Genomic DNA, 72089 nt, shown 5'->3' on the forward strand with positions numbered 1-72089 from the left:
GATCTATCATGGAATGGGAAGCTCCTAGGAATGTTGATGATGTAAAATCATTCATGGGGTTAGCGGGTTACTACAAGAGGTTCATCGGGAACTTCTCGTGGATTTCCTATCATATTGCATCATTACAGAGGAAAGGAAATAAATTTGAATGGATAGAGGAATGTGTAGCTAGTTTTGAATAGTTGAAGCAATTGCTTACAAATGTTCTAGTTCTAAAGATTGCAAATCCACATAAAGAGTTTGTGGTATGTAAAAATGTTTGCAAGAAAGGACTTGGTGGAATCGTGATGCAAGAGGGACATCTGGTATGCTACAAATCAAGGAAACTGAATGAGCACATACATAATTATGTGACTTATGATCTTCAGTTGGCAGCGATCATTCATGCATTGAATACGTGGAGGAACTATCTTCTTAGAAGTAGGTTTGTGTTAATGAGTGATCAAAGTGGGCTAACATACTTATTTGACCAACCTAATCTGAATTCCAGGCAAGCTATATGGTTGGCCACACTCAGTGAGTTTGACTTCGAGATCAGGTACATCGAGGGAAAGGAGAACAAGGTTGCAGATGCTCTTAGCAGAAGAGTGCAGGTAAATCACATTGAAACTATGAGTTCATATGGGATAGATTTATAGGATCAGATCTTACAGGTAGTGAAAAAGGGTGACAAGTATAGGGAGCGTAAGCACAAGTTGCAGTAGCAGGTCACAGGTGATAAGGATATGGATTATCATCTCACAACAAATGGTTTGGTGGGATTTAAGGACTTGATCTATGTGTTGGACAACCTAACAAATCACAATAATATATATTAAAATACATTTTATAGCATAATAACAAAATATCACTGATTTTATAGCACAAGGACAAAATATCACTTTGTAGTATTAAAAAAAATAAAAAAGATTAAGATGTATAAGATTTTTACAATAAATTACAATTAGTGTGATAATAAATTTTAATATATAAACACAAAATATTTATTTAAACGTTTAGAAAAAAAATTAACATATTGAAAAATAAATAAATAAATTATAATATTTTAATATTTCAATTATATACACACAAAATATTTCTTTAAACATTTACAAAAATAAATAAACATATTGAAAAATAAATAAATAAACTATAATATTTTAATATTTCAAATCTTAAAAAACATATTAAATTTCATATTGCATTAATTATAAAAAACAATCAACACTGAAATAATTTAATATAACTGATGTATAAGATATTTCATGAAGAAGAAATGTGACCGAATTCCCATTCAATTCCGGTATGCACTTACCTTTGCCTCCCGCCAAAAACCCTAAAAATAAATAAGTTGAATATTGCTTTCCCCACTAGTTCACCCGCCGGAAAACATTGTAACAGAAGTACGTGTGATGTTTGACCTTGTGATCTTCTTATATTTCCCCTTTTATTATTTTGACCTATTGATTATATTTTAGATAATCAATGGTGTGATTAAATTGAATGGATATTTATGTATTTTTTCTTCATTAGTTAGATACATCTTGATTGAAAATTTATAAGGGATTTAAATATAAAAATATTAGATAATAACAACAAAACTCAAATTTCTTAAATGGCAAGGTAGTATAACATATGACCAATTAATAAGTATTTCATTGAAATTTCAAAAAAGAGATTGCTTCAATCTATCTTAGGAATAAAATGTATGTTTGGAACAATTTGATTGCATGAGATCTCTCTTTCTAGGTATTGGTGATTATCGTTTGGCTATAGGAGTTCTTTTTTATAGTCTATCATATGTATAAGACAATTGGTACATTTAGAGGAGCTCATGTCAGTCATTTTTATTTTTTTGGGTCAAACTATAGTATTAAAATTTTAACATTATTGTATCATTATTTTTGTATTTGATGATAAATTACACAATTATATTAGTAAATATGGTTGATATGCCCTATAAACATATATAAAACACATAAATAATATATTGTAAAACTTATATTATATGATAAAACTAAATATAATATTATTAAAACTAAGCCTAATATTATTAAAGTTAAAATAATGGATGAAAAAGGAACTAAGAAGGGATGAAAAATGGTAAAATTGTGGGAAAAAGGTATTGGGCGGGTGTTGAAAATATGTCAATTTAGGCACCCGTCACATAGTCAACATGGGAAAACAAATGATGACACAGTTGCACCAAAACACTGATGTTGTAATGTGTTGATAATGTCACAAACAATCAATGACATCACAATGTGATGAACAAAAAATGATTTCATAATGTCAAAAATAATAAATGGCATCACAATGTGATGACCAACAAACAACATCTCAATGTGACAATGAACAGATATCATTGCAATGTCACAAACAACAAATAATGTCACAAAGTGATGAGCAACAAATGTCATCACCATGTGACAAACAATAAATCATATAATAATGTGATGATCTACAAATTATATCACAATTGAACATTGTAATGCAACAAACAAAACCATTATCAACAATGTTTAACTAAGTTAACCATGATTGACCCTTGCTTCACCATGGTCAAACACATTCAACCATGGTCATCCATGGTATAGCATATTCAACCATAGAAAACATAGGTAACCATGCTCAACTAAGTTCAAACATGGTCAAACCATGTCCAATAATGCTCTTTGTGGTCAAAATGGTTAACCATGGCCAACATGGTTGAGCATGGTTAACCAAACTCAACATGGAGACCATGGTCAGTTATGGTTGAACATAATCATCCATAGATAAACACAAAAAAACTTGAACAACCATGTTCACTCATAGTCAACAACATGTTAACCAAAGTCAACTCTGTTCAACCAAGCTCAACCATGGTCAAACATTGCCAACATGGTTAAACATTGTCAACATTGTTAAACATTGCTAATCATTGTTAGCCATGGTTCAACATTAACAACCATGTTTGGCTAAGATCAAACATGGTCAAACAAACTCAACCATTGTAAAATATTGTCAAACATTATTATCCATGTTCAACCATAGTCAACCTCAATTTTCCATAGTCAACTATGGTTAACCATAGTCAACCTTGGTCTATCATGATCAACTATGGTCATCTATGGTCAATCATAGTCAACCTTGGACAATTGCTGTTGGAGTAGTCTAACAAGATGGAGGAATTATCCGGTTTCTGGTGCCACCCAGAAAAACCTCCGGCTCCGGCCGCCGAAAATTCCTCCGCCCTCTGCCACCCCACGCGAGCTCCGCCCAGCTCCGTCACCTTCCGCATTAACTACATCAGACAGGAGGCCCAACTTCCATCGTTGTCTTGCCACCGGGAGCTAATTCACCTTTCAATTCGAATTCAGCTTTTCCGTGGGCTGCTCCTGACCAATTCGACCCGACACTCTGCAACTCCCTCCCCTACAGTTCACCAGGTCACCAGAACAGGCAGAAAACTCACGGAACGGGCTCGACTCGCGCCTGCAGCTCACCAGAACAACAAAAAACTCACTCCAACACTCTACAGCTCACCACCTGCACCACCCAGGCGACAAACAGGCAGGTTCAACACGTCGAACCCACTCCCTGGTTATATGTATTAATAGATATATACAAAAATTCTCTGTGGTCCCAAATAATGTGTAGCCTGCAAACCCACTTGTCCTCGAGGTCAGAGGATGTCCAATTGTCTCATTTATGAAATGTGTGAGCTGTACCCACCAATAATCTACAAAGGATACCTAAATCAAGTAATTGTGTTTGCATCTGTGTTGAAATACTGCAAGGGAGGGAGCTACGGGGTTTACAAAAGTGCTCAAGACACCTGAACCTCATTTAAAAGAATTTACTATTAGGTGACCTTAATTGTTAGACACAATGTATCAACTCAGTTTCTACTTTAACATCTTTTGGAAAAGGAATACTCAAGTCTATGGTTGGAAAACCAGTGCCAAGTCTCATTTGAGCTTTGAAAATGCAATGCATAAAACTTCATCAATGAAACATCATTGAGAAATGTGATTAAAATGCAGTAGAAGAAAAACTAAACACAAGAATCATTTACTATTTACCCTGATTAAACAAATATCCTGTAAAAATTCAGTTCCTACATCGAATTTTGTAAGAGTTGAAGATATAAAGAAGCTCACGGATTACAAAGGGCCAGGTCTGCTATGGATTTGAAAACATGGCGAACTATACAATGCAAATCTTAACCATTTGATTTTCTCATCTTGGAGATGGGTTCATCAGACTCGCTTCTAATAAGTTGAATTTCTTCCTATAGTATTAATAAAATCATAATTCCATTATTTCTAGTGTGCATATACCTCCACCTTAAGAACCACTCCAACAAAATAACAATCCAAGATACAACAAATAAGAGCATGAAAAATGAACTATTTCTATTGACTTAGACTTCACAGGGAAATGTCATAGTAAATATGTTGTTCTCAGCATCTGAACAAGAGAGACTTTGGCATTACAGAAAATGAATTTGTAGGCCCAATGAATGGAAAGCTCTACACAAAAAAGATGGAGAGCTCTACACAAAAAAGATATCTGTGACAATTATAGCAAACATGATTTAATGGTGGGTCACTGGCTGTAACCATACAAGGTGGGAACATAAATATTTTTCACCTCCTGTTGCATGTATCAGAATTCTACACAAGAAACCATTGAGTACCATGTTCATTTTCTCTGGATTACAGAAATGAATTTGTAGGCCCAATAAGTGGGGAGGGTTGAACTTTTAAGATTCAAATAATGGAACTCAGATTCTCTTCCTGAGTGAGTTTTACCAGTGTCAAATTCTCTGATCCATGCCTGTACTTAGACCAAAGTTGGGCTTGAATAGCAATTTAGTTTTAGCCAATTTTCAGGCTTGTCTTAACAGTTTATAGCCCTACCAAACTGGTAAGGAAGGGAAGCCAATGGTTGCACTGCTAGAGCTAAGAGGCATCACTGATATAAGAGTAGGAAGGAAGCCACTAGTGTATGTAGGTTTTCACAGTTAAACATCATGTTAAATTTTAAATTAGCTTCACATATTTGGAAGCAAGGAAACCATATCACTAGAGCATAAGCATATTGTGATAAATTTGTATGGGAAATTGGGGATTATGAGAAGGAAATGGATTTTCTAGATCTTAAGATGAGTGGTCTCTTCTGAAAATCATATGATTCTGTAGGAAATGGATTCCTGGTATCAAATTAAATATTTTCTAGATCCATGATAATCTCTTCCGAAAGTCATATGGTTCTATACATAGGATGAGAGCAGGGATTGTTATGTTTGATTTGTAGAATTTGGAATAGTGTTTAAAATTTTGTGAACATCTGGTTAAGCTTTAATAAAAAGGAGAATGTAATGAAAAGTTATCATTATTATTATGTCTCTATTTAGGATTTAACTTGAATTAGATGAAGGCATTAGACAGAGTTATAACTATTTAGCTACTTAAGGGTATGTACCAAAATTTGAAATTTCCTCAACTCTTAAGGTTATGTACTAAAATTTGAAATATACTGAACTCTTAAGGGTGTGCACCAAAATTTGAAATCTCCTGAACTCTTAAGGGTATGTACCAAAATTTGAAATATTTGAAATCTACTGAACTTTCAAGGGTATGTACCAAAATTTGAAATCTCCTGAACTCTTAAGGGTATGTACCAAAATTTGAAATCTCCTAAACTCTTAAGGGTATGTACCAAAATTTGAAATCTCCTCAACTGTAACATCTAAAGCCTCTTTCGGGAGCTTTCAACCAACCACCAAAGCTTCGTGGAGCACACATCAGATATCATATTTAAATTATACATGGAGAATTTAAGTGATGCTTTTCAACCAATCACCAAAGCCTCCAACAACATATTACCAGACCATAAACTATATGGAAAAATTAAATCATACTTTTCAACCAACCATCAAAGCTTCCAACAGCATATACCAGACCATATGACCATATTTAAACTATATGGAGAATTTAAATTATGAATAAATAGATTAATAACTAGACTTACATTTAAATTATGCATAAACTGAGTCATAATTCATAACATGTATACATATGTTCCATTTCATCTTTATTAAGTTTATTAAGGGTTTTTTTGGATTTTTTTCATTGGAACTGATGAGGTGATTCTTTGGTTTTTTTGTGCATTTGAAGTAATTAGGAGATTTTGTGGGTTTTTTTTTTTAATGATTTTTTTTGGAACCTGGAAATATATGATGGTTGATTTTTTAATTTGAACTCCATATATGATGGTTGGTGAGATTTTGTCCAAAATATGTTCTAAAAAGTGAGATTTTTCTTGTGAGAATTTCTTGGTAATTCTCACTTTTCATATGTTCTAAAAATCAAAATATGTTATTGATTAGGCCCATAGTTGGTATAGTCCTCTTAAGAACATATCACGTGGATTGATTAAAAAGAACTAAGAACAAAACTGCCAACCTAAACATGAAAAAATAAGTCATTCTGGATTCTAAAGTTTTGTGACCGCCATTCTGGATTCTGAACTTTTGTGACTGCCCAAATTTTGAACTTTTGTGACTGCCCAGAAGATTAATGGACCAGTGACACACCACTGCAAAGCTTGAACTAAACTTTAACAAACCTACTTTCAACTATATGCTCCATAGTGTCTGTTCAACAATTTTAGTAAATGTTGTATTGTCTAAGCGTTTCCAAGTTTTTATACTTATAACACCTAGCCATGTTTTTTCACCTTTTTCAAGAGTAGCCATAATCACTATGGCTCGTCTTGACCATCCTTCTTTTCTATAAGCATGGTAGCCAAATCCACCCCCATAACATAGCCAAATTCCCTGATATTTCCCACAAAAATCATTAACATGGTCGTGACCTGTGAAGGCTTCCTTGATGTCCCCAATACTTACAAAAGTGCTCAAGACACCTAAGTTTATGGAAGCACAACCCACTCCTTCCTGCATTTCACTCACAATTTCTGAACCTCCAAGGTACCATTCCTCATACAGAGGAATACTGAAAAAGCCAAGAGCTGGAGCTAGATCACTGTGTGGAGCCCATCCACTTTTATATGTATCCTGCCAACATCAAAATAAAACAAAATATATGCCTACAGTGAATCTTTTTAACCCTCTCATGTCCAAAATATGTTCTAAAATCAACAAGCTTCCAGACAAGAATAATGCAACACTATATAGGTGGCATGTGCCTCTTCACGACAAAATTTTAGATTTGATAAATTGGGCTGGAGTGGCAAAAATATGTGTTCAAAAAGCATATAAAATACAGTATACCCTTTCAGAAAACCTAGCTGTAATAGTGTAGAAACATCTCGAAGCCAAGCCTGCTAGCTTTCTTTGATCCACCCATAGCCAGAAATTCCAGGAATAGTTGACTTATATTGGATTAATGATAACTACAAGAAACTAGCCACTGTCACCTTGTTTGATTCCTCTCACTTAGAAAGAAGTTAGTGCATGTTAACTTCAGCTGCTTATTCCTACATGATCTAAGGGGTCAATTACATTTAACTAATGTTTACTATTTAGTAGTAAAGCTGCTCTTCTGTGTAAAAATACGAGAGTAAATTGTGTGGGTTGCTAGCTTAAAAATGTTAAAAGTACAAAGAAAACAATTCAAAAAATACCAAGCTGGGCATGCAAACCAATGCAAAACTATGCTAAAAACTATTAATTGCCATGTAAAACAGAGTTGAACAACAAACTGTTCACTATGTTTATGTAGGAAATAACTAATTAAATGTTGATTTTGTATTTTAAATGTTTTCCTGTGCATGCAATTGAGAAAGAGGTACAAGTCTTTTTTCTTTCTGCAGTAAGTATGGAAAACTAGAAAGTTTTTTTTTTATAGGAAACTGAAGAAAATGAATGAAAATCAACTGATCTATTGATATATATACCTAAGAATGCACAAAAAATGAGTAAAATCGAATAAGTTTGTCTCTAATGGTTAAGGTAGCCAGGTAAATTGACCGATGCCTTATATCAAGTCTAATAAATTAATAATGAATGTAAAAAGGGCAAGCTTAAATAGCATTCACAAACCATTGATGCTAAATGATGGATTTAGTAGACAGTAGATTTATTTGTCTTTTTTAGTTTAGGATTTAGTTTCTAGAACTTAGGATTATTTTATCTTTATTATGGCTTATTCTGTAAACATAACATGACAGTTAATTTCTAAGTTTGAACATAGCTTTTGAACTATTGATTGCATTTTGCAACTCCTTGGTTGTGAATATGATGCTTTGTTTCATTTCGTGGATGATGTTATCGATTACAATTTGTTGATGGAAAATATTATCTGTTGAAACTTGAAGGTTGATGTTATGGTTGATCATTTGATGACAATGATATAACTGCTAGATGATTGATGCTATATGTGTATTGAATGGTTAATAGTTTAATGATGATCATTAATCCAATAAATGATTTTTTTTGGAACCTGGCAATATATGATGGTTGGTTTTTTAATTTGGACTCCATATATATGAATTCACTGTCCTCTTCAAATACACTTAAAAATGCCTATTATCTACCAAAACTAGTGATGTGGATGCATTAGAGTACATGCATCACTTCAAAGTAACAATTTAATCGAAGTCTACAGAAAAGAAGAAACAACATAATGAAATCATGTTTTGTATGATACTTTGTCAATTTTTCTCAATGCCTAAAGAAGCATAAGTAAATTCCCCCTCCTGGCATGCCTGAGAAGGAAGAGTAGGAAATTTTGAATTTATAAAGAAAATGCATGCTTCTTTAGATATTAAGATGGACAAGATTATGAGGATCCCCTATCCCCCAATTGTAATAGAAAAGTTGTTCCAAATGTTATTGATGAAGTTCAACCCTTAGCAAGTGTAGTGTGAAGGAACCGTTCATGTAGAGTGGCTGAATAAGTTTCTTGTGATGTTATATGACAAATGGCTTTTCTGTCACACATAAGGCATATACATGAATCATGATTTTCTTAGACAATGCTCTGTTAGTCTAGGGTTATGCGGTTTTTGGTGTATGGACAGTCGGTAAGGATAAATATTTTTAGAGTTTGCAAACAATTCCAATAAAGTGGTGATTGCTAGATGTATTTTCTGCAGAATAGTTGCCAGTATTGAAAGTGTTGTAGTGTAAATGAACACAAATTATCTGTTTTTTTGAATTATATATGATTGAAAAACATGTTGAGTATTAGGAAATAGATAATTGTCTACTTTTTTAACATGAATTTATTGTTACTTTATTTTTCAGGTTTTTGAAGTGTAAAAAATGGTGCAAAAGTGGCGTTTATGCATTGAAGTGTCTTGCTTTCCAAATCTAGGTCAAGCAGTTATTAAATTCATCCTTTACAATATGGCAACAAATCATTTATTTCATTTATTTCATGGAAAGAGAGAAGTGCCTGGAATGACAAGAAACAATGAGGCATATTACACTGCCATCGTTGAAGGGCTAAAAGAGGCAAAACAACATGATGTCAATGATATTGAAGTCTTCACCAACTCAGAGTTGATATGTAATCAGATGAAAGGCATCTATCGGGTTCGGAAGGACAATTTACAACCTCTTCATAAGGAAGCAATAAATTGGAGTTTTCAATTTCAACATTTTACCATCAATCGCTTTGCAGATATTGAAAATATGTCCACTGATATAATGTCCAGAGCATTTTTAAGCACATATGTAGATGTCAAATATGACATAGCATCACCATCCACTGCAACAGAAATCATTGATCACCATCAATATATATCCCCATTGTGTGAATGGGTTGTTGTTATCATTTCTCTGGGGTCTATCATAGCATGGTTCTTTCACTAGAGAAGAACCTGTTAATGTTTTATTTTTCCCCAACATGCAATGATTACGGTTTTTTGTATGGGAGACAAATTTATGGAAAAATGTTATATATTCCATGTACATGGACAAATGTATTTTGAGAAAAGTAATTGGTTCATGGTTTTGTGATTATCATTAATACATTATGGTGTTGTCTAATCCTTCCAAACACCTTCTCAGATCTTTAATTCTGGATAGATATTGATATGCTATGTGATTTGTTCGTTGGTTGTTTATCAGTGATGAAAGGTTTCTTTACTAAGTTTATAAGGAATTTATTGTTAATAACACTATTATTTCTCAATCACCCAGTCACTCTTCCCGTCTCCACCTTGGATTCCATCCCAATAGTTTTCCCAAATCACAACTTTATTTTGGCTTGACTTCTCTGTATTTCAAATCTTGTGCTTGTGGATTTATCATGATAGTCAGGACCTAGTCTTTTTAAATCAAAGGAAATCTTGCTCATGCTGAGTGTGTCATATGTAATAAAATATCAATATTTCTCCAAGAAATCACATCCATCATGATGGTCTACGATGCTAAATCTTCCATGTGACCATTCCACTTCCTCCAAATCTTGCACTAGTTTTTCCTCTACAAAGGGATTCTTAGATAAAAACTAGAAAATATGCAGTTGGTGTTCTAGTTGTTCTTGTAAGAGAGCTAAGAGGATTACTTGCAATTAGCGACAAGAAACAGTACAAGAAACAAACTTCTACATTTTTTGTTGAGAATAAAAATTCGTTTAGATCCTTTGCATTATTTTATAAAATGTGATAGGGTAGTTCTGGTGTTTTGACATTGCTATAAATTATGCCTAAGCTTAAAGAACTTAAATTTTCAAAATTTAAATAAGGATCTTAGAGGCATATTCATAAGCATCACTTTGTTTGTGTGATAAAATAAGCTCTCACATCACAAACACCAAAGAGTGCACGCGATTACATTCAATGATACAACTAGTCCTTTCTGAAAAATGTCCAAGCCATGTAGTTTGGAAGATCGTAAATGTTTAACCAAGATGGAAAAAAGTTTATTAAAGAACTTCAAAAATATAATTTTGACTTTGTTATTGTCAAATTAGATTTTCCATTCAAAATAAAAAATTCAGGTATTGTTGAAAGTAATCAAATCCTTTCTGTGATCTTTAGAAACCTGAAAATCAATTTGTCTAATGTCGTCCATATTGTTAACAATTTTGATATGATGATAGTTATCAAATCTTATGTTTTACAAGATACCAAAAGTTTCATGACAGGATTAAGAAAGTGCGTCATATATAGCTTCTATTTATATTTCGACCATTCTTCTCATAATAAGGAATGAAAACAATTAAGAGAGAGAAAAGCAAGAAGAATCAAGGGCAACACTAATTTTTTTGTAGATCTCCACAAAAATAGAGACAAAAATATTTGTAGCATATAACACTATATCCTGTTCTCTTTGATTATAATTTTCCCTGAAAGTACTTGTAGTCCCTCTTTGATGATGTGGCTACGGTCATATTTTGGTCTCTAAAGACATCAGTGTCAGTAACAGGCTGAAATGAATTTGCAACTTATTTTAAATGATCACCCAAAGTCCTAAAGAAATCTTGTGCAGCTGTCCTCTGCCATTCATCCAACTGATTAACAATCTAGAATCCCTAAACACCTGCAGCTAAGAAACATTGTTGTTCAGAGCACATTTGAGCAGAAACCTTAATGTCATGAATTCTTCATAGTTGTTCTAGCTCCCAATCCTGCAATCGTCTCAACAATTTGATTTCCAGACAAATGCAAATTACTCACAATAGTGCCTTTTTCTGAGGTTCCATCAAAGAACTCCTAAACTTGTATTTTATTGATTACCAAATAAATGATACTACGTGTTACAAAATGCCATGGATTTTAGACAACTGACAGGTTTGCTTAGTCGACTGTGAATTTAGGTCAGAAATATAAGCAAATTGAGTGCTTTCTATTATCTTTATTTTGTGTGTACATAGATAGACAATCAAGTCTAATGGGCTGAGTCAATCTGAATTGTTTGACTTGCAAGTCCAAGACATGGAGGCTCTGGCTCCACTCGATATCTTCAAAGCAACGTCAAATTCAAGAGTCCACTTGGACTTGGAAGTCGATGAGTCTTTTAATATCAAGACTCCATTTGTGACTTCCATGGGCATTGAAAAGATGCAATGAAATTGAACGTAAGATTTATGTTCTGTAGTTCAATGCATATGAGCGAGTATGCATTTGAATATAAACAATGTTTCTCTAATTGTTCTCTTCAGATGAAAGGCCCCAAACATAGAAATAACATTAAATTATACTGGGTTGCTCTTATGGACCTAATTTTATAATCTGAAATGTAACTGAAAAATATGGTATGAATTGGTTATCAATCGGGGCTCTATTGCCACTGTTATTAGCCAGCATGGAAACCTGAAAAGAGAACTAAAATCTGAAATATGGAAATAGTTCTGAGAATCTGGATACTAAGCAACCCTAAATTAGGAAATTCACAAGGCAACTAACTACAGCAAAATTCAACAGTTTTTAAGGGTACTAATAGCAAAGACATAAACAATAGTAACAGCAGGGAAATACCAGAGATTTCAATGAGAAATGAACACAGACTTTGAATAACAAAGTAAATGTTAGTGGGGAATAGTTTGTAGCTGAACATCATATAACCCAGGAAAAAAGTATGTCAAATGGGTGTCAACTCGGGCCAAATCCAACAGTAGCAGAATACCAGAGATTCAATTAGAACTGAACACAGACTTTGAATGATAGAAGTATATCTTAGCAGGAAATAGTTTATGGTTGAATATCATACTAACCTAGGAAAAGAATGTCTCAGGTCAAATCCAAGGCAGTATGGAGGCTGTTATTGGCCCAAATAATATCTTCCAAACCAGAGCACACTTCACAAAAAGACCTATCTTAATTCCCAAGAGCCATTTGTAGCTAGAGATCTCACATTTTTTTAGAGAGGTACAATCCTTGATGACTCACCTTATGAGTGGGATATACTAAACAGTGAATACAGGTGGAGTTGTAATGGATCTCATGAGTGAGAGGTACGGAACTGTGAGCACACATTAGTAGTTTTGTATGGTAAGAAAAGAAAATAAAATTGCTCCCAAGTATAATGATCATTGGAAGAGCATGTTGTTTCTAAATATCGCAATAGTTGCATGCTTTCAATTATAAATAGCATAGAATGGCAAGGCATTCTTAGCTCTTGCAAAATTCCTTTTATAGATGACTTTACATCAATAGATGAGCTATGATAAGGGAAATTTTGCAGGATAGATTTTTGTAGTTTGAAGTGTCTTTGATTGTTATAGCAGATATTTATGAGATGCTTCATTTTCAGTCTCCTAAGCATGGCACAAGTCTATCTATGACTGCTTCTGAAGCCTAGGAAAATTTCTATTTTAGCCAAATTTGACATGTGGGAGTATTATTCAGGATGTTGGGGTATGGCTGGATGAAATTGGTCTTGGCAATTACACGCAGATTTTCAAAGAGAATGGTGTTAATGGAGAATATTTGGATAGCTTATCAACATTTACCACTGAGCAGATTTTGCGGTTGATTAGGCGGTGTCACATGAAATGGGGGGATTTTATAACTTTGTGCAATGAACTTCGACATATTAAAGGTTAGTGCCATCTATTATTATTATTACATGTTAAAATTGCACACTCAGGACTGTTGGTCCTCCATTACTCATTATTTTCCTTTGTTATTATTGCCAACTACAAAGTGCATCTATGAATGTAAAGCTTTTTATATGTCCGTATTTTAAGTTTGGCTTGATTTTCTGATTCTGATTGACCTTTGTTTTGGGGCATGTGTTGCTTGTTTCACTCCAGTGGCATGCTTGAAAGGTGAGCAAGAAGTTCGTAGGCCTTGGTAGGCACCCTCCTGCCTCTCAGCAGTTTTTGTTAAGGTTACAAAGCATAATCGACAATCTCGAGTTGTGTCATTGAAAGTTGACCCTTGATACTGGCCAAGAAGATATGCTTGGGAAAATTGATTCACATGGAAAAGGTGTTAACGCATTCATTTATGTATTCTTTTCATCCTTGTTGCAACCTTCATTTTTCTTTCCAAGGAGGCAATTCTCTATTCATGAATCTCAGATGTGTATAGACTCTATACGGACTTCATGCATGTCATATGTCCCTGGATGTTGAGAACAACATATTTACTATGACATTTCCCAGTGAAGTCTAAGTCAATAGAAATAGCTCATTTTTCATGCTCTTATTTGTTGCATCTTGGATTGTTATTTTGTTGGAGTGGTTCTTAAGGTGCAGGTATATGCACACTAAAAATAATGGAGTTACGATTTTATTAATACTACAGGAAGAACTTCAACTTATTAGAAGCGATTCTGATGAACCCATCTTCAAGATGATAAAATCAAATGGTTAAACTTTGCATTGTATAGTTCGCCACGTTTTCAAATCCATAGCAGACCTGGCCCTTTGTAACCCATGGGCTTCTTTATATCTTCGACTCTTACAAAAGTCGATGTAGGAACTGAATTTTTACAAGATATCTATTTAATCAGGGTAAACAGTAAATGATTCTTATGTTTAGTTTTTCTTCTACTGCATTTTAATCACATTTCTCAATGGCTTTTCATTGCTGAAGTTTTATGCATTGCATTTTCAAAGCTCAAATGAGACCTGGCACTGGTTTGCCAGCCATAGGCTTGAGTATTCCTTTTCCAAAAGATGTTAAAGTAGAAACTGAGTTGATACATTGTGTCTAACAATTAAGGTCACCTAATAGTAAATGCTTCTAGACTCTAGTGCAACTGCACTTGAAGCATATTGATATTTCTTGATGGTGTCTCATTGTTGAGGTCAAACATTATTGAAGCTAACTTATTCTTGGTGTATGATACTAAGGAAATTGCACAAATTCATTTTCCTATTTTTCTCCATTAAATTTTCTCAACAATGAATCTTGTTAACTTTCGATAAACACATTATAGAACAATAAATCACAAATAAAACCTTGTACCACATCCATGAAGGAAACCTTTTGTGAAAAAACTATATGCAAATTACCTTTCAATTATTTGCAAGTTTTGTCATCACAGAGGTCAAGTCAAACTCAGTTGGCAGAACATCCAGTTCTGTAGCAATCCAAGTTATAAAATTATTATTTCAACATGGAGTTTTTAATACATAGGCTTCACTTTTTCTTCTCATGAATAAGGAGCAATTAATGTTAATTCTTAGTGCTATTTGAGATCCATCACTAAAAGATTACTAGGTCATACCATGTCCTCTCGTTTGATGTTGTTGCAAGTTGCGAACTAAAAGTTTTAGATCTAACAGAAAATGATTAGCTATTGTGACAGACTGTAAAGTATAGCTCCAAATATATGAGAGTTTGTGTTCATAACTTTATAGACAATGAAAGTCTCTTGTTCAGTGACTGTTCAATTAAATAGCATTCTTACTTTCTCCAGATTTTTACTCTTCTTGTGTTTTTCTGTTATTAGTTATTTGGCACTGGCATAGGTTACCGAAGTGCATAATTACTAAGTCATTCAGTGGCTCACGATATTTCTCACAATTTTAGAACATAGGTCTCTTGAAAGAGAAGACTTTTCTTGTCAAAATTTTATGTGAAATTCCAGTTTCTTTTCTAACTTCTCGAGTGAGGTGAATCTATTGAATATTCCCATCCAAAATGAATTAAATCTATTACCAACTAAACCTTGGTTCTTGCACTCTAGAGTATATAGTCAATAGTGTTCAAATCCGTTACTGAAGCCCCGCAAATTCAATTGAGGAAGGAGTGGCAGAATGAGCATAAGATGGGAGAAATATTGGTGAAGAATTTATTAGGTGGTTAGAAGCAGTGGATGCTAGATTGTAGCATGGTGATTTTAAAGACGGACAAGAGAACCATGGAGCTCAAGTCGGGGTAATTGGTGTTGAGAAATGTAGCTCAGACAAGAACTTCTTGCACAGGCTTTAGTATGAATGCGGAGTGAGTGGTTTTAGACATTATGAGGAATGATGCAGAGGACAAGATGACATAGTGAGACCTACAATAGACAGCAGCAGAATCTATAGAATCCCAATCCTGCAATCATCTCAACAATTTGATTTCCAGACATATACAAATTACTCAGAATAGTGCCTTTTTCTGAGGTTCCATCAAAGAACTCCTAAAATTGTATTTTATTGATTACCAAATGGATTGGAGCTAAAAATCGAAAGTTTATAAATATAACAGATTGCTAGCAAAAAATTCACTGTAATGGATTTCATTATATACAACTTATTACAAAATGCTAGAACTATTTCCTCAAGACCGTGGAAACTGCCACAGTATTGAATAATACTTCCCTTGTGCTTCCAAAGCATCATTTCATGTAATGATGCGTATACAAAAGGTAAATTAATCTATCATAGCTTTATCACTTGTTGTACAACTAGAAGTCGAAAAACCATGGACTACATAAAATACAAGCCTTCAACCATGACCATCACTTCCATGATGCGTTTTACAACAAAAAATATTTGTATAGATAAAAATTGTGTGCTCGGATGAGAATTGCATGCTTGGAAAAATACCACATTGTGTGCTTGGCTGAGAATTTATTTCTTCCACATTGAGGTTCAATGCATGGACAATCCTGGTTGGAAGCAGAACAACCTAAAAAAAAAGAGGATCCATGTTAAAATTTTGAAAATTAATCAACACCATCATTATCCTAGCAGACCATAAACTATATGTGACCAGGAACATCAACACGCATATATACACGAGCACTCAAGATCAAAATAAACACTTTCACTGAACACACAACTAAAATATAACAACCAACATTGATTTGGGCAATAGAACAGTTAACACTTTATCACAAGAATAAAAGGATAGAACATCGTTCAGTGAATATCAACAAATCATGAAGAGGGCATGTTCAAAATAACATAACAATATACTACGCTATCATATACTATTCCACGAAGGCAAAATCAGCTTGATGAAGTCATGAAAATCCAACGAGATCTCTCACTAGAGGCAAGGAATAAAAAATCCAACAACAAAAAATGCAATGATAAGGTTCAAACCTCATTGGCCTTTCACCATCTAATCATAAATTTATAAATATGTAAAATATAAATATCTATAAATCTAATAAACATAGAACCATGAACATAGGTATGAGAACATAGTAACTACATGTTTAAGTATAAAAATCAAACATGTTGCATGAACATAAATAAGTAAAGAGATTCTATTTGACAGCCAACATGATGGATAGGGAAAAAATAACAGCATGAGCATGAACAGATTATGAAAAAGGTATTTTCATAACAACATAACAATAGGAAAACATAAATATACTTATCATATGAAAAAGGGCCACCTGACGATGCCATGAAAACCTAGCTTATCTATTCTTTGTGCATACCTCATTGATTCCCACTAGAGTTGAAGTCCTTCCATAGATGATCAGTCATGGTAGAAGATGATGCTTCTCCACTTATTCTATAGTTACCTAGAAAAGTGTCAAACGTTATCACAAAGAAATTTTCTAGAGCATCAAGGTATATGTGCACACAAAATCAAAGAGTGTCAAATGTACCTAGCATGGCAGGTAAGGTTGGATGGTTTTGCATCTCCCTTTGGTCTTGGGTTATCGCCATGGTTGGGGATTGTTGCATTGCTGTAAAAATAAACATACCACATGTTAAATAATGGTGATGATTAAATACTTAAATCTAAAACGATGACTCTATTCAACACATGAAACTAACTTGGAACCATAAACACGACATTATTTGATCAATGACGTCCTCTCTTATTGAGGTATCGAAACTCAAATGGTTCATATTCTGATGGATCAACATTTAAATCAATTTCCAAACCATTGTTTTTCCTGATGCTTCTTCTTTTCTTTGTGGGGCTAAGGAAACTCTTTTTCCTCTTCAAAGATGGCTCAAGAGAACCCAATCCAGGTGTGAAGTCAAAATTAGTAACGTGTAAATTATTGGCTTCATCCAACATTTTTTTAAGCATACCAATCAACTGGATTGTCTTCGTCAAAGTAGTGGGAGGGTTATCTAAAATGAGACGTGTATAGCTAAACAACTCCTCCCTTGCCAAATGAAGTGCCTCGGCATCTGCATCAACAACAGTTGTGGCCATAAGAGTAGCATCGACATCTGCATAATGGTTTTGAGGTTCTATATTGATCTCAGGTGGGTCATTGCATATGCTATCCTCTACATGTTGATGAAGCAATGGATTTTAATTATCCGAGTGGAAATAAAACCAATTAACCTTTATGGCATGCTTGCAAATGTTTCCACGGATAGGCCATGGACATTCACACGTTATAAAATCCTTACGATACCAGGTGACAAGGTATTTTTTACCTCAATCTGTCTCACTTCTCACCCAATAAGCACGAGTTATGCTCTCATGAGGAAAACAATCAGTATGCATAATTTTTCTTACTCGTTCCATTAATGATTCTAGCTACTTTTCTCTCTTGTAGTTGTTTAGAAATCCTTCTTCTTTTAAGATTTCCTTGAACCGATAACAAGGTTCAACTGTTGTTAGTAGCATATGCAATAACCAATCCATCCTCCGAGCACATTTTTTCCTTCTATCAGATAGAAATGTTGTTTTTAGGTAACAATGGTATGACTCAACAGCATTATTGGTCTCCTGATTTGCATGAGGAAACTCTCGACAACCTTTCACCCACATACCTAATTGCAAATAGAACGATGTCAGTCTCACTATATCACCTTTATAAAAAAAAAATTCATATAATACGGAAAAAATGTTTACTTACGAATCTTATCTCCAGTGACCCAATTCTTGTTAAAATAGTCTAAGAACTTCTCTTCATCTACAAACTTGATAAAAAATTGATTGATTGCATCTTCCACTTCATAATTGAGAGTGTGTTTCATGATGAAACCTAACTCACTAAACATCTCCTTCGCTTTTATGGAACTAGTGGCCAACCAATTGACATTTTTCAACCAAGCCCTCTGTACATGCCAAACGCATAAGATCACATCACAACCTGTGATCCTCTTGTCATATTCAATGCATTTTAGTGTGGTATTTTTAGAAAAAATGCAAGTTTGCTTATATCATGACAATATTAAAGTTACCTCAAGGCATTGATTTCAGCCAGTGCATCATCAACCATGAAAGCATTGACTTTCCAATCAGAACGGGCTTGGAAACACTTGCGCATGAGCTACTCCAGCCATATTGCAATATCATCTGATGTGTTTTGTGATGCCACGACCCATGCAATAGGGACCCCGCTTTGTTGTTCATCAAATGCCACAAGTGTATACAACTAATACTGTCATTTTCAACATTACATAAATTCAAATACAAGTTATTAATTATTCTGAATGTATACAACTTAAATAAATATATTCAATAAATCAATGGCATCTTACTTACCCCATATTTATTTCTGTTAAATGTTGAATCCATGGCTATTAAGCTATTGTGCAATAACTTAACCATTGTCTCCAACATCCACTTTGTTTGAATCCCTATTATAAAAGGGACCTCCACACCATTGGGCTTTTGGTAAAAGAAAAAAATATTCTCGATGCTTTTGATACCAAAGGTTTACACTCATTTCATCCTTTTTGTGAAGTTGATAGTTTCCCTTCGCCAACTTATTATAGATGTTTACAATATCTTTCCTGCATAAGAAGAAATCTCTATCTCGAGCTGCCACATCGATGTCAACATGTCTTTTAATGTGGGTTCTATACACTACATCAATAGGCACTCCCAAAAAAAAACAACTCTCTACATATGCAACAATGTCCCTTGACAACTTTGGCCTATGCAAGGCCCTGGTCTCACCTAAAGTGTCACATTGACCATGACAAGCCCAACCTTCCCTATCTTCATGTTCATACATATTGAAAGTTAATATTGCTCTATCATGAAATTCTTGCATAACTTTCACAATAAAGTGGCATTGGCAACCCCTCTTCTGCACAAATGAGGTCCTTCATTTAGCTGAAATATTTCCTCTTTTTTCCTCTAGACCAAATGAACAATGATAACTACACAAAAAATTTAAATTGTTAGTACATATAAAGAAAGATAACCATGGTTTCAAAAGATCTAAACAATACATATTTTAAATACTCAGATATCATATTGCAATGCAGTAGTAGCTCTTTCTTTTGGTTCTTTTTTTGTTTTTCGTATGAATTTACATGGAGCAATAGGATTTTCCTCCTCTCCTTTGATAAAGTCAGCAACTCGTCATAATGGGATTACAGCAACTCGATCAATACTATTGTTTTTTCTATTTATTTCCACCCAAACCAAGTCTTTACTAGAGAATGTCATTTTGTCTTTGAAGTCTTGCACCTCAAGATCAATGATATATTGCCATTTGCTTCGCTTGTGCGTTTTGAACTAATCTGGTCAAACAATATGCAAGGACATCAAAACAAAAATTTCAATCTTAGCAAGTTATCCAACATATATATAAATATAAAACCTCTTTTATGCTTTTTTTGAGGTCTAAAATATCAATCACTCAATAATGACAAAAATAAATAGCACAAAAGGATGCAAAAAATTTGGGATGCAAGCATTTCCTTTAAAATGTTGCTTCTTTCCTCATTCACTTTGAACATGGCGTTCCTAAAAGAAAAGATTCCTTTGAAAACATGAACAGATGCAATCCAATGAATGCTGGCCATGATTTTTTAGGGCGACCATTTGCTAAGCAGGACTAGACTTGAATGAAAGGGCTTTCTACAATGTATGTTTACATCACAACTGTACTAGTACTCTGTCCTCCAAGATTCTCAGTGTTGCCATAAATATGTGAAATTTATAGCAGGAAATCATTACGCACACATGCCACTACCCATGGCAAAAGAGATGTGTTAGAACAAAGAAAAGGCAATGAAATCTTCAATACCAACACAAACACCAAGAGCACTAGTGAAAGTGATCCAGTCCGATCTCATCCCTACCCTCAACATTCGGACAAAATAACCAACTGCCTTCTCCCCATCCCCAGTGTTTGCATATTCTACAATGATTGAATTCCAAGAAACCAAGACCTTCTCAGGCATTTCGTCAAACATTTGGCAAGAAAACTTAGTTGCACCCTGTTTAACATATCCTGTAATAGCATTCCGCTCATACATTTTGTTAAACACTTGGCGCACATCATTGACACTTCCACATTTAGCATACATGTTGATGAGATTATTTTCTACAAATACATTTGGCTCTAACCCACTTTTTATCATATGGGTATGGATCCACTTACCCTCTGCCAAGGCATTTGTGTTAACACATCCCTGCAAGAGACTAGCATAGGTGACATACCCTACCTGAAGGTCCCCACAATACAAAAGCTTCATGGCCTCCTTTCTCGGCCTCACCCAAGCACCCAAAATGGCCAAGAAGGTCAACCATGCAGGCATAGTGGTCTATTTTTGGGGATGATACAATGATCTCGAGTCATAGATTCAAAGTATAAACATTCAATGTTCTAGACCATATTTGGTCAAATTTATTAACAAATTTTGCTTATTTATAAGTAGAACTTCGGCGTAAATCACATAAAGAGAGACATTTGTTGACGCGTTTCGAACCAACCAGTGTGGCTCATCGTCAAGACAAGTTGAAGAAACAGATCCAGCTTTGCATGCTAAATAGTCTAAGCAGAGCCTCCAACGGCTATCTTGATCAACGGCTAATTTTGACTTAGGGACAATAGTCAAAAAGTCAAAATGATCATTTAAAGGGAGTTAGTTAGATTATATAAGAAAGAAGGCCATGAAGCTATCCATTGGTGGTCCGACCTATCTTCTGGCTAAGTTCCTTGCCCTCAAACTTAAGCCCTTGGTTGGCCGCACTGAGTCCTTCATGAAAGACTCTGCATCCTTCGTTAACGAGCTTAAGGATATTAAGCTTAGCCCTGAGGACTTTCTCGTCAGCTTTGATGTGGTCTCCCTTTATACTTGCATCCCTATTAAGGAGGCCTTGGAAGTGATCTTTCGCCTAACAGATCCCGATACCGCTCATTTGGTGGAGATCTGTCTCACTTCCACGTTCTTCTCTTTTGAGGGTGAGTTCTTTGAACAGACTTGTGGTGTTGCCATTGGTTCCCCTCTTTCCCCTATTGTTGCAAATCTTTTTATGGAAGATTTCGAAGCCAAAGCTTTAGCCTTGGCTCGTCTCTTTCCCAAGCTTTGGAAAAGGTATGTAGATGACACTAAGGTCATCTGGCCCCATGGCCCAGAGGAGTTGGAACACTTCTTTAATCACCTCAACAGCCAATCCTATGCCATTAAGTTCACCATGGAAAAAGAGGTCAATGGTTGCCTCCCTTTCCTGGATATTCTTATATCCAAGAATAAGGATGGCTATCTCTCACACTTTGTGTTCCGAAAGAAAACGCACACTGAGCAGTATCTTCATGCTGATTCCCATCATTTCCCTGCTCAGAAGATGGGTGTTCTTAACACCCTCGCTACTCGTGCCCTTAGGATTTCTGATAGTGAGAGCTTTGATAAGGAGAGATCCCATCTCCTTGATTTCTTTGTGGAGAATGGATATAGTAGGCACCTGGGTCAGAAGGCTTTCCAAAAAGCCTCTAAAAATGCGTTAATTAAGAAAGAGTCTAAAGAGCGCCATCTAGGTATCCATCTTCCCTATGTCCAAGGAACCACAGACAAGATTGCTCAGATCCTTAAGAGGTATGAGATTCCCTCAACCTTTAGGCCCCTTAACACCATTCGCAATTCCCTCCGATCGGTGAAAGATCCCATTAACCCTAAGGACATGAAGGGTGTCTACTTGATCCCTTGTTCTTGTGGGACCCCCTATATTGGGGAAACACGGTGCTCCATCCATCAGAGGATCAGCGAACATGCAGCCGACCTAAGAATGGGAGATCCAAGTCTTCAGCATTGGCGGAGCATGTTGAAAATACCAAGCATCAGGTGTGTATAGAGGAGACCAAGGTTGTCGCTAAAGTTGCTCAATTCCATCATCGTAAATTCAGGGAGGCTATTAAGATTGAAAGAAGGCCAAACAATCTCAATAGAGATGACAGATGGAAGATCAGTAGATGTTGGATCCCTGCCCTTTCATCCTAGTCTTTCTCTTCCGCCCTTCCCCCGCCGCCCTCCCCCTCTCCTTTTTCTTCTTCTTTGCTTTCGGTATGGTTTGTCCTTCTTGTTTTCATGCCTTTTCCGGTCCTCCTCCTCCTTTTTAGATGCTCTTTCTCTTTACTTCTTCATGATAGATTTTTATGATTATGATCGTAACTATTATATAAATATGATCGTTAATATTATTAATTTGATAGTAAATATTATTATTATTATTATTATTATTATTATTATATATATATATATATATATATATATATATATATAGATATATTCATTTTTTTTCTTTTTTTTTTTCTTTTTTCTTCCACATTCTTAATTAGTTTTATTCAGTTTTATTTTTCCATCTTATTTTAACATATTAGTAATATATAATTACTATAACCATCATCTTAAATTATCTTATTAATATATTTATGAAAATAAGTTCCTTTCTCGAACTAATTTCCAATTAAAAAAGAAATAAAAATAATAATAATAATAATAAATTTAACCAACCAATAAGTAATCACCATATAAAATAATATTATTTCTTTTTTTTTAAGTTTCTAGTAATTATAACTAACTAACCTAGCTCTTATATATTTTTATATATATATTGGTCATTATTATAACTAATTCCCCTTAATTTATTTTTAAATTATATCTTTCAACTAACTTTTATTTATATATTTAATATTAACTTTATATTGGTCTTTATCATAACTAATTCCCCTTAATTTATTTTTAAATCATACCTTTCAACTAACTTTTATTTATTTATTTTATATATATATATATATATATATATATATATATATAAGTCAGGTCCTTAATCTAACTAATTCCCATACAAGTCACGGTTTTTTATTAAACTAATAGCGTAATCATCATCTCTTTCTTATATAATCTAACTAACTCCCTTTAAATTATCATTTTGACTTTTTGACTACAGTCCCTAAGTCAAAATTAGCCGTTGATCAAGATAGCCGTTGGAGGCTCTGCTCAGACTATTTAGCATGCAAAGCTGGATCTGTTTCTTCAACTTGTCCTGACGATGAGCCACACTGGTTGGTTCGAAACGCGTCGACAAATGTCTCTCTTTATGTGATTTACGCCGAAGTTCTACTTATAAATATTATGGATCACAGAAGCCTCAATTCAACAAATTTTGCTTATTTATTAACGGCCGGAGCCGGACGTTTTTCCAGGCGGTGACGGAAACCGGGCAATTCCTCTGCCTTGTCCAAGCACCCAGAACAACCAAGATGGTCAACCATGCAAGCATAGTGGTCTATTTTTGGGGACGATATAATGATCTCGAGTCATAGATTCAAAGTATAAACATTCAATGTTCTAGACCATATTTGGTCAAATTTATTAACAAATTTTTCCTATTTATTAACGGCTGGAGCCGAACGTTTTTCTGGGCGGCGACGGAAACTGGGCAATTCCTCCGCCTTGTTAGACTACTCCCATTCTGAATGCTGGCATGCGCCATGCGCCGATCATTACTAGTGATGAAAGTGAATACCCATTGTCAACACTGAAAACATATGAATGGGTCTGATATGAACGCTGATTTTTCATTTCATATTTTCATTTTAATGTCAAAATAAAGATGAACAAAAAGAGACGTATAAATTATATCTATGTTGACCTGAATGATTTAGAATAAATTATTTAGAATTTCAATAAGGTAATGGTAGCTGTTTAATAAGGTGATTTGTTTAAAATTTGATTAGAAATTGGAATATTCAAAGAAAAATAAAAATTTAAGTAGTTGAATTTATATAATATCCCAAAAAAAATTAAAATGCCAAATTTATTTTTATATTGGAGAATGAAACTTACTTGATAGGAAAATCTCACCAACCATCATATATGGATTTCAAATTAAAAAACCAACATTCATATATTGCTAGGTTCCAAAAAAAAATCATTTATTGGATTAATGATCATCATTAAACTATTAACCATTCAATACACATATAGCATGAATCATCTAGCAGTTATATCATTGTCATCAAATGATCAACCATAACATCAACCTTCAAGTTTCAACAGATAATATTTGCCATCAACAAATTGTAATCGATAACATCATCCACGAAATGAAACAAAGCATCATATTCACGACCAAGGAGTTGCAAAATGCAATCAACAGTTCAAAAGGTAGGTTCAAACTTAGAACTTAAACTGTCATGTTATGTTTACAGAATAAGCCATAATAAAGATAAAATACTCCTAAGTTCTAGAAACTAAATCCTAAACTAAAAAAGACAAATAAGTCTACTGTCTACTAAATCCATCATTCAACATCAATGGTTTGTGAATGCTATTTAAACTTGCCCTTTTTACATTCATTATTAATTTATTAGACTTGATATAAGGCATCAGTCAATTTACCTGGTTACTTTAACCATTAGAGACAAACTTATTCAATTTTACTCATTTTTTGTGCATTCTTAGGTATATAGATCAATAGATCAGTTGATTTTCATTCATTTTCTTCAGTTTCCTGTCAAAAAAAACTTGCTAGTTTTCCATACTTACTGCAGAAAGAAAAAAGACTTGTACCTCTTTCTCAATTGCATGCACAGGAAAACATTTAAAATACAAAATCAACATTTAATTAGTTATTTCCTACATAAACATAGTGAACAGTTTGTTGTTCAACTCTGTTTTACATGGCAATTAATAGTTTTCAGCATAGTTTTGCATTGGTTTGCATGCCCAGCTTGGTATTTTTTGAGTTGTTTTCTGTGTACTTTTAGCATTTTTAAGCTAGCAGCCCACACAATTTACTCTCGTATTTTTACACAGAAGAGCAGCTTTACTACTAAATAGTAAACATTAGTTAATTGTAATTGACCCCTTAGATCATCTAGGAATAAGCACCTGAAGTTAACATGCACTAACTTCTTTCTAAGTGAGAGGAATCAAACAAGGCGACAATGGCTAGTTTCTTGTAGTTATCATTAATCCAATATAAGTCGACTGTTCCTGGAATTTCTGGCTATGGGTGGATCAAAGAAAGCCAGCAGGCTTGGCTCCGAGATGTTTCTGCACTATTACAGCTAGGTTTTCTAAAAGGGTATACTGTATTTTATATGCTTTTTGAACACATATTTCTACCACTCCAGCCCGATTTATCAAATCTAAAATTTTGTCTTGAAGAGGCACATGCCACCTATATAGTGTTGCATTATTCTTGTCTGGAGGCTTGTTGATTTTAGAACATATTTTGGACATGAGAGGGCTAAAAAGATTCACTGTAGGCATATATTTTGTTTTATTTTGATGTTGGCAGGATACATATAAAAGTGGATGGGCTCCACAGACTGATCCAGCTCCAGCTCTTGGCTTTTTCCATATTCCTCTGTATGAGGAATGGTACCTTGGAGGTTCAGAAATTGTGGGTGAAATGCAGGAAGGAGTGGGTTGTGCTTCCATAAACTCAGGTGTCTTGAGCACTTATATAAGTATTGGGGACATCAAGACAGCCTTCACAGGTCACGACCGTGTCAATGATTTTTGTGGGAAATATTAGGGAATTTGGCTGTGTTATGGGGGTGGATTTGGCTACCATGCTTATGGAAAGGCAGGATGGTCAAGACGAGCCAGAGTGATTATGGCTACTCTTAAAAAAGGTGAAAAAACATGGCAAGGTGTTACAAGTATAAAAACTTGGAAATGCTTAGATGATACAACATTTACTAAAATTGATGAACAGACACTATGGAGCAAATAGTTGAAAGTAGTTCTGTTAAAGTTCAGTTCAAGCTCTGCAGTGGTGTGTCACTGGTCCATTAATCTTTTGGGTAGTCACAAAAGTTCAAAATTTGGGCAGTCACAAAAGTTCAGAATCCAGAATGGCGGTCACAAAACTTCAGAATCCAGAATGACTTATTTTTCATGTGATTGCTTCACAGGCAACCAACTATGGGCCTAATCAACAACCAGTTGATTTCCCCAGAAGATTCCAGGCATTCAGGGCTATCTATAATTCCAACGCATTCTCTGAGATTTATTTGAATGCCATCAAATAGCGCTATTCTATTCTATGATAATGAAAACATTTTATTCATTTTTGTATACAAGCCGCAGTAGAAGAAGAAAGTATTTCAACACAGATGCAAACATAGTTACTTGCTTTAGGTATCCTTTGTAGATTATTGGTGGGTGCAGCTCACACATTTCATAAATGAGACAATTGGACATCCTCTGACCTCGAGGACAAGTGGGTTTGCAGGCTACACGGTGTTTGGGAGCACAGAGAATTTGTGTATATATCTATTAATACATATAACCAGGGAGTGGGTTCGACGTGTTGAACCTGCCTGTTTGTCGCCTGGGTGGTGCAGGTGGTGAGCTGCAAAGTGGCGGAGTGAGTTTTTCATTGTTCTGGTGAGATGCAGGCGCGAGTCGAGCTTGTTCCATCAGTTTTCCGCCTGTTCTAGTGACCTGGTGAACTGCAGGGGAGGGAGCTACGGAGTGTCGGGTTGAATTGGTCAGGACCAGCCCGCGGAAAAACCAAATTCGAATTGAAAGGTGAATTAACTCGCGGCGGCAAGACAACGATGGAAGTCGGGGCTCCTGCCAGATGTAGTTAATGTGAAAGGCGGCGGAGCTGGGTGGAGCTCGCAGAGGGTGGCGAAGGAATTGCCAGCGGCCGGAGCCGGAGGTTTTTCCAAGCGGTGATGGAAACCATACAATTCCTCCGCCTTGTTAGACTACTCCATTGTTTTTAACCCATGCTCAAACATGCTTGACATGGTCAACCATACTAAGAATGGTTGAACATGGCCAACAAAGATCACTATGGTTGTGATGGTCAACCAATGGTTGGTTTCAACTCATATGGTCAATTTTTAAGATTTTGTTATCCATAGTCAATTATAGGTCAACATGGTCAACCAAGGTCACCATGGTCCACCATGGTTAGCATATTCAACTATAGTCAACTATGCGTCAACATGGTCAGTATGGTCAACTCTAGGTCAATATGGTCAACTATGGTCACTATACATTAACTATAGGTCAACATGATCAACCAACATCACCATGGTCAACCAAGGCTAGTAATGTCCATCCATTGTCAACTAGGGTAGACCATGGCTAGATTTGGCAAAACCATGTTCACCCATGGTCAACATGATCAAATCCTAGTGAGGATGCCCTATCATAGTTAGCCATGGTGAACCACTGTGAATAATGATTAAACATGGACAACCATGGTCAATCATAATCTATCATAGTCAATTATAGTTAGACGTGGACAACCATGGTTCTCCATAACTAATTATATGTTAACCATAATAAACACCCCTCAAACATCACTAGTACATATTTAACCATTATCAACCATAGTCAGTGATGGTACACTAATCCTCCCCATTCATGCCAACCCTCAACTAGCGCAACCACATTAGTCAATGTCATTGATATACACCAATCAATATCGTCGATATACACCAATTAACGTCATTTTCCACCAAGTCATTCAATGTATGACAATAGCATCCATCCACCTATATCGACCACATTTATTACTATAATTATGCTAGTTACAAAAATTTACAACCCGCTTATTGGAATAAAAATCACGAATCGTTCAAGAGAGTGATGCGTCCAACCTGTGGATCGAAAAGTGGAAAAGAGAAAGTCATAGTCTAACCAGACTATTTTTTTCCGTGAAAATTATGGAAATCCTGGCAAGAATTTTTCTAAATCCTAGTTATGACTGATCAATATTCAATATTTTGGGTGCCCTAGAGGTGTTTGATGGTGCTGAATCCATTTCCACCATCAAAAACATGATTCAAAACTGCAATTGCAAAATTTTTGAAAATTTTGTTACCCAGATTCCAACCACTTTTGACCCTCCAGGGAATTCCTCTGCCTCATTAAACCACTCCAAAAAAAATCACATAGCGGCTAAATGGTGGGTTCAATTATAACATGGACCACGCGCATCTACTCATATGGAAGGCAGGACCCACCGCCCTTCTTAACAGGTCACTCCTACATACACCGTCTGCCGAGTAGCCAGGATTTGTAGGCCGCCTTAACAGTCCGTATGTCATGGAGCGACATCTGTTACGCGTTGTGGCATCACTCAAACGACTTCCACTCTTATCATTACACTGCAGGGGATGGCCGTGGATGAGCTATTGGCCCCAAACAACAAAATCTGACGTACTTTGAAAGCGTTTGCAAGACAATAGGAAGTGCCCCTGTTCAGGGCCCCAATGTTGGTCTGCGGACACGTGCAATGTCGAGAGATGATAATTTGTCACCACGGTTTTCTGTGCGATGAAGATAGGAAAGATGGTGATTACTACTGACGTGAAGTTCGCTGACATCGGGGTTGGGAATCGAAACAGGGCATGATGTAGAGGTGGCCGAAGAAATCAATTTATTATTTATCGGAATGTCCGAGAGTTTGTACAAGGGTGCCACGTAAAAGCTGAGATCTGTATGAGATGGCTGCTCGACATTTGTCTGCATAAATTTATGAATGGGTGAAACATCGGTTTGTTATTTTGGTGAACTGGTTTTGCTATATAAGAAAACCCTATGGCCACCATTCGCTAAGGTTGTAGGGTGGTACGATAATTTCAATATTGATCGAATAAACCTTGTTATTTGCCTCGATTAGTGGAGAGACGCCACCATATTGCAGAGGCCAAGGGTTTCAGCGGAAGGTCTGTCGCCATGGCGGAGGATGATGATCACCATCAGAAGAGGAGATCAATGAAGAATTTTTCTCCTATCGATAAGGAGATTTTTTCTCCAATTGGACTCCATGTTTTGGTCGTGGATAACGACACTCATTTCCTAGCTGGCTTGGAGAGAATACTCAGAAAATGCCAATACAACGGTGAGTGCATTCTATACGTTTCTCATTCTCTGAATGTCTGCATTACTTTTCGTTGTCTGCCCCACTGTGAGCAACTTTTTCACCAAAGCTACTGAGATTCAAGCTTTGAATTACGTGAAGGATCCTAAAACGATTTCAACTAATGGAATGGAACTCCAAATGACCGGTGGATTGAAGAGGTGTTAACGTGTGTTTTCTTGTTGTGATTTGGTCCAGTGACAACAAGTACGAGCGTTTCCCAAGCAATTTCTTTGGCAATGGAGAACAAGCGTTCATTTGATATCGTGATGAGCGAAGTATACTTTGTTGGCGAAGATGGCTTCAAAATCCTGGACGTTGTCGGTGTGGGATTAGGGTTGCCAGTAATAAGTGAGTATTGTGTGATTCAGTGAATAATGAATGGTTTTCTTTTTACTTAATAGAATTGTGTGATTCAGTGAATAATGAATGATTTTCTTTTTACTTAATTCCTCCTCCAAAGAAGCAGAACCAGCTTTCTTTGCTGCTTAATCCTCTGTTTTCCAATTTTGGATGGAGATTGTGTGCAGTGATGTCTGTAAGTGGAGAAACGAATGTTGTGATGCGAGGCATAAAGGGCGGCGCGTGCAATTACTTGATAAAGCCTATCAGAACGGAGGAGGTTCGCACTTTATGGCAGCACGTGGTCCGAACACGTGGACGGCAATATCATCATGTTGTCAAGCTCAAGGACGGCCACGGAGACTCGTCCGAGAACGGGAGAGTGGCGGATTCGTCGGACTCGACAACTTCTAAGAATGGAAAGCAGGGCAGTCAAATTATCAAAGACATAAGAGGCCTCAAGGAGATCCGCATGAATTGGACTCTGGAACTTCATCAGCAATTTCTGAATGCGGTGAATCAATCAGGAGCCGATAGTAATCCTTCCAATCCCGTCGCAACGTTTTTTTCTAACAGAAATTCAAAGCAAATTCTAGACAGTTCTGAGGAAAGGATTAAGAGTAGGTAGTCTCTCGCATATTTTTAACTGGCCGTAACCATTGTCTGACAACGAGTTTTTGTTATAACAGAAGTGGTTCCGAAGATAATACTACAAATCATGGACGTTCCGGGCCTTACACGAGACAACGTTGCTAGCCATTTGCAGGTATGCTGGTTAATATCCTTAAGTCGATTGCGGATCCTGGAATGTTTTAGGATCTGAATTCATATGGTTTATTTTGGGATCTGAATTCATATGGTTACTTAATCCATTCAGTAGCCTAGCGACTTGTTTATAAGTGAGACTCCCAGAAAAGTTTTCTGGGATCTAATTTCTCTGGGTTATTTTCGGATTTAATTTCTCTAGATTTTTTCCGGATCTAATTTCTCTCGGTTATGGGATTCATTGATTTTCGGATCTAAATTCTCAGGGGATTCATCGAAATCAAACTTGATGAGTGGAATCTTCACAATCAAACTGCGCTGGTGTTTTTAGGGTTTTATCGCTGGTGTTTTTAGGGTTTTATGCGTCGAATAAGTGGGCTCTGCTGTTTTTAAATCTAATGTTTCTAGATTCCTCGATTCATTGATTTTCGAATCTAATTTCTCTTCTGGGGATTCATCGAAATCAAACTTGATAGATGGAATCTTCACCATCAAAGTGCTATGGTGATTTTAGGGTTTTATGGGTGGAATAAGTGGGCCCTGCTGTTTTTAGGGTTTTATGGGTGGAATAAGTGGGCGCTAGTGTTTTTAGGGTTTTATGGGTGGAATAAGTGGGCTAGGGTGTTTATGAGTGGAATCTTCACATTCAAAGTGCGTTTGTGTTTTTGAGGGTTTTTTCACAATCAAAGCTGGACCAGAGTGTTTCACAATCAAAATGGGCTCCGTAAGTGGGCTCAGGTGTTTATGGGTGTAATAAATGGGCTAGGCTCTTTATGGGGAATCTTCAAAGTGCTTGGGCGTTTGCGTTTTTGAGGGTGCTGAATCTATATATGCAGTCAAAAAATCAGTTTTTCACAATCAAAGTGGGCTCGGGTGTTTATGGTGGAATCTTCACAACCAAATCAATCAAAGTAGACCGGCGTTTTTGAGGGTGCTGAATCTATATATGCAGTCAAAAAATCAGTTTTTCACAATCAAAGTGGGCTCGGGTGTTTATGGTGGAATCTTCACAACCAAATCAATCAAAGTAGACCGGAGTTTTTGAGAGTGCTGAATCTATATATTTTTCTGCAGGGACATAAATCTGGAAATTTTACCCAAACAATCCAAAAAGTCTCACTTATGGACAACAACTCCATTCCAGGGGATTTCCTAGCCCTTAATCCATGCATAAAAGGGCTATCAATGAATTCCCAAATCTCATTATGGACAACAACTCCATTCCAAAAGATTTCCTAATCTCATTATGGACAACAACTCCATTCCAAAAGATTTCCTTGAGCTTAATCCATTCATAAAAAGGTTATCAATGAATTCCCAATATGGCCTATTTTATCAATGAATTCCCAATATGAAATAGGCCAAAAATTCCAAAAAGTCTCACTTATGGATAACTCCATTCCATAAAATTTCCTGAGCTTAATCCTGTGCATAAGAAGATTATGCATGAAATCCCAATATGAAATAGGCATCAGGTTTGGGGTACTTGATAATTTTATGGGCAACTCCATTCCATAAAATCCAAAATCTCACTTATAAGCATCTCCATTCCATAGAATGCCCTGAGGTTAAGCTGATTGTCCTGAGGTGAACCTGATTGTCCCTTCAAAGAATAATCCAAAAGAACATCGCCCCTGCCCATCAGATGCCACCGAATATCCAAGGATCCACAATAGGATATTGTCTGATCCCAGAATATTCCGGGATGCGGATACGGATGTCCGGTTAATTTTTACGCCTAACTTTTTATGAAGTCCTGTATCATAGAGCATACCTTTTATGAAGTACTGTATCATATAGCTAAGTTTGTGTTAACTTGATGTTCACAGAAATACCGACTCTACATGAAGCGTTTGCGTGGGATTATTCCGGAGCCACGCCCAATCGCTTCGTTCCAGGCTAGCGGGCAGGGAAAATCCGGTGGCACTATGGAAATCCGACAAGGCGGTAAAACTAGTGTATCACCATCGTCGTCATCAGGGTCGTCTTCTTGTCTAAAAGAAACTCACTTGCGCCCGCTAGAATTAGCTGGAAGAAACCTGGATCAGGCCACTGTGGAGTCTCTTGAGCAATTCCGATCGCAAGAGCAGGAGCAGAAACTGGCCGCCTCTAAATCGGGGCAAGTCCTGCCACAAGTTGTTGTTGCCGGCGCGGCATATCACGGGTCTGACGGCGTTTCCGAAGTCCGAGGAATGCGACCGAGTTTCCATGTGGGATGCATAAGAAAAAATATGCACAGGGGCTTCGCCAATAGAGCGAATCCAGTTAAAGATTTAGCAGCTTGGAGCTTCAATCCCAATCCCAATCTCAACCTTGTCGAGGATTTGCCCAATACCAAAAGCCCTCCGGATATTGTAGACCTTCCCATACATCTATCCGAACTCCAAAACCCTTCACCGACTTATGAAATCCTTGAAATAGACGCCGCCCACAATGTTGAAGAGGCCTGGCCTAGGGATGAACTTCATAAGATGTGTGTAGAAGACTTAACATTCAATAATTTTGTTGAAGAAGACACGGACTTCTCGGCTGCTGCTGCGCTTCTGTCACAATCAGAATATGGTGCGATGGTTAACGCAGATAGCGTTGAGTAGAACGATGAAATCACCACGAGAGACTTCCACATGCTACAACAACACACTGTTATTTGTGATGGTCGATAAAACTACAGCTGGTGAACGCACTGTTGTTAACTTACGTCTACCCGTAGCTGTAGCATGTACATAACAAAAATACTGTGTGTTCTGGAGTATGAAACATGCTTCCTGCCGGGATATTGTAGAACTGTTTACAGAATAGTAGAGACATTTGTTTGGCGTGAAATGATGTCTTAATTCGTTTCTTTGTGAATAGATATTCCTCGAAGATGGTTCTGTGACTTTTGCCCTCTAAACGCGAGTTGCAATTAGTTTAATCTATACTCTTAGATGTTACAACAGCTCGAGTTTTATGGAAGTGGAACGCAAAATTAACTTTACGTTTCATTTACTCTCAAATCTATTATGAATGTGCTTGTCTTGGCGTTGTGGTAAGATGCAAATCAACTTTACTTTTTATTTTTATTTGGTTTACTCTGTACTCTAAAATGCTGGAAATTGTATTTACTTTGGCATATAAGAGTCTCTAAATTTAGAGAATCATTTCGCTGAATCAAGCTTTATGTCATCAATTTAGAAATTGTAATTATTTCTAAATTACTCTTGACTATAAGAGTTTCTAAATTTAGAGAATCATTTCACTCCTAAATTTAGAGAATTATTTTACTGAATCAAGTTTTATATTTAGAGAATCATTTCACTGAATCAAGTTTTATGCCATCAATTTAGAAATTGTAATTACTCTTGCCTATAAAAATTGTAATTACTTTTGCCTATAAGAGTTTTTAAATTTAGAGAATTATTTCATTCTTTCTAAATTCAGAGAATCATTTCACTTAATCAAGTTTTATGTTATCAATTTAGAAATTGTAATTACTCTCACATATAAGAGTTTAATGATTTTCTAAATTTAAAGAATCATTTCACTGAATCAAGTTCTATGTCATCAATTAAAGAACAACAACTAGTATTAATTGTGTGTGGAAATTGTAATTGGTCTTGCATATAAGAGTTTCTAAATTTAGAGAATCATTTCACTGAATCAAGTTTTATGTCATCAATTAAATAACAGCAACTCATGTTATTTTGTGTGTGATTTGAGAATCATTTCACTGAATCAAGTTTTATGACATCAATTAAAGAATAGCAACTCTCTGTTATTTTGTGTGTGGAAATTGTAATTGCTCTTGTATATAAGAATTGCTAGATTTAGAGATTCATTTCACTGAATCAAGTTTTATGTCATCAATTAAAGAACATCAATTCATATTATTTTGCAATGTTCCACAGGGACTCGCCCCCACCCCTAGGGGTCTAGTTTCTTAGCTCCCCCGTGCTCCGGGGACTTGGGGACGAGAAGGGGTCGTTTCCCCACGCTCCCAAAAAAAGGGTACACAGGGGGACGTGCCAGGGGGACGTTTCCTTGTGCTGAGGGGTCGTTTCTGAAAAGGGGGTCGTGAGGGGTCGCGGGGGGTCATGGGCGGGGGGACGTGGGGGTTCGAGGGGCCCAATTTTTTTAAATAAATTAGTTTTAATACTTTAGGGTTTCAATTCGTTTTCTTATAAATTTAATTAATTATTCACCCTGGCCCCTCACTTCATTCACAAGACGCTCCTAGTTCCTCTGCAGCAGAGAGGAATTGGTCCACATATAACTTCATCCACTCTATCAAGAGGAACAAGCTTACCTCTAAAAGAGCGGAGAAGTTAGTTGCTGTGCACAGTGCCCTACGTTCTGAGCATAGGAAGACCCCTGAGTATTTGAAGGGACCAGCAACACGATGGGATGTTGATCTAGAGGATGATGCACAGGTAGATATGGAGAAGAGACTTGATGAGAGATAGATGGGGTTGGTTGGTGTGCCACTTAGCATGTTTGAGAATGCTAATGATTCAGATTCAGATGGTGATATGGTTAATCCTTATTTATTCATGCAGTAGCTAGATGCAGAGACTAACAGGGCATTACCTTGAGGCTTGAGCAAAATTATGCTTGTTTATCTTTCGATATGTTGATGTTCTTATGTTATTCTGACTCTATAAAATTTTGACTCTTGATGTATCAGACTTGATTTTTATAATTTTATGTCAATATTCATTGTTCAGTATTCAATGTTCATAGTAGGAAGTGGAACATCAATATGGTTTAAACTTTAATCATAATGTATGATGTATGATTATAAATTAGAATTTTATATTTATATGATATTAGATAATGATATTCATATCAATGATCATGCTTTGCAGCTTTTCAATTCAAACCCAATTGTCTAGTCGATTCAATTTATAAATTATATTTTATATTTATAAGCTTTTAAGACCTTGGCGTCTCCCCACGTTTCCTAAAAATTGGCGGGGAGCTTTTGCATAGGCCGCTCCCGCGAATCCTCGCCCCCTCGTCCCGGAACCTTGGTGGAACATTGTTATTTTGTGTGTGATTTTTTTGTGTTATTTAGTCCATTTTCTCATCTGCTTTTTTAACAAATTGATATCAGACCCGAACAAAAAAATATATAATCGGTGCTTCCTGCATGGCAGGAATTATTTCAAAAACCGACACAAAGTTGTCTATGTGACAACACGAGTCACATAGGTTAAGTCCATCTTATTTTCGTTCTAAGTCAAAGCTCAAGTGGAGGTTAGTGAAAATTATAAGGTGTGGTGCTTGGTTTATAAAAGTTTTTTTTATAAATAAAATATTATAAAAATATTCGTAATGTTTGAAAAGGAGTGAGGCTTATTAAAGTTGGGTTTTTTTTTTTTTTTTTGGGTAAGATGTGGTGGAAGGTGTTTTAACCACAAAAATTAAGGGTTTTTATATTAAGATTTTTTATATTAAAGAGTTTGATTTATAAAAGGGTTTTTTAATTTAATTTTTGTTTATGGGAAAAAAATTTATGTTTATAAAAGGAGTTTTTTTTAAAAGCTATATAAAAAAGTAAGGGTTTTATTGATAAGAAAGCTTAGGGATTATCTTAGGGATAACAATTTTTTGGTAAATATTGTGCTTTATGGAGTTGTATATTGAAAATCATATTTTTTTAGGGGGTGACATGGAAGATAGCCTCATGCAGTGAATATTGTGCTTTATGGAGTCGTATATTGAAAATCATTTTTTTTTTAGGGGGTGACATGGAAAATAGCCTCATGCATTCAGGAAAGAAACTATAAGACAAAGGAAAGGCAACCATCATGGATCACAAAGCGCGACTGAAGAAGATTAAGAAAAGGAATAAAAAATGGGCAAAGATTGTTGTTGCGTTTAGAGAGGTTCATGCTGCAACCAAGGCATTGAAAATTCTTGCAGAAGGCAAAGAAGAGATCGAGTGTGATTGGTGTAACTTTGAGTTGCTAACTTTTCTTCAAGCTAAAGACTTAATTGAGCATTGTTCTAATAACCCATATGATGAAGTATGCAATGATTTGTCATTGAATTTTATAAAACTGACATTGGATGAGAAATGCTTGCGCAAGGTAGCAAACACTACAACTTCCAAGGAAGCGTGGAAGATCCTGGAAGAAAAATTTGGTGCAAGAGGGAGTAGCATATAGCAACAAGATGTGTCACAATTTGTTAAATCAACCACAAATCTGAGAGTAGATGAGTAAGACTCCGGGAAGACAACAAAGCTTAAAGAATCCCTCTCAAAAGTGGATAGTGGTCATGAAGACAATAAACTTGAAACCCATTATGCAGACATGCATATGGATGAACAAGATGCAAAAAACATTGTAGAGGGAGAAGTTGAAGCCTCTACGTGTGAAACAGAGTAAGAGCATATAAATGCTCAGGGACTCCATTGTAATGTGGATGGAGTAGATGATGGTGAATCTCACTGTGACGAAACACATGTGGATGATGATTGCAAAGTGTGATGTGAATTGGTGAATCTAACTGCGGCTAATGAATTTGGTGAAGTTAAAATTGTCAATGAACACATGCGTTGTGGGATATCCCACCACACGGTGGATGAAGCGTATGGTAATGAAATTTGTGAAACAAGGATTGATCGTGGCAAGATGGTAAGCATCATGTCTGATGAAGAATTGAAGATTGAAGTTGCGACTGTAGCAACAAGATATGAAGCGGCTAGAAATATTCATGGAGCAGTATGTGATCTAGCAACAGTTGATGATCAAGAAGAGGATAAAGTGATTGATGAGAATATCCACTAACGGCATAATAGAGGAAGACAGTCTTAATGCAATGGAAAAGAAGGCATAGAAGGAAGAGCTAGAGCAAGAAGATCTTATTGTAGAGTATAATGAAGGTGTTTTTAACATTGATCTTGAGTGTGCAGATTATATGAAAAAAAAACAGTACCTGATGATGAAAGTGGAGAGAAGGACATGGAAGTTTCTGAAGAAGAAGAAGAAAGCATTAAAACCATTTTTCATCAATGGAGTCAAGAAGAGATAATATTTTCTATCAAGAAAAATGGCAGAAAGAAATTCAGGGATATGAAGCGCAAGAAGTAGTGCGAAGAACATAGTTTGAAGATGAAGAGTTCTGGTAATAGTCCATGAGTGAAAAAATCCTTGAAGAGGAAGTTATAGAAGATCGACTTTGATCAAATTAAATACAAGCCAAAGAAACATTGCAACAACAACAGGTAAAGAAATATGGAGCCTATAGTAAGAACACACAACAGAGAATAAAGAAATTTTGAGGATATAGAATTTGGAAGAAGAGAGCAATAAAATGCAAAATTGTGAAGTTTTGAGTCATTGTAAGCATAGATGAGACGTAGACGAGCATGCATGTTTGAGTGATAATTGAGTCAATTTCTATTGTAAGCCTAGCAGACATAGTTGAGTCATATTGAGTTATGTTTGAGTTATGTTGATTCATATGGTCGTAATTAAGAGGGAGCGTTGGAAATTGTAATTACTCTCGCATAGAATCATTGGCTAAATTTGGAGTCAATTAACTGAATCAATTTTTGTGTAATCAATTGAAGAGATGCATCTCATGTTATTGTGTGTGTGAATTTTTGTGTTATTTTATGTCCTTCCTCCTTTGCCTTTACAACATAGAATGAATGTGCTTGTGTTGTTCATCTCTTGGCCTTGTTGGTAAGGTGCTACAAATGGTTTATTTGGAAGCTATGAATTTGAATGTTTTTTATGAGGCTGAATCTCTTGATTTATTGGGCCTAGCATGGTTAAACAAGAGAACCAAGACAACCATAAAAGAATTTTTTTTGGAGGTTGAATCTCTTGATTTATTGGGTTCAACAAGATAGAATAAGAGAGAGATAAAGGGAGATTTTTTTTAATACTCTAACAATAAAACAACCATTCAAGAATATTGTACATCTTAATAATGAAAATAAATTAAAAGTGAGGATATTATTTCCTATTAAGTATTTAAATATTTAAGTGATCTAGGACACATTAACCATATGACCTACTTATACATTTAGAAAATAAAACAAAAGATTTATGAAGTATAAAATATTATTATTATTATGAAATTCGAAATAATTTTAATAATATTTTTAATTAAACTATTATTATTATTTGATTTAGTTATTATTAAGTTTGTATTTTTTTTATAATAAAATTTATTTGGATAAATAAAAAAATAAATTATTTTCATTATTTCAAAATAATAATAATAATAATAAGAAGAATTATAATTGAAATAATAATAATAATAACAATAGTAATAGTAATGCCCATGGGGCTTTGGATTGGTGAATGAGTGCAGACTCAAATCCCCATAGATACTTACGTACCAAAAAATAATAATAATTATTATTATTATTACTACTATTATTATTGAAAATTATTTAAATATATATATCCCATATATATATATATATATATAATCTTTGCAGATTTTTAATTCATATGTTTTTAATTTTATTTAAAAAATATTAAAAAATATATATATTCGTCCTCTCTATACATAATCTTTACCATTAATAATAATTTTTCATTTATATTTTTTAATCTTAATTTCAACGTTTTTATCCAGCGGCGTTGAAATTTTCATATATTAAATTATTAAAAATTAATTATATATTTTTTTTTCTTATAATCGATTTGAAAAAAAAAATTAATAATTAAAAACACAATATCCGACTTCGTGTGTAAAAAAAAGTTATTCAACGATATAATTATTAAATAATAATAATATAAACTTAGATGACATTTTAAGCATTATGTTTAAATTTATTTTTAATGGATATTGTAATATTAAAATTATTTAAAAAATTATTAGATATATAATTAAAAAAGTTAATTTTTTTTAATATAATTATATAATAATTTATAAAATATTAAATTGATGGTAAATAAATATTTCAAATTATCAAAATAAATATAATATATATAATAGCATGCATGGAAATTATGATTTTTCCTTTTGTATAAAAAAACACAAACAACGTTTTTATTAATTTATGATTAATAAAACGAAATTCTTTCACATTATTGTGTTGATTGGGAATAAAAGCGAATTTTAAAAAGTTTCATGTAACATTGAAATGTTTAAAAATTATATATATATATATATATATATATATATATATTTGTTTATTGTTATTTTATATAATAAACATATTATGTTATATAAATAAATTATTTTATATTTTGATGCGAGAATTAAGACATTAGAATTTAAAGATAGTTGTGTATTTTTATTTATAAATAAAGTATAAAAAGTTATATGAAATATAATATTTAAAAAATATAATGAAATTTAAAATAAATAAAAAAATTAAGTAAATTATATTTTTTAAATGTTCTTTAGTGAATACAAATATTTTTAAATAAATATATAACAAATCACAATAATATATATTAAATTACATTTTATAGTATAAGAATAAAATATCACTGATTTTATAGGATAAAGACAAAATATCACTTTATAATACTAAAAAGAAATAAAAGAAGTTTAAATTGTATTAGATTTTTATAATAAATTATAATTAATGTAGTAATAAATTTTAATATATAGACACAAAATATTTCTTTAAAAATAAACATGTTTTATAATGTCGAAAAATAAATAAATAAAATTTTAATATTTTAAATTCAAAAAAAGATTAAATTTCATGTTGCATTAATTATTAAAAGAAAAAATGTCAAACACTTCAGATAATTTTATCTAATCGATGTATAAGATATTTCTTAAAATTTAATAGATGAAATGAGTTCAAAAACTTTCAATTCAATTTCGATATGCACCTACCTTCGATTGCCACCAAAAACCCTAAAAATAAATAAGTTGAATATTGCTTTCCCTACCCTTTCTATATGTCCTGTGATGTTTGACCCCGTGTTCTATTTTTTTCCACAAGGAAAAAATGTTGATATTATTTATGTAATAAAATCAATATATTTAGGTTCATGTCGATACAACATATATTTAAGGAAAGATACCAGAAATATAAAGTGTTGTGACAGGATTTATGTCAACATTAAAGTAAAACATAATCTAAAATAAAGATATAGGTAGAGCTTATTATCAATAATAGTCCATAAAAGTAACCAAGAGAAAAACATGTTCTCAAAAATCTCAGATGTAAAAACTAGTATAGTGATGAAAAGCAAAAGAAAGACACTGAAATCAGTGTCAAGGAAATGGCATGTGACCAGCATCCAACAAGTCTCCATCTGCCCCAGTGAAATATAAAAGCCCTCCAATGGGTTGAGGAGTCGAAGCTTAGATAAAGCATCAATAATCTTGTTGTGTGCCCTATGTAGGTGTTGATAGGTAACCCCCCTATAGAGAATCCCGAAAACATTTGATAAGTTGCAGTTGTAGATGTTGAAGAGAAATGTGTGAAGATCCCAAAACATGATTAATGATTGCTTGGGAATCTCCATATATGTTAATGTGTTGAATCTCTAGATAATCCACAAACCATAATAGGCCCCAAAGAACCATAGCCTCTGCCTTCATATTAACCTGTGTCTGTTATTATTCTAACCTATTGAACATATTTATTTTGGATAATAGATAACATGATTATTGAATAGATATGTATATACTCTTTCTTCATTTAATTATCATATACTAGTAAATTTAAAATCTACTTAACATTCTCATAAGCTCCTTTTAATCCTTAAGATTATTAAATTAATAAATAAAAAAATTAAAATTTATATAGGGTAACAACAACAACAACAACAACAACTACTCAAATTTTTAAACTGACAAGGAAGTATATTACCAATTAATAAGTATTTCATTGAAGTTTCAAAAGAGACGGCTCGAATGTAGCATCTATCTTGCGAATAAAATGTTTAGAACAATTTGATCGCGTGATCTATCTCTTTCTCGTCGTAATAAGTAGGTAGTGGTGCTATCACAGTTCATTTTCTGATATCGTAGTTCTTTTTATGATAGCCGGTCATATGTATGAGACCAATCGGAACATTAAGAAGAGTTCCTATATCAATTTATTTTTAATTAAATTTTTTTATATAATATTAATGTTTGAGTTGTTTTTAATGTATTTTTTTGGAAATCTTTTTGGTATAATTTTTCTAAAATCTGATATGAATTTATTGAAATTACAAGTTTGATGGGTAATCCCTGCACAATCAAATTGTCCTAGAGGATTTCAAGGTATCGAATCCACATATTAAATTAAAAAACCTGTTTAAATAACATAAATCAATATTTCACTTCAAAATTTTCCACCCAGCAAAATCCAAAAAATAACACTAAAAACAACTCCATTAAAATTTCAATATTACTATCTCGTTATAATCATATTTATAAACAAAATTATATTAATTTTAATATAAAATAATTAAATTATAAAAATAAAAATTATTTTAATAAAAATTTAAATATAATATTAGAAAAATATTTATTAAAATATAATTATTATATTTACCAATACAATCACATTAGTAAATATGATTAATATTATAAAACAAATAAATAATATATGGTAAAACTTATATTATATTATAAAACTTAAACCTAATATTTTTTTTTTCTGAATAAAGACTAATTCTATTAAGATAAGAAAAGTATAGTACAATCAAGCTTGCAAGCAAGCGAAGCAGAAAAGCAAGGGAGCCACCGGTGAAAGGCTAACCACCTCGCGCTAAGAGACATTCCATGAAAGGACTAAGTAGACAAAGGAGAACAAAAAGAAAGAACTCGGCTCAGAGAACTACCCCGAGGAGTCATTTCCAGCCACACGACATTTTTTGCCTTTTTTCTTGTTTACTTTGACCCACCCAGTGGAGTTTGGCTGAGCCATGACAATCTGAAGACTATTCTGCAATGGCGGCAGAATCTCCTTGTCAGAATCTGAGGAAGAAGACAAATGAGTACGTTTCTGAGAAAGCTGTGGGTCAGAGGATACTGCTGGAGCACCCGAGGGAGTGTCCATCGGAGTCACATCATTCTTCACATCTGCTACTGTAGCCTCATCATTCTGCAAAACATCTTCAGTTTCCTCCTCATCCGAGCTAGATAAATCTAGATCATACATTGAGCGGGGAGGCTCACAAGGATTCCAGCGCTTAGATTTGGGTTTGCAATTTAGATTCTTCTTTTTTTGGAGGAACTGAGAACATGTACTTTGGAGGTGCCCCGTTTGATGGCAATGGCGGCATCTGAAGGCTGTGTTCTCGTAATCCAAGGTCTGAGTCCAATGGAAATCTCCAATCTTGAGATTAATCTGATCCGGTAGTCCTTTACTGATGTCTATTTCTGCACAAAGTCTGCCGTAGGTGTAAAGACCATTTTCCTTTCTTGAGCTGTCTACAGCTAGGAACCGTCCCAAAGATTCTCCAATGGCTATGAAAACAGATGCATGCCATAGATGAGCTGGAAGATTCGGGAGCCTGACCCAAATGGGAAGCTTGGTGATGACTGCTGTAGAAGGGTCAAAATCTGGAAACCAGGGGGTGAGAAAGAGCCCAGCCGCACCCCAGAACCAAGGGCCTTCCATTAAGGCCTTCTGGTAATCTTCATTTGAGTCAAAAACCACAATGAAGAATCCTTTTGAACATAAGTAAATCTTGCTTTTTTTGGTCCAAGTGGAGTGGATCCATTGGTAAAGATCTGCTGTGCGAGGCCAAAGCCCATTAAATCTGCAGATGAGTGCCGATTCTTCGAAAATCTGTAAACGATTTTCAATCTCAGGATGAGTGAAATTGAGGGAGGGAATTTCCTCTGATTTATCTACCAAAAAAGGCTTTGGAGCCCCATTTGGATGGGCTGTTTTCGAAGAAGACTGAGGTTGGGCAGCGTCTTTGCTAGCTGCATCTTTGTAAGAGAAAAAAGGGGCAGAGGAGGTCTGCCCAAAGGAACCACCTCTTAAACGAAAAGAAGCCTCGATGGAGGCGTCCTTATGAATGTTGTAAAAAGAGAGAGGTAGGGGATTCAATAATTGCTTACCCTTATATAACAATCTGATGAGGGAGGAGGGGATCCCCAGCTGGCATTCCAGTTTTTGCAGTAGATCCTGGACTAGATCTGTTACTCGAACCCAATGCATCCTTGTCTTTCCCAGTAGTTTGACTTGGATTTGAAATTCCTGAGATTCTTCCAACAGATCTGGCTGAATCAAAAGAGGAACCTCTGCAAGCAAGTCTGGCGAGAATGAGGAGCAGATTCGCTGCTTGCTTCCGGCCAGAAGTGCCTTGTCCATACAGTCCTTCTGCGCATGTCCTGTATTCATGGTAGTCCATGAGACCACATTTCTCTCAGTCTTTGCCCAAAACAACTCCAGTGCATCGTCCACTCTCTCATTCTTCACAAAACCAGAAAGCGATGCATTCCAATCAATAGCGTCTCGTTCAGGACTTTTCTCAAACACTTTGTCTGCAAACTCCATTTTCCCCCATTTAACATCGAGTCTCCATGTGAGCGTGTTCAAGATGCCTCGGCACATCTCTGACGTCACCAGATTCCCATCTTTCCTCGCACTGAACCGCAGAGCCACAGCAACGTGCTGACTGAACCCTGGCGCGCAGCTCGGATGGTCAGGCAGGTTTTCAGAAAGATTGATACAGGCAATCCTCATCATTGTCTTCCCGGCTCTCTTGCTGTCCGTAACCTGCAGAGACCTCCATTCGGATCCTTCCGGGGTTTTCACAGCAAAAATTTCTTCCAATCGCCTGGAAAGTTCGCGCTCGATCTCTGCCACGCGGAAACGGGCTTTATCGACGGCCTCGTAATCCGGACGCTCTCCCAGGGACTGCAGCACGGATCTTGTCTGAACGACGTCGGAAACCACGGCCTTCATTTTAGCCACGAGCTTCGGCTCCCGGAGCATAGGCATCTCTTTAAGCAGATCCTCGCCATGAGGTTCATTCGCTTCAAAATCCACTTTAATGGCGCTCGAAAACGAGGGTTTGGAGCTCAGCTTTAATGGCTGCCGCAGGGGCCTCCGAGATAGAACGTAAGAAAGAAACGGGTGAATCTTTGAGTCGACTTCCATGGTTAGAGTGCTACAGATATCCAGCGAGAGTTTCTGTGTCTCCAACTTAAACCTAATATTACTAAAACTAATATATTATATTATAAACCTTAATATTATTAAAATAATATTCACCCTGAAAATTAAACCCTACTATTTATTAACCCTCTACACATGACAAAATACATAAATCTAATTGTCTTTTCCAAAAAAACAAGAACACAAAACTGCACTTACCGTCGCAACAGTCTTTTGCAATTAAATTCATTAAATTTAAAATTAGGTTTTCAAAAATGTTTAACTGTGTGACATTACTCAGAATATTTTAAATTAAAGTTTTAATTTCGCATTCTGTTTGATAGGTTTTGAAACTTTTTTTTTCGTTTATTAAATATTTATGTTTTTTAATTCAATTTAAGAATTTGAGCTTCTAACTTTATATTCGTCATCTATTAATTTATGATTTCTGTGGATTGCCATTATTATTTTAACAATAAATAAATCATGAAATCCAAATATCACTGTAACAAATGTTTTTGTACAGAAAACGCATTGAAATGGTTCATGATAGAACAAAGCAATTTATAACTTTAATTCACGTTACACAGCTCGAAGAAGATTATAGTTTTTTTTTAAATACTCTTTTGGAATAAACATTTTTGTTATAAAATTGGAATCTTTACTCTTTCTTTTATCTGTATATTGAACTTAGAGGAGGTGTTTTGGTTTCGAACCTTTTTGGCTTCTATCTCTGGCAACACTTTTATTATTTCAGTGAAAAGAAGTCATATTTTCCTTGCTATTCCACTATATGGATGCAAGAATCCTTTAATATTTTTTTATTTTTGTTTTAGCAAATTCCGGGCAAGTCCATTTATAAGATTTATTTCTTTTTAATTGCTTATAGGTTTTCATTATCCCATCTAGGGATTATTTTACATTACTCCAGATTTGTTATGTTGATTACCTATAGGGTAATAAATGTATAATTATTTCTTCGATGTTTACTAAGAATTGAACAATAGGGTTTTATTTTATGTAACAATATTGTGTTTATATACTATTCATTTTTTCTTTAATGGTACAAGACACCACATAGGATCTATCACGGTTATGGCCTTACCTTCCTGTCCTCAAGTAAAACTTAACTGAGGGACTGACATCCGCATGGCAATCTTGTTAGAAGTGCCTAACCCTATTTTTTTGTGTGTGTTTGACTATACTTATCACAAGACTATCTACCATTCCATTCTGAGTAAAATTATAACACAAATATCTATATGTAAACTTATGTATTATAACCCTGTGCATATATAATTAGCAACTCACATATATATTCATCATATTCATGTATAAATTACTAAAAAGAACACTCTTATTAGTGGTTTATTGCATCTTCTTCAGTTTCCTATATTCAATCAACATAATTCCTCTTATGCGAAAAACCTCTTACCAATCACTCACAACTTTACCTATCAAGTTAGAATCAAACTTTTCATAAAAATATTTTATTCATGTCTACACAACAATTTCATACAAGTATTCCAAGTGAGGGGGCTTCATGGTGGAGTCTACAATATAGTAAGTGATCTCCTCTACAAAAAGAGTGTAACCTCCACCATGGGTGGCGATAATGTCTAGAATGTTGAGGAGAATGACAACTTTCAAGCATATGGGTGCCTTTATAACTTCCTTGGTGACTTTACCACTAATCAACCACCTTCCCGCGCAACATTCTTCCATCGTTCTTCACCTTCCAACTACCTTCACCTGTGATAATCCAATGACTAAACAACCTCCAATCATCTAACATATAATCCAATGGCGCAGAGTGATGACAAGTGGGTGAGAGGAAAGTTCTTCTCAAAGGGAACACTTTACGATGTAATTATGCTTCCATTGTGAGGCCCATCAATAAGCTACTAAAAAAAGATGAAAAATTTGAATGGATAGAAGACACATAGAGGACATTTGGAAACATTAAATCAACAATTTCCTCTGCCTCACTAATTATTATCCCTAATTACACAAAATACATCATTGTATACACTTTTCTGTATGAATAAATGATATACACCTTTCTGTATGAATAAATGATAGTTAGAGTCTAGGCCTAAAGAAGTAAGATAAAAGAAGAGCATCTTATTTCTCTTATTTGGAAGTCATTATAAGAACATGAGTCGAATTATTCTCTCATGGAAAGGCAAGTCTATGCCCTGATCAAATCTATTCCATATTTTAGAAGCTATATTTTAACATTTTGTGTGATAGATTATGTATAATATCCACGAGTTAAGATGATGCTAATATAAAAACTTAGAAAAAGGAGGTGGGATAATTGGTTTGAAAAATTTCAAGAATATTATATTGAGATAAAACCTCCAAAGGCTATCAAAGGATAAGGAATATGTAAATTGATAAGAGGGATTGAAGTAGTCAATATTGAATGCTACAATGAAGTTGGTCAAGATGAATTGTTATCAAAATTTGAATGGTTGATTCAAATTGTATCATTATATTGTTTTCCATCCATCTCGATGCATTTAGAGTGGAAAAGAGTGGAGGAATCAGCTCACGTGATCGTTTTTACCGGCGTGACCCAGTTTGGTGAAAAGGGTTTCAAACCTTCCGAGGGAGTTTTGAGACATGAAACGATTTTTTTGGGTGTAAAACATTTCCACTTCAACGCAACACCTTTTAAAGCTATTCTATACACAGATACCATCCCAACGAATGTAGGAAGCCTGTCAATCAAAGTCTGTATGCAAACATTATGTCACTCAGAGGCTGACCTTCCTATTTTCACACCTATATTTCGAGAGGATCTCGCATCAGCCCCCATTATTCATTGAAAAGGGGCTAGCCATGTGTTTGTGATGTAAAAGACTCTATAATATTTTATTTTGTAACTCTAGTTCAGAGTTGATGTAGTCAAACTTAACCAATAGTAGGCTATCGGGCTGTGTTATAACCAGGCCACTAGGAGGAAGAGGCATTCCGTTCTTTCGAGATCATTTTGTTCCATAGCTGAGAAAAGATAGCCAGGAGACATATGAGATAGAGAACACAGAGAGTATTTGTGCACTGTACCAGCCTATGGGCCACAAGAATTACTTCTTTGTACCTAGAGCCATATTTCTAGATAGAGAAAGAGAGCGAGGCGACCTCACCTTCCAGCTGGGTTTTCTCCCAAAAGGGTTTCCCAAAGAGCATATCTTATGTCTTGTGCGTGTGTGCTTATTTTTTTCTTCTCTACTTTTCTGCATAATTTCCATTCACATGCATGCACTAATTATAGTTAAAACCACAAATCTTAAAGTTTAATAAATTGTAATACTGTAGATTTTTCAGAGTTTTAATATAATATTATTCGATTTGTTGTGATGAACTGTCCAGTGGTGTATCCACGACAGTGTATAGATCATTTGGTATCATAGAAGGTTTCTTTAGGTATTTTGTGGATATTGCAGGGATCTAGATCAGCGGGGCCAAAATCGTAAAACCCTAATAATGGCCGACAAATCTGTAAAAAAACCTTGTGATCCTATAGAGGTGAGGTTTTTGCGGCTCAAACAGGGAGTCGCGAATATAAACTGAAATGTAAACCTCCTCATGGCAGCCCTAAATAATAAGCTAGGGATATTTCGAGAAGATGGGGGTTTGCATGCAAAGGAAAAATCTCAACAGGAATCAAAAGATTAGGGAGAAACAGAGAACCAATTGAAGAAAGAACCCGAAAAGGATCAACCTAGTTCGAGTGTCGTGAATCAATCCATGTTCAAAGTGGAAGTGAAAATCGATATAAAGACGTAACATGGTGAGATCGATGCTCTGAAGCTGAACCATAGGTTTCAACAACTAGAAGTTTATTTCAGCGTCCATTACATCGAGGAAGGGAAAAAGATATCATTCATGCAATTGAAATTAGACGGCAATGCACTGACTTGGTGGGAGAGCCACACATAAACCCTAAGGTTGGAGGGAGAACCTCCAGTGACTAAGTGGGATGATTTCAAAACCTGCATTAAGTCATAGTTTTATCCCATTCGGTACGTGGAGGGCCAGTGGATCTGGTGGCATTACTTTAGGAAAACGTCGGGCCAAAGCGTGCATGAGTACACCACAAAATTAAGAAAGATAGCTATAATACTAGGTATCTCTCCAAAGAGCCTAGATGTAATCCTCAAGTATTTGGGGGATTTGCATTGCCATCTATGTGAGAAAGTGATGTTGTTCAAGCCCAATTCGGTGGATGAGGCTTGTGTACAATCACAATACCTAGAGAACATAGGCCTGAAAAGAGCGCAATCAAGTGGATCAAAGAAAAAGGAGTAACATAAAGCTTCTAAGGAGGAGAAGAAGAAGCAAAAAGGAGGAAAACATAAAAGGACGAAAGCCACAACACACCAGTGAAAATATCCTAGAAACCACTCCAACATTGATGGCCATATGGAGGAGAAGTGTAACACCCCCTCCCAGGTCTACCCAAAGTAACCATGCCAACAGGGGTAAAGATGAGGAGATATGCTACTATGATCAAATTCGACCTCCTATGTCACCTTAGGGAAGTGGAATCAACGAAACTATTGTCGCCTTCTGAAAAAAGAGTTCCAATTGTACAAAGAGGGTGAAAGAACATAGAATTTGGAAGCCATATTCTAGAACACAAAATACTGTAAATATAAATCGTACCCCCTTCAGTGAATAGTGCTCAGGATAAGCTTTCCAACGTTATGTGGAAGTCCAAAAATGGACTCCTGGATCAAAAGTTAGAGTAGATTGAAGCTACCCATTGATCGTTAAAAAACAAAGAGAAAAGGACCAAGGGTAAGGCTCATTGCAAATCGCAATCAAAGTTTACTAAAGTAGAAGTAGGGGAAGACAGTGAAATCTATGATCAATGATCGCCGACATTGTAAATTGCAAAATGGAGTCCTATATCAGCAGGCTTGTGCATCAGAGGTCATAGTCATGTCACAGATCGTAATCGAAGTTTTGACAAAGCAGCAGTAGGAGAGGGCACAACGAACTTGCGATCAACAATCTCCAATATAGGCAATCGGCAATCGGAGGTCCATGGCCCATAGTCTATCGATGATCGGAGGTCTTGGTAGCAATGAATGAGTAGGTAATTGACATTTCAGGGTGAATCAGCATATTGACGATTGCAAGTATCAGAGGGTACAACCAAATATGGCGTCATGAAACCGCTGAAGGCTGATGACATTAAAATTGCCGAGATTCTGGCCTCTAGCATTAAAGCATTTAGGAGGGATAATCACACTTAACAAAGGAAAATAGTTGTAAAACCATAGAAGGACAAGCCTTTTCTCTCTCCTCCAATAGGCCACGTGGCAGAATACTATTGGTCCCAATAAACCCACATTGTAGCTGATGTCATCATGATGCAGAAGTATGGAGGACAAATTGCATGAGGATCTGGCATTTTTAGGGGTCCTATGGGGGCATATTTAGGTGACATGTGTCACCACTCACAAGGTGACACGCGCCAAAGGATGATGTCATCTTGCAGATCGACGATTGGAGGATAAGGAAAATCGTTGTATCAAGTTTAAACCTCCTATTTAAAAAAATTCGATTAAGGGGCTTCGATAAGGGGGCTAGCCGATGGTCACGGGAAGAGAAAAGAACCAAGAGCTGAGTAGGACAAGCAATCTCGCATATCAGTGATCACAAGTGTCAAAGTGAGAAAACAAAGGTGATATTATGAAATTTCCAATTGCGATATCCTGGGTGGGCCCAATCCCGCATATCGACAATCACAAGTGTCAAAGTAAGAAAACAAAGGAGATATTATGAAATGGCTTATTGCGATATCCCGGGTGGGCCCAATTGATGTTTTGGTGGTCACAAGCTATAGAAGACGCAAATCCTCCCTTATCCTTTTTCAAGTGAGCCAAACTACATTGCACATCAGAGATCGCAATGTTGAGGATGAGGCACCAAAGGCGAAGCATCAGAAATCACCGATATGTGGGATTCCATGTAACAAAGGAAAAATACCCCCAGAGGGGAATCTAAAGGCCCTAGCGCCCGAGCACTAAGTGCCTGGTCATAGCCCTCACTCACATGATGCAGAAGGGGCTAAACCAGATCAAAATGCCTCATCCTGTAAGGACCTTTAATTGGAAATCCTAATGTGATAACTTTGCAATAAAGTAATGCAAAACTTTAAAGGAGATGCAACATTCAAAATCGGCATGGGTTGACCTAGTAAGGCCCCTTGTGACATGAAACCGGGGTCAATGTTGACAGAGTAAATGAAAGAATGGAATTAACTTTATACTAAAAAACGGTATCCTAAATTCCATTTGTGACTCTACCCATACTAAATCGCATACGTATGCAGGTACCATAACACTATACCCATGTATAACTTTTAAAATATGAAAAAATAAAATGAAATGTTATTTTTCCGGTGAGCTTTACGGTTTTTACCGAGAGCCCACCTACAGGAGCCCATGGCCTAACTGAAATAACCAATTTGAAGTGGTATATATACACTCCTTGGGTACGCCTCATTGATACAAGAAGAAGTATATTGACATTATACTCGATTTCTCCCAAATCAAGTATGCTTTTCCTATGCCTCTTGTACTCCCAGTCTCTAAGAAACACTGGTTTCCTTTACATAGATGTTCAACATCCTTATCTAGCATCTACTTGTACCTATTAGAGAGGTTGTCTGCTTGGCTCAGGTTAGACAGATCTGGAGGAAGCCTTTGTCAATGCCATTGGCTTGGATCATGTTGTATCTTTCTTGTACTTACTATTGTTAATCAATAAAGAAGCTCATTTCTTGTTCCCAATATATGTTTTCATCTTATGAATGATAGTTTATATTTTTACATATGATGATCTGACATATTAATATGTATGCACATTGAATTATATATTATGTATATGCTTCTGTGACGTTTTTGTAGGTCTGCACATCTTGGTAGAAGTGGAGGGTTTGGACCCTATGGGAACATCTTCAAACATAGGACCTCCAGGTATGTCTCCAAATCCATGTTTGATAATTCATATGTTTGGTATTCTTGTATGAGTTCTCTTTATTGATTATCTTATCTTGCTTCGTTGAGGCTTTCAACCCTTTCCTTTTGGAACTTTTCCTACAAACACCAGTGATAAAGCTGAGGATGTTGAGGATGCAGAAGTCTTGAAGAGGTACCTGATTTTGCAGAAATTTTAGGATGTATTTCCAATAGATATTTCAATGTTTCCACCTCACAGGGAAGTGGACTTTTCTATTGAGTTGGTACTAGGAGTATCACTAGCATCAAAGGCACCTTACAGGATGTGTACTCCATAGCTAGTATAATTGAAGTTGTAATTGAAGGAAATGCTTACCAAGGGATACATTAGGCGAAGAGTATTACCTTGGGGTGCACCAGTGTTGTTTATAAAGAAGAAGGATGGTACTCTTACGTTATGTATTGATTACACGCAGCCGAACAATGTAGCCGTCAAGAACAAGTACCCTTTGCCAAGGATTGATGACTTGTTTTACCAGTTGAAGGGAGCATTAGTGTTCTTGAAGATTGATTTAAGATCAGGATACCATCAAGTACGCATCAAAGAAGAGGAAAAATATAAGACTGATTTCTAGACCATGTATTGGCATTATGAGTTTGTTGTGGTTCCTTTTGGTTTGACTAATTCTCCAACTACTTTCATGTGTTTGATGAATAGTGTGTTATGTCCTTATTTGGAAAGGTTTGTGATTGTATTCATTGATAATATATTTATATATTCTAAGAAAGTGGAAAAGCATGTAGAACACTTAGTAGCAATATTGAGATTGCTAAGAGAGCATCAATTGTATACCAAGCTTAGTAAGTGTAGTTTCTTACAGAAAGAGGTACATTACTTGAACATGTTGTTTCCAAGGAAGGCATAACAGTGGATCTGAAAAAGATCAGATCTATCATGGAATGGGCAGCTCCTAGGAATGTTGATGATGTAAAATCATTCATGGGGTTAATAGGTTACTACAAGAGGTTCAAAAGGAAATAAATTTAAATGGATAGAGGAATGTGCAGCTAGTTTTGAATAGTTCAAGAAATTGCTTACAAATGCTCCATTTCTAAAGATTAAAAATCCAGATAAAGAGTTTGTGGTATGTAAAAATGTTTGTAAGAAAGGACTTGGTGGAATCCTAATGCAGGCAGGAGGGGCAAGTGGTATGTCATAAATCAAGGAAATTGAATGAGCATAGATAGAATTATGTGACTCATGTTCTTGAATTGGCAACGATCATTCATGCATTGAATATGTGGAGGCACTATCTTCTTAGCAATATGTTTGTGTTAATGAGTGATCAAAATGGGCTAAGATACTTATTTCACCAAGCTAATTTGAATTCCAAGCAAGCTAGATGGTTGGCCACATTCAGTGAGTTTGGCTTCGAGATCATGTACATCGAGGGAAAGGAGAACAAGGTTGTTGATGCTCTTAGCAGAAGAGTGCAGGTAAATCACATTGCAACTATGAGTTCATATGGGATAGATTTATAGGATTAGATCTTACAAGCAGGGAAAAAGGATGGGAGGTATAGGGAGCTTAAGCACATGTTATAGTAACAAGGCACAGGTGATAAGGATGTGGATTATCATCTCACAAAGAATGATTTGGTGAGATTTAAGAACATGATCTATGTGTTGGACAACCTAACAAATCACAATAATATATATTAAAACACATTGTATAACATAACAACAAAATATCACTTTGTAGTATTTTAGAAAAATGAAAAAAAATTAAAATATATCATATTTTTATAATAAATTACAATTAATATGATAATAAATTTTAATATATAACCGCAAAATATTTCTTCAAACATTCATAAAAAATAAACATATTAAAAAAAATTATAATATTTTAATATTCCAAATCTAAAAAAACTTATTAAATTTCATAATGCACTAATTCTCAAGGAAAAAAATCAACCCTTAAAATCATTTAATATAACCGATGTATAAGATATTTCATAAAGATGAAATGTGACCGACTACCCATTCAATTTCGGTATGCACTTACCTTCGCCTCCCACCAAAAACCCCTAAAAATAAATAAGTTGAATATTGCTTTCCTCACCCATTCACCCATACGGAAAACATTGTAACTGAAGTACGTGTGATGTTTCACCCTTTTCTCTTCTTATATTTGGCCTTTCATTATTTTGACCTTGTGCCCTTCTTATATTTTGCCTTTTATTATTTTGACCTATTGAAAATATTTTAGATAATCAATAGTGTGATTAAACTAAATGGATATTTATGTATTTTTCTTTCATTTAGTTATATACATGTTAATTGAAAATCTATACAGGATTTAAATATAAAAATATTAGATAATAACAACAAAATTCAAATTTCTTAATTAACGAGGTAGTATAGCATATGAACAAGTATTAAGTATTTCATTGAAATTTCAAAAAAGAGACAACTCGAATCTATTTTAGAAATAAAATGTCAAATTTCTTAATTAACGAGGTAGTATAGCATATGAACAATTATTAAGTATTTCATTGAAATTTCAAAAAAGAGACAACTCGAATCTATTTTAGAAATAAAATGTATGTTTGGAACAATTTGATCAGATGAGATTTCTCTTTCTAGTCATAATAAGTAGGTAGGGATTGGTGCTTATCATTTGGCTATAGTAGTTCTTTCTCTGATTGTCTATCATATGTATAAGATAATTGGTATATTTAGAGGAGCTCTCATGTCAATTATTCTTAATTTTTTGGGTCAAGCTATAGTATTAAAATTTTAATATTATTATATAATTATCATTATATTTGATGATAAATTGCACAACCACATTAGTAAATGTGATTGATATGCTTTACAAACATATATAAAACACATAAATAATATTTTGTAAAACTTATATTATATCATAAAATTAAATATAATATTATTAAAACTAAGCCTAATATTATTAAAGCTAATCTAATGGATGAAAAAGGAACTAAGAATGGATGAAAAATGGTAAAATCATGGGAAAAAGGTATTGGGCACATGTTGAAAATATGTCAATTTAGGCACTCGTCATATAGTCAACATGGGAAAACAAATGATGACAGAGTTGTACCAAAAAAATGATGTTGTAATGTGTTGAAGAACAAATGATGCCATAATGTGAGAGACAATAATGACATCACAATGTGATGAACAAAAATAATGTCGTAATGTCATAAATAATAAATGGCATAGCAATGTGATGAACAACAAATGATGTCGCAATGAGATGACCAACAAACAGCTTCTCAATGTGACAATGAACAGATATCATTGCAACGTCACAAACAACAAATAATGTTACAAAGTATTGAACAACAAATGTCATCACCACGTGACAAACAATAAATCATATCATAAGGTGATGATCTACAAATTATATCACAATTGAACATTGTAATGCAACAAACAAAACGATTATCAACAATGTTTAACTAAGTTAACCATGATTGACCCTTGCTTCACCATGGTCAAACCATGTCCAATAATTCTCTTTGTGGTCAAAATGGTTAACCGTGGCCAACATGGTTGAGCATGGTTAACCAAACTCAACATGGAGCCCATGGTCAGTTATGGTTGAACACAATCATCTATAGATAAACACAAAAGACCTTGATCAACCATGTTCACCCATAGTCAACAACATGCTAACCAAAGTCAACTATGTTCAACCAAGCTATTGCTAATCATTGTTAGTCGTGGTTCACCATTAACAACCATGTTTGGCTGAGATCAAACATGGTCAAACAAACTCAACCATTGTAAAAAGTGGTTAAACATTATTATCCATGTTCAACCATAGTCAACCTCAATTTTCCATAATCAACTATGGTTAACCATAGTCGACCTTAGTCTATCATGATCAATCATGGTCACCTTGGGTCAATCATAGTCAAGCTTGGACAATTGTTATTAACCCATGCTCAAACATGCTTGACGTGGTGAACCATTGTAAGAATGGTTGAAAATGGCCAACAACAGTCACCACGTTTGTGATGGTCAACAAATGGTCAGTTTCAACTCATATGGTCAATTTTTAAGATTTTGTTGTCAATAGTCAATTATAGGTCAGCATGGTCAACCAAGGTCAGCATTGTCAACCAAGGTCACCATGGTCCACCATGGTTAGCATATTTAACTATAGTCAACTATGCATCAACATGGTTAGTATGGCCAACTATAGGTCAACATGGTCAACTATGGTCACTATACATTAACTGTAGGTCAACATGAACAACCAACATCACCATGGTCAACCAAGGCCAATAATGTTCATCCATTATCAACTTCTACAAGCATAATCTATCCTAAAGAACTAGGGTAAGCCATGGCCAGATTTGGCAAAACCACATTCACCCATGGTTAACATGGTCAAATACTAGTCATCATGGCCTACCATAGTTAGCCATGGTGAACCATTGTGAATAATGATTAAACATGGACAAACATGGTCAATCATAATCTATCATAATCAATTATAGTTAGATGTGGACAACCATGGTTTTCCATAACTAACTATATGTTAACCATAATAAACACCCCTCAAACATGATTTGTACATATTTAACCATTATCAACCATAGTCACCCATGGTACACTAATCCTCCCAATTCATGTCAACCCTCAACTAGCACATCCATATTAGTCAATTTTGCCGATATACACCCGTCAACGCCATTTTCCACCAAAACATTCTATGTATGACGATAACAATCATCCACCTATAACGACTAGATTTATTACTATAATTATGCTAGTTACAAAAATTTACAACCCACTTATTGGAATAAAAATCATCCACCTATATCGACTACATTTATTAGTATAATTATGCTAGTTACAAAAATTTACAACCCGCTTATTGGAATAAAAAGAATGCATCGTTCAAGGGAGTGATGCGTCCAACCTGTGGATCCACAGGTGAAAAAGAGAAATCACATAGCCGCTAAATGGTGGGCTTAACAATAACATGAACCACGCGCATCTACTCATATGGAAGGCAGAACCCAACTGTCCTTCTTAACAGGTCACTGCTACATACACCGTTTGCGGAGTAGCCAGGAGCTTATTTGTAGTCTGCCATAGCGGTCTGTATGTCATGGAGCGACATTTGTTACACGTTGTGGCATCACTCAAACGACTTCCACTCTTATCATTACACTGCAGGGAATAACTGGCCGTGGATGAGCTACAACAAAATCTTACGTACTTCAAAAGCGTTTGCAAGACAATAGGAATTTCCCATGTTCAGGGCTCCGATGTAGGTCTGCGGACACGTGCAATGTCGAGAGATGATATTGGGTGCATGATAATTTGTCCCCACGGTTTATAGGAAACATGGTGATTACTAGTGACGTGAAGTTAACTGACATCGGGGTTGGGAATCGAAAGAGGCCAGGAGGTAGAGGTGGTGGAAGAAACTAATTTATTATTTATAGGAATGTCTGAAAGTTTGTATAAGGGTGGCACATGATGTTGAAATAATAATTTCAACTGCAACGCCAAAACCGTCATGGGATTTGTTAGCTCTGTTTTCTTTTTTCTTTTCTTTGCGCTGTGATCTTATCGTTATCGCAAATCGCATCCACACCCTATTGCCTTCGTTACGCCCTGTGTTTTCTACCAATTGTGATTCTGCGATGCGATCCGATCACAAATCGCAAATCGCACCCATATGTTAGTGCTTCACTTTTCTCTTCCGCCGACGCAACATTGTGATGCGATCCAAATCGCAAATCACATATCCCACCTTCTTCAAACTAATCTCAGCCGTCCGATTAGATCAACGGTTGTGTACAAGCCAAAACCATAAATTGCTTAGCGTGAAGTGGAAGTTTCGTTGATCGTCGTTTTTGTCAATAAAGTAATTTAAATGAAATTTACTCCAGTTGGTAGAACATAGGTAAAGTCTTTAATTTTATTGCTTTTCATTTTTCACGGGAGTATGGCACAGTAAAGCATGTAATGTCCTGTTTATTGTTTATGGAACATGAAATGTAAGATTAGATGAAGCAATGCATGTTTATTAGTGCAGACACAACAGTGTAAATTTTAAGAGGAGAGACAGAGTAATTTTTTTTTTTTTTGTGTGGAACTGAAGTGTTCCTGTTGTAATCCCTCTGGAAGAGGAAGACCCTTTTGTAACAGGCAGTTTTATAATGAACATAAGTTTCTCTGTGTATATGTAAAACTCTGTTCTCCAGAAACATTTTTTTGTTCCGTTGTGCCAAAAAAACAGAGCATTGTTCTCTGTTCAGTTTCTGTTTGGAATCATAAAAAATTCCCGACATGGTATCAAAGCTTGTCCAAGCTCTTTGAAGGTGTCAAAGAAGCTGAAGGAAGGATTTCTTGTTGCAGCAGCTTCTCCAACAGAGTGAAGACTCAGTCAAGAAATAATCCAAGGTATTTCTCAAGTTAGTTTTTGTGTTACTGTTGAGGACAGCCAGTTATTTTAAATACACAGTCAAGTATTTTGAAGCATATTTAAGAGTGAAAGAATGGCTGGAGCCAGCACTAGCATGGGTATCTGTAATACTCAACTCCCACAATTTAATGGAAAAAACTATGAGTATTGGGCAATAACTATGAGAACTTTGCTTGCTTCCCAAGACTTATGGGAATTTGTTGAGGATGGTTTTGAAGAACCAACAGATAAAATTGAGTTTAATAATTTAACTCAAGCAGAGAAAGATCCGTTGAAGAGCAATAAGAAGAAGGATTCTAAAGCCCTCTACTTTTTGTATCAAGCAGTGCATGAGAGTGTGTTTCTAAGGATAGCAACAGCTAAGAGATACAAAGAAGCATGGGAAACTCTCAAGACAACCTATCAAGGCATGGAGAAAGTGAAGACAGCAAAACTACAGTTGCTGAGGAGAGATTTTGAAACTCTCTGCATGAAGGAGTCAAATAATATTGACTCTTTCTTCACACATGTGATTGGTCTGGTCACACAGATAAGGTCTCATGGAGATATTTTTGAAGAAAGGAGGATTGTGGAGAAACTATTGAGGATCCTACCCTCAAAGTTCGATGTGATTGTCACCACCATAGAAGAGACAAAGGATCTCACAAACTTCTCAGTTGATGAACTACATACATCACCGATAACACATGAGCAGAAATTGAGTAGAAATGAAAACTCATCTCTAGAACATGCCTTTAAGACCCAGATGTTCTTTGGAAGAGGAAGAGGTCAAGGCAAAGGAAACAAAAGAGGAATAGGCAGAAGCCAAAACAGAGGTGGAAGAAATAGTCCAGCAAATGCTCAAGGAAGAGGCAGCAATCCAAATCAGAACCAAGGCCAAGGCAGCAGCCAACAAAGTGGACAACATCATGCTCAAGGACAAAGGTATGATAAATCCAATGTCCAATGTCACTATTGTAAAAAATATGGGCATTATGCAAATGAATGTAGGAAGAAACAACATGATATGAATAATAGAACTAGTGCAAACTTCACTAGAGAAAATATCAGCCAAAATAATTTGTTTTTAGCTTAACAATGTAAACTTTGAAAGGGGAACTGATACTGTTACTCGTTTCGTAGAGATAGCAAAAAAATGATCCGATTTTCAAAAGTGGTGATGCAGAATACACATGTTTTTTTTAGAACATGGTTTTTGGAACTTTAATTTTTTTCATGTGCATTAAGTTTTAGAATGGTAGTGATTTTCATGCTGATTTTAAAAAGTGAGTATTCTGCATCACACCCTTTTTTTAAAAGACCTATTTTTTGACTTTAAATTTTCTAGTGTGTGAAATGTAAAAAATTATTTTCTAAATTTGATAGTTTTTGAAGTGGTCATTTTATTCATATTTTCTTGTTCTCTATCTTAATTTTTTTTTTAGTGGGGTTTTTATTGTTTTGCATTTTTAAATTAGAAAGTCGATAGTTTGAATTTTAGATAATCTACATATTTATACATGCTTAATTAATTTTTCAATCCACATGAAATAATTGTTTCTAAAAAACAACATTTTTTAACAATGGACATAAAAATAACCATTTTTAACATAAATATAACAAAAAAACTAAACGTTTTGATAATTTTTTGCTAGAATTAACATGTCAAAATCCCAATTTTTATACAAAAATATTAACTAAAAATGGTCAAATAATAGTTTTTTTTATGAATTTCATGTCAAAAAAATAATAACTTTTTTTTCAAAAAATAATAATTAACTTAAAAATCAATGCGAAAATCACAAATTACAAATATTGAACACATAACAACTTTATTCATTGATTATTCTTTTCATGAAATGTCAGAGTCAAAACATTGCAAAGCTTGATTTCCAGGTATAACTTAAATTTAATCAACAATGTCACGTAATCCAAACTCTTCGTCCTCTAGAGTTTCATCATTGTCATCTTCCACAATATTTTCTGCTTCCTTTTGCGCAATTTCCTCTTCTAATGGATCTTTGATGTCTGCAAATCTCCCAATATATGTCTTTCCAAACATTCCATGTAATGGTGGTTGGGGTTTCTTTGCCTTTTTTGCCACACGTGATTCACTAAAGTCCCTTTTCTTCAACCCAATTTATTGCATTGCATCTGGAAGAAATTGAAGAGCATTAATTCTTTGCTGAATGAAATTGCATTGTAATGGATCTTTCTCAATTGCAATGCAATTTCTTCCTTTTTGAAGGCAGCATGCTAGTGTTGTACCTAATTATCAAGCACAAAAAAATAATGAAGTAAATTAGTACAATGACATATTAATTAAAAAAAAGAACATATTGAAATTCAATTCCATGTGGCAAAACCTACCTGAGCCAGAAAATAAATCCAGAACCCAATCTCCTTCATTTGAACATATGTCTATAAGATAGTTAATCAATAATTGTGGTTTCTAATAAATGTTAACTATCTCTCCTTTCGTTTCTTTGTCTTCATATGTTAGTTTTCTCACAACAGCATCATAAGTCAGTATTTGGCTATGACTCTTTTTGTGCACCCGATTAAAAATCATAGACATATGGCTATCATCTTTTGCCCAACTATCAATATGAATGAACTCACGGTCATTTATAAATTGTTGATCTTCATTGTTAAGAAGATTTGACTTTTGCCTGTAACATAAAATAGTAAAAGTTTAATTAACTTGTACATAAATTAATTTTTCAACATTAATCAAATATAACTTTAAACATCTTACCATATAAGCTGCATCCTTGAATTTGTTTTCCCCTTGAATCTTGACAATACCATTGCCAATTGTGTGTCTGAATGAAATGTCACAAATCTCCATAATGGTGATGACGTCACTTCCATAAATCCCGCCACCACTTTATTAAAATCTTGATAAGTATAAGGGTCACTATCATAGTAAATGTTTGGAATATTGAAACCATGGGGAATATCTGCAATAACCAGGGCATAATCCCTTTTTGGTACGAGCTTAGCAATGTCTTCACAGTCGCCTTGTATTACTTGATATTGAATAGTGTCTAGCCCATTCCAAATGAAATGATTAAGAGTTGGATCAAGTTCAACATTATTAATACATTGCTTTCTTAGTCTTTCAATCTTTATTTTTTCAATAAAAGTCTTGAAACTGTCTAGTGCTCCATTATCTTCTTTCCTCATCTTTTACCAAACAAACAAATGTATGTGTAAGTTTTAAATTAAAAATAGTACACAGATGATTAAAACTGAATGTATAAATCAAGTTACTTTTTTAAATGCAAGATAAAAAGCTTTTAATGTTGATGTAGAACTTGAATCTGGATAGTTGCGTACAACATCATCCCAACTATCTTCATTCAACAATTTAACCATTTGTTCCTGAATTTTCATGTAAACTTTGTGACTGCATAGATAAAGTAAGAAAAAGTTAATATAATGATATGTATAACAAATACTACCAATAACAACATGTTTTATTTAAAAGATAACTATAATCCTGGAAATAAGTAAAATTAATTCAGCAAACTTACTTTTGAAATTCTTCAGACATTTCTTCCAATGATAATTCCCCTGACCTCACACGAGATAATATTGTTTTGACAATTTTTTCATCTTTCACTCCTTGCATCGCCCTCCAAGGCGTGATGGTCATATCGTCTAGAAGTTGCTTCAGTTCAGGAGCTGATTTATTGTTGCTACATATCAATGGCTTAGACTTTTTGACCCTCTGGTTTTTAATGCCAATGTCTTCCCACATGCTAAAAATGTCATCAATCAAATTCCAAATATCTCCAGTTCTAAATGCCAATTGGAAAATGTTATCAACACCTCTGAATAAATCGTTATATCTGCTGTCTTTTCCACCTTTTGAATTGGTTTTCTCTTCAATTTGATAGCCTATTTCCATACAACATTCCTTTCGGAAATCTGCAGTAATATTTATCTTATCCCCACCACTTTTTTCTAGGAATTCACTATGAATAAATCTAACCTTTTGGATCAAAGTCATAGACATCCTATATTCATTATCTGAATTATGATCCCATGCCACTAACTTTGCTTCTGTTTCATTTAAACCAGCATAAATGATACATTTCATTGTTTCAAAACGTGGGTTATTAGGATATTCCTCCATCAATTGTCTTTGAGCTTCAACAGAATGGTTCCCCCCAAGCACATAATAATTGTATTCAAAACATTTTGACTTATCAAATGCTTCTTTGTTGGGAACTTGAAGTGGATCAACAAGAAGCACATAACTAACCACATGAGCATATGGATTGTACCTCATCAATGTCTTCAAGTTGTGAACATGCAGATGATGTGGCTTTCTGACTTGATATTGGCATTGTCCTTCACTTGCCTTATAGGTTTGTCTAACATTTAACTGAAATGTACGACCACCATCAATTAAGTTTCTCTTTGTCAAATTCTGTCGAATGGCATTTTGTTTTGTTTTGATTATGCCATCATCTAAATCAGCTCCTGGTGTAATGATTTCTCTGCTTTCTTTTGAAGTTTCACTAGGTTCTTGGCTGTTGGTAATGACTACTTCAAGATCTTCAACTCTACTTTTTTTCGTCATAACATTCTCAAGAGATCTATTCTTGGGCATTGTTACTTTTGGTTTTTTACGACCTTGTTCAGTTCCAATGTCATCTTCAGTAATGGCAACATATGCTTCATTGTCAATTTCAACTTCATCGTCCTCAAAAGTAACTTGTTTACCCTTGCTAGATTTATCCACCAGAGGCCTTTTTTTCTGATTCTTTGGATGTAGTTTTGTAGCATCATCAATTACTACATTTTCCATGTTTTCCATATCTTCTTCTGACACTGAGTAAAAATGGCTGACAACTTTCATGATATCATGCTCTATGAAATGAATGCCTCCCAACCTAATTGAACAGCTTTTAACAAAATTCTGCCAAACAAAATATCATATGTTAATATAAACAAAGTTAAAAAAATATAGCGAAACACTTTCAAAACGCAAAATAAAAATACCTCTCTCGTGTCATATAATGAATATGATAGTCGGTATTTAATCCTTTCATGTAACTTGGGAGATTTTGTAAGTACGTAAATAACTTCAGTGTTTGGTACCGAACACATATCTATGACTCTTCCCATCACCTCCAAATTTTCATTATTATGGGGTATATCAATGTATAGATATATATTCATAGTTGTGCTCTCTCTTTCTTTCACATCCCAGACTCTTGATGGAAATTTCACCTCTTTTGAACTTTTCCAATCTGAGATTAGCTTCTTATCACTTGAAGCACTTGAAATATTTGTAGGCATGAGCTCAGGTGGAGTTCGTTCACCAATGTTTTTTGAAGATACACCTTTAAGACTTTTTGGTCCAAAAAGATTCACAGAAATTTTCCTTGATGCCATTTTCCTAAAAAAAAACACATAAATTAGTAAATAAAAAAACATATTAACTTAAATTAATAACAAAAATGTACCATAAATTTTTTATTTGTATAATCAGAATTGCCCAGCCACCTCTAACGGGCAGGTGGGTCAATGGGCGAGCGGGAGGTCAGGAGAGGGATAATGAGGCTAAGTAGACATTTAGGCAAGTATGGGCGAGCCCCTACCCACGCGCCCCCCACAACCCCCTAAGCTTCGCCCCCTCCCCGGCCCCCCCCCCCCTTCCCTCACCCTACCCCCTACCGTCCCCCCACACTCCCGCGCCCCATCCCCCCTTGCCCCCCGCCCCCAAAACCCCCCACCCCCCCCTCCCCCCAAACCCCTCCCCCCCCCCCCCATCCCCCCAAACCCCTACACCCCCCAACACCTCCCCGCGGCCGCCCCTCCCCGCTGCGCCCACCGCTCCCCACACAGCGCGCCCCCCCAACTCCCGTCCACCCCTACCCCTCCCCACTCCTACCCCATGCCGTACCCCATCTCCCCCCACATCCCCGCGGCCTACCCCCCCTCTCCACCCCATTCCCCCCACGCCCCCACCTTCTACCCCTACCCCTATCCCCCCCCCATCCGCCTCCCTACCCTTACCCCCCCCCCCCTACCCCCTACCCCCCCCCGCCACCCTTACCCCCACCCCCTACCCCCTCCATCCCCCTACCCACCCCCTACCCTTACCCAACCCCCCCTCTCCCGCCCCCTACCCTTACCCCCCCCACCCCATCGCCCTACACCCCCCCATTCCCTCCCCACCCCCTAACCCCCCCATCCCCCTACCCGCGCCCTACCTTTACCCCCCCCCGGCCCCCTACCCTTACCCCCCCACCCCATCCCCCTACCCCCCCCATTCCCCCTGCCCCCTACCCTTACCCCCCACCCCATCCCCCTACCCCCCCCCATTCCCTCCCGCCCCCTACCCTTATCGCCCTAACCCATCCCCCTACCCCGCCCATTCCCCCCCGCCCCCTACCCCCCCATTCCCCCCCGCCCCCTCCCCACCCCGCACACCCTCCGCCCCCTACCCGGCCCACCCCTCCCCCTCCGCCACCCCTCCCCGGTCCCCTCTGCCCACCCCTCCGCCCACCGCTCCCCCTCCCCCGCCCCCTCCCCGGCCCCTCCGCCCACCCCGCCCCCTCCTCGGTCGCCTTCGCCCACGCAGGGCCACCCCGGGGTCGCCCCGCCCTGCCCGACCGGCGGCGGGTCGATTCCGGGAATCGACCCGCCGCTGGTCGGGCGGGGCGGGGCGGCCCGGGGGTGGCCCTGTGCGGGCGGAGGGGGAGTGGTGGGCGGGGAGGGGGCGGGGTGGGCAGAGGGGCCGGGGAGGGGGCGGGGGAAGGGGAGGGGTGGGCGGAGGGGTCGGGGGAGGGGAGGGGTGGGCAGAGGGGGCCGGGGAGGGGTGGGGGAGGGGGAGGGGTGGGCAGGGTGGGCCGTGTAGGGGGCGGAGGGTGTGCGGGGTGGGGAGGGGGAGGAGGGTGTGCGGGGTGGGGGGGTAGGGGGATGGGGTGGGGGGGTAAGGGTAGGGGGCGGGGGGGGGAATGGGGGGGGTAGGGGGGGTAGGGGGATGGGGCGGGGGGGGAATGGGGGGGTAGGGGGATTAGGCGGATGGGGTAGGGGTGGGCGGAGGGGGCCGGGGGTGGCCTTGTGCGGGCGGAGGGGGAGTGGTGGGCGGGGAGGCGGCGGGGTGGACGAAGGGGCCGGGGGAGGGAGAGGGGTGAGCGGAGGGCGCCGGGGAGGGGTGGTGGAGGGGGAGGGGTGCGCGGGGTGGGCCATGCAGGGGGCGGAGGGTGTGCGGGGTGGGGAGGGGGCGAGGGGGGAATGGGGTGGGGGGGTAAGGGTAGGGGGTGGGGGGGGAATGGGGGGGGGGGGTAGGGGGATTAGGTAGGGGTAGGGGTAGGGGGGGTAGGGGTATGGGGTGGGGAGGGAATGGGGGGGTAGGGCGCAGGTAGGGGGGGATGGGGTGCGGGGGTAGGGGGATGGGGAGGGGGGGTAAGGGTAGGGCGCGGGTAGGGTTGGGGGGGGGGGGGTAAGGGTAGGGGTTAGGGTGTAGGGGGGCGTAGGGTGCAGGTGGGGGGGGGCAGAAGGGGGTGGAGGGAGAGGGGGCACGGGGAAGGAGTTAGGGGGTGGGGCCCATGGGGCCGGCGTTAAGGAAGGGGGGGAGGAGTTGAGATTGGAGGGGAATGGGAGTTAGGGGGTGGGCTTATGGGGAGGAGAGTTGTAGGGTAGGGAAGGAAGAGTTGGGGAAAGGGTGCATGAGTGGGTGAGTTGGGGGTAGCAAGGGCTGGCGCATGGGTAGGGTAGAAGGGGGAAGAGGGCATGGGTGAATGGGAAAGATCGGTAATGGGTTGGGGGAAGGGGGCACGACGATGGCCTACCCACGGTTATTGGGTGTCTGAGTTTGATTGGGCCCACCATGCTCATGATTGACATAATTGTTATTTTTGGCCTGGAAAAATTATTAATTTAAAAAAAAAAAATCTTCTTCGTTAAATTAATTTAATATGAAAATTTTGAAAAAAAATTGAACTTACCTTTCAATTGCGATAATTCTTCATTGAATATGTTGTTGATAGCAATATAGCTGCTCCACAAATTCACAAGTCTTTCAACGAACTTCAGAAAACTTGGATGTGAGGTAAGTAATAGTGATAACGAAATTTAATATATAAGTGAAATTATGAAGATGTTTTTCTGTACGATTAATGTGGGATAATTTGTTTTAAATTATTATAGAGCAAATATTGTAGAGTTATTTTACAATGGATTGAATGTGGGATTAATTTTTTTTAGAATATATTATAAAAATTTAAAAAAAAAATTAGTTGTTTAGTAAATATTATATACTTTAACTATTAGAATAATTAATATAGAAGTTGTAGTTTACAATTTGAATTTCAGTGATTGATTTCATAAAAAAATTTAGTTTATGTTTTTCAATGAATTGTAGAATAAAATAATAAAGGCAAATAAATCTAACAAACTTTTGGAGGGAAATATTTTCGCGAAAATTTTTGGAGGGAATATTTCATCTTTAAGCTATATAATATTCTTAGGAGACTCCATTTGTATCATTCAACATCTTCTATTTGAAAGGGATGGATTGTTCTGATGGTGAAGTTTCGATTTATACACCATCAACATCTTCATCGCGTAACAAATCTATTCATATTGATGAATATAGCAGGAATTCTTCCACTATGAATAGAAAGTCAATTCTTCCACTTAGTCCCGATTCCAAAGACTACAAGAGCAGCACTGATGAAAGAGGGGATGGAGAATTTCAAATTAATAAAGAGTCACAGATTCCACTTAGTCCAAATTCTAAGGACTATGAAAGCAGTGGTGATGAAGAGCATGATGGTGAAGTTCAAAAGAATGGAGTGTCACGATGTCCACTTAGTCCTAATTTTGAGGACTATGAGAGTAGCAGTTTTGAAGAGTGTGATGGTGAAGTTCAAAAGAATGGAGGGTCACGATGTCCACTCAGTCCTAATTCTGAAGACTATGAGAGCAGCAATTTTGACGTGCATGATGGCGAATTTCAAAATAATGGAGTGTCACAGTGTCCACTTAGTCCTAATTCAAAGGACTATGAGAGCAGTAGTGATGAAAAGTGTGATAATGAATTTCAAAAAAATGGAGTGTCAAAGTGTCCACTTAGTCCTAATTCTAAGGACTATGAGAGCAGCAGTGATGATGAGTGTGATAATGAATTTCAAAAGAATGGAGTGTCAAAGTGTCCAATTAGTCCTAATTCTAAGGACTATGAGAGCAGCGGTGATGAAGCGCGGGATGATGATTTTCAAAAGATTGGAGTATCACAATGTCCTCTTAGTCTTGATTCTAAGGACTATGAGAGCAGCAGTGATGAAGCGCGGGATGATGATTTTCAAAAGATTGGAGTATCACAATGTCCTCTTAGTCCTGATTCTAAGGACTATGAGAGCAACAGTGATGAAGCGCGGGATGATGATTTTCAAAATATTGGAGTATCAAAATGTCCTCTTAGTCCTAATTCTAAGGACTATGAGAGCAACAGTGATGAAGAACAGGATGAGAGCAGCAGTGATGATCCAATGATGGAGATGTTGCCAAGAAATATTGTATCGAGGAGTAGGAGCAGACATTTTCGTATCAATGCAAACTATTCTAGTTATACAAGGGGTAGAGCAGAATATCTGACGAGAAGAAGTTCTATCAGCGCTCTCATTTCAAGTGATTGTTGCCAAAAAAATTGCTTGAAACGTATGGATTTCACATTTGCATTAGAAAGTAGGAAGAGATATTTGTCAATGAATAAAAGCATGCAAAACTCATATTTAGTTGGCTGCATGCAATCTACATTGTAAGGTTATGATTATCATATTAGGAATTTATTATTGTGTAGAAAAGCTTTCAAAATGTTTCATTCAATTGGGAATTTTCGTCTCTCGAGAATTCAAGAAAATTTGGAAAAGGATCCAACATTTTATTCAGAAGTACGTTATAAAAGACAGTTTGGGCCATTATCAAATACTGCAATGTCATGGATGAAAGGTTTCTTTTCAAAGCATGGAGAGTGTATGCCAAATAGAGAGACAATACATATTCCAGATAATTTTTCAAGACGAGAAATCTACAACTTATACAAAGAATATGCAGAAAGTGCTGAGGGACAGGGCCAATTTATTACATATCAATATTTTGTGAAGATATGGAAGAAAGAATTCAATAATGTTCGTATTCCTAAGAAGACAAGGATGGGGATTTGCAGTACATGTGCTTATCTTAAATCAAAAAGGGACAAATGTGAAGGCTCAGAAAGAGGTAAGTGTTCATAACTTTTACTTTTAAAATTGTATAGTCATCAACTATGAAAACATATTTCTTAATGAATTTCTTTTATGTTGTGTAGATTTAATTGTCAAAGAACTTCAGGAGCATCGCGAACAACAAACAAATGAAAGGAAGAAGTTGTACAAGCATTGAAAGAAGTGTTATGATAATCCAAATAAATATTTGGGTTTGATAATTGATGGTATGGACCAGAAGAAAACACTTTTACCACATTTTTTTCGCACACCCAAAAATCTACAAGAGGAAAATTTTATTCAGTTTCACTTGGTCGGTTGTATGGTCTTCAATGGGAAAATGTTGCCAAGGGTGTACTTCACAGCTCCAAATATTCATAATGATGCAAATATGACAATAACCATAATTCATGATGTGATTTCTCATTGGTCTGGTAATCTTCCTGAAGTTTTGTATCTACAATTGGACAACACTTGCCGTGAAAACAAAAATCAGGTTGTTTTTGGGTATCTGAACATGCTTGTTGAATTGAGAATTTTTCAAAAGGTAAAGGTTGGTTTCCTTCTTGTTGGGCACACTCATGACAATATTGATCAGATGTTCAGTCGTTTTTCAGTTACATTGAGGAGGAAGGAAGTTGGGAGCTTGCCATCACTAATTGAATGTATTAAGAAATCATACATGCCAGAGCCTGCTTTTGAAGTGTTGGAAGAAACTGTTGACATGCGAAGGTTTATTCTAGGATCATATGGTGAGGGGAAATGCATTGAACAACTTAATGATATTAGCTTCCAACATCAATTTCGTATAAAAAAAAATTGATGGGAAAACACTAATATGGGGCAAGAAGTTTTCAACTACTACAGAATGAGCACCGTCATCAGGTTTGCAATTTTTGAAGTTCATTCCAGATCGTCCAATATTTGCATCAAAAATATTGTTATTACAATCAGTTGGTGAAGTTCAAAATGCACGCAGACAGAATAGACATATAAATTATTTTGATTGCCTAGAAGAAATTAAAAAATGTATTAGATATACATATGAGTACTTTGACATTGTTGATTCAGTTTGGTGGGAGTCATTTTTCAATAATCAAAGTGATATCATTTCAACAACAACCAATGAAGATATACATTTGAAAAATCCATTTATTTGGCCACAAAATGTGTCGAATGAACAAGAGGAAGTAAACATTGTTGAACAGCAACAAACTCAAGGTATTATTAATTCTTCACAGGCAATGGAAAGAGAGATGTATATTGGTTCCAGAAGATCTCGTGCACAACGTGAAGCCATGGAAGACCTTTATAGGGGTTCAATACATGATATTAAGGACGGTTGCATGATTGCAGTGCTAGCAGATGGAGATCCCAAAGGCTATCCATTTTGGGTTGCTAAAGTTATAAAGGTCTTTACAGCAAATGAGGATGTTACAAGTGTTGAAGTACATTGGTATGCGACAAATACACACCCATTCAATGGTGTGTATAAGCCAGAGATGGTAGTTGACAAAAAAAATGGTGGAAAAAGAAAAAGAAAGGGTACAAATATAAATCGTCGCCGCACAGACATATTACAATTGGAGGATGTTGACATACTTGTTTATGACTTCAATTTAACAAAGAGAGGAACTCTTCGCTTCAAGATGACAAAGATTCTGAAAAGGTTGTTACCAAAAGGAATAGTGTTGACATGGGAGTCTGCTGAAACCAGTCGTAGATCTAGAAGACTTTTGAAACCTGGAATGTTGGGCATGCATGTGGACTCAGATGGGGCACTAGTTGATGAAAGAGAAGAATATGGAACATCTTCGTCAGCATCTAGTCACTCATCTGAAGATGTGAATTGTGATGGTGTGCAAGAAAATATGAGTGATTTTGAATAATTGTTTAAGACAGATTATATAACTGATGTATGCATCATATCTTCAAATAAAATTAATGTTTTCCATATTTTGTTAAATGAGAAGTTATGAAGCATTTTTATGTTGTTGGATTATGTCTTAAGTATGATAAATTTTATTGTTTAAATATCTACAATGCAATATCAAATTAGAGATATAATGTCTGTTTTATTCAGTATACAAATAAAGACTTTTGATTTCATTCCATGATATAATTTGTTCATAATGTCATGGTTTTTTAATTTTATAGTTGAAAAAATTTCAATTTCTTTTGTATCTAGCATGGTGTGGTTGAAAACATGTTAAATTTATACTTAGGAAAAAAAAAATGATATTCTACGAGAAACATTAATGTGTTTTTTCCTTAAAAATTAACTTTGTTTGAGACATAAAAAATTGGTTTTATTAGCATTTTTTAAAAAGTTTGAATATTGACCCTAAAAACAAAACGTTATTCCAGTATCATCACTTTCGTTTTGAAGCTATATTTTGCACGAAAATTTCGTAGTAAATTTCGTAGTCACCGCCATTTTTAAAACACGTTCAAAATTGACACCTAAAAAAAAAACATCGTTCCAGCATACACACTTTTCGTTTTTAGCACTGTTTTTGATGTTTTTTTGGGGTTTTTTTGCCAGAGTTCCCATTTTGAGTTTATAGTTCCCGTTTCAAAATTTACATTGTTGCTTGTAATATGGCTGAAGAAAAGAGTGAAGATATGTGGTTTCTAGACTCTGGTTGCAGTAACCATATGACAGGAAACATAGCCCTGTTTTCTGTGTTAGATCAGAATGTGAAGTCACAAGTCACACTAGGGACTGATAATAAAGTTTCTGTTATGGGAAAAAGAGAAGTAAATGTCTTAACAAAGAAAGGTGAAAAGAAAACCATAGTAGATATTTACTATGTTCCTGGAATGAAATGTAACCTCTTAAGTATTGGACAGCTTGTTTAAAAGGGTTACAATGTTTTCTTTGTGAATGATGTATGCACCATCATGGATCAATTACCCAACAAACAATGTATTGCTGAAGTGAAGATGACAAGGAACAGGATGTTCCCTCTCAGGATGAAAACAGATTTGAAAAATAAAGAAATAGCAGCAGTGACTCAAGAGTTTTTTGAAAGTGAACCAAAAGATAAAAATTGGTTGTGGCACTTGAGATTTGGACATCTCAACTTTGGAGGTCTTAACTTGTTGGATAGAAAAGGAATGGTAAGAGGATTACCATTGATAGAGAAACTAGACAAACTTTGTGAAGGTTGTATCTTGGGGAAACAACACAGAGAAAGTTTTCCATCTGAGAAAAGCATAAGGGCAAAAGGACCCTTAGAGATTGTCCACTCAGATTTATGTGGACTGATGCAAACTCCATCACTTGCAAGTAGCCACTATATTTTAACATTTATTGATGATTTTAATAGAAAAACTAGGGTTTATTTCTTGAAGAACAAAAGTGAAGTGTTTGAAAGATTCTGCAATTTCAAAGCACT

At 36.1% G+C, this 72089-nt stretch overlaps 1 protein-coding gene across 1 annotated transcript; it reads left to right on the top strand.

The window, feature by feature from the left end:
* Positions 1-29669: 29669 nt before the first annotated feature.
* On the top strand, positions 29670-33928 carry LOC149236018 (two-component response regulator ARR2-like). The gene is made up of 5 exons (XM_089461492.1): positions 29670-29874; positions 30091-30243; positions 30423-30770; positions 30924-31000; positions 32829-33928. The coding sequence occupies exons 1-5, from the start codon at positions 29709-29711 to the stop codon at positions 33591-33593; spliced, it is 1509 nt and encodes a 502-aa protein (XP_089317618.1). The 5' UTR covers positions 29670-29708; the 3' UTR covers positions 33594-33928.
* The last annotated feature ends 38161 nt before the right edge of the window (positions 33929-72089 follow it).

This window comes from Pinus tabuliformis, chromosome 8, assembly GCF_031772625.1.
Source record: "Pinus tabuliformis cultivar Carrire ecotype Pingquan chromosome 8, CPIR1, whole genome shotgun sequence".
Classification (NCBI taxonomy): domain Eukaryota; kingdom Viridiplantae; phylum Streptophyta; class Pinopsida; order Pinales; family Pinaceae; genus Pinus; species Pinus tabuliformis.

What these genes read in the sequence shown, in the direction of transcription:
- LOC149236018 (XM_089461492.1), top strand. Translation starts at nt 29,709, where the DNA reads ATGGCGGAGGATGATGATCACCATCAGAAGAGGAGATCAATGAAGAAT. An exon ending in GAATCAATCAGGAGCCGATA is followed by an intron (nt 30,771 to 30,923) that starts GTAATCCTTCCA and finishes TTGTTATAACAG; the next exon opens with AAGTGGTTCCGAAGATAATA. An exon ending in ACGTTGCTAGCCATTTGCAG is followed by an intron (nt 31,001 to 32,828) that starts GTATGCTGGTTA and finishes TGATGTTCACAG; the next exon opens with AAATACCGACTCTACATGAA.